Source organism: Oreochromis niloticus, linkage group LG7 (assembly GCF_001858045.2).
Source record: "Oreochromis niloticus isolate F11D_XX linkage group LG7, O_niloticus_UMD_NMBU, whole genome shotgun sequence".
Taxonomy (NCBI): domain Eukaryota; kingdom Metazoa; phylum Chordata; class Actinopteri; order Cichliformes; family Cichlidae; genus Oreochromis; species Oreochromis niloticus.
Window position 1 is genome coordinate 2,190,031 of NC_031972.2, and position 70,831 is coordinate 2,260,861.

The 70,831-nt window shown below is 43.0% G+C and overlaps 5 protein-coding genes, 2 long non-coding RNA genes and 1 pseudogene across 8 annotated transcripts in view; 4 read left to right on the plus strand and 4 right to left on the minus strand.

Moving 5' to 3' along the window:
• The window catches only part of LOC112847295 (zinc finger protein 609-like), a 13,931-nt pseudogene extending 4,679 nt beyond the window's left edge, over window positions 1-9,252 (plus strand).
• Window positions 9,253-15,542: 6,290 nt separating this feature from the next.
• Window positions 15,543-17,635, minus strand: LOC109202778 (uncharacterized). Its single transcript, XM_019360898.2, has 3 exons — window positions 16,941-17,635; window positions 16,514-16,796; window positions 15,543-16,386 (listed from the first exon to the last, which is right to left on the minus strand). Exons 1-3 carry the CDS (start codon window positions 17,258-17,260, stop codon window positions 15,715-15,717), a joined length of 1,275 nt encoding a protein of 424 aa, XP_019216443.1. The 5' UTR covers window positions 17,261-17,635; the 3' UTR covers window positions 15,543-15,714.
• A 2,562-nt stretch (window positions 17,636-20,197) lies between these two features.
• LOC100702597 (transmembrane emp24 domain-containing protein 6) lies at window positions 20,198-26,476 on the plus strand. Its single transcript, XM_003439375.5, has 4 exons — window positions 20,198-20,629; window positions 20,852-20,978; window positions 22,513-22,688; window positions 26,097-26,476. Exons 1-4 carry the CDS (start codon window positions 20,417-20,419, stop codon window positions 26,328-26,330), a joined length of 750 nt encoding a protein of 249 aa, XP_003439423.1. The 5' UTR covers window positions 20,198-20,416; the 3' UTR covers window positions 26,331-26,476.
• LOC109202777 (uncharacterized) lies at window positions 23,583-25,524 on the minus strand. Its single transcript, XM_019360897.2, has 3 exons — window positions 24,906-25,524; window positions 24,538-24,820; window positions 23,583-24,446 (listed from the first exon to the last, which is right to left on the minus strand). Exons 1-3 carry the CDS (start codon window positions 25,208-25,210, stop codon window positions 24,177-24,179), a joined length of 858 nt encoding a protein of 285 aa, XP_019216442.2. The 5' UTR covers window positions 25,211-25,524; the 3' UTR covers window positions 23,583-24,176.
• A 1,775-nt stretch (window positions 26,477-28,251) lies between the features above and the next one.
• On the plus strand, window positions 28,252-29,538 carry LOC106096640 (uncharacterized). The gene is made up of 2 exons (XR_001223033.2): window positions 28,252-29,245; window positions 29,334-29,538. It is a non-coding gene; the product is annotated as an uncharacterized LOC106096640 (long non-coding RNA).
• Window positions 29,539-31,175: 1,637 nt separating this feature from the next.
• On the minus strand, window positions 31,176-50,658 carry LOC100702865 (Golgi apparatus protein 1). The gene is given in 16 exon segments (XM_019360896.2): window positions 31,176-31,941; window positions 33,457-33,563; window positions 35,392-35,512; window positions 35,679-35,786; window positions 36,165-36,266; window positions 39,267-39,409; window positions 40,282-40,405; window positions 41,475-41,505; window positions 41,507-41,610; window positions 43,924-44,016; window positions 45,291-45,408; window positions 46,308-46,396; window positions 46,481-46,594; window positions 47,141-47,203; window positions 48,331-48,555; window positions 50,395-50,658. Coding segments are annotated over 16 exon segments (1,938 nt in total). The 5' UTR covers window positions 50,620-50,658; the 3' UTR covers window positions 31,176-31,770.
• LOC109202776 (uncharacterized) lies at window positions 36,700-39,260 on the minus strand. The gene is made up of 2 exons (XR_002062704.1): window positions 38,982-39,260; window positions 36,700-38,879 (listed from the first exon to the last, which is right to left on the minus strand). It is a non-coding gene; the product is annotated as an uncharacterized LOC109202776 (long non-coding RNA).
• Window positions 50,659-68,239: 17,581 nt separating the features above from the next.
• The window catches only part of chka (choline kinase alpha), a 23,623-nt gene continuing 21,031 nt past the window's right edge, over window positions 68,240-70,831 (plus strand). For both annotated transcript variants that reach the window (XM_003439520.5, XM_005449181.4), the window contains exons 1-2: window positions 68,240-68,728; window positions 69,862-69,970. In XM_003439520.5, coding sequence (XP_003439568.1) covers window positions 68,493-68,728; window positions 69,862-69,970 — 345 coding nt within the window. In that variant the 5' untranslated portion in view covers window positions 68,240-68,492. The remainder of the gene's footprint in view (window positions 68,729-69,861; window positions 69,971-70,831) is intronic.

Below are 70,831 nucleotides of genomic sequence, written 5' to 3' on the forward strand. Positions count from 1 at the left end.
AAACGGAGCCTAATAATCTTTCAGTCATTTCTACCCTCACTTAATTTCCTTTCGCTGCTCAGCTCTCACACAGTGGTTCAGCTATGCTCCAATCCCTCCATATTGTGGCCAATCACAATATGGAGGGATAATATCATTATGTGAAAAACAGAGAGGGTGAGAGACGCGACAGTCAAGTGGAGCGTGCGTCTGTCCTCTCAGTAAGTGAGTGAGACAGTAGACAGCTGTGAGGAGGGCTGTGCGAAAGCAAAAACACATAAATATGCCTGACACCCGTAAACGAAGCAGCGTCTGGCTGGAGTTTAAAGACTTTTTTTGTCTCGGTCTTGGTCTTGGTCTCGTCTCGACTCGGTCTCGGTCTTGGTCTCGATACCCTATTGTCTTGGTCTTGTCTTGGTCTCGATACCCTATTGTCTTGGTCTTGTCTTGGTCTCGATACCCTATTGTCTTGGTCTTGTCTTGGTCTCGGATTAGGCGGTCTTGACTACAAGTCTATCCCAGCCTTGCCGTAATGGTCTATTTGATTCACCTTTTATTGTTTATTTTATTTTCACTTGCTGAATACGGGACAGACTTGACTGGGGGAAAGAAAGGGGAGAAAGAAAGAGGGAAAGAAAAACAGCTGAGAAGAGGGAAGGGGAAAAAGGGCAAAAACCAAAAACCAACAGAATAAGCAGACAAAAAATACATATATCGATCACCTGGATCACCTGTTGAGAAAGAAAAAAGAAAGCAAGCAGAAGAAAACGACAGTAATAGAATAAACAACATCACAATGATATATGGGAATATGACAGTAAATACTAAATATTAAACATTATTGTGCAGCACGTAAGATTGACAGCGCACAGTGTGTGTCAGGGGTCGTGTGCGGAGGCGAGGAAGAGATGACCCACACGCAGGACTCTTGGAGCAGAATGAGGAGGTTTATTGGAAACGGAGACAAAAGATGACAGGATGGCTGGCTGAACTTAATGGACTGGTAGACTAGCTGGCTTACTGAACTGGACACGCGACAGGAACAACATCACAGGAACATCAATGACACGACCAGGACTGAAGGGAACAGAGGGCTTAAATACATGACTAACAATGACAACGATTGGAGACAGGTGAGAGCACAGCTGAACTTAGTCTAACTAATGATGCATAGAAGGAACTGGAACATGATACACTAGTAGACAGGCTGGCATAGAAAACATGGATGTGAAAATAAACTGAACATGACAAAACAGAAAACACTGGGTCAACGACCCAGGAAACCTGACAGTGTGCTTTGAGGTAGGAGCCAAAAAGGGTGTAGTTTGTGTGTGTGATCACCCGTGTGTACACCTGTGAGCATGGACGCGCTTGTTTTTAAAAGGTTCCTTCATGTAATGATCTGCTAGAGGGTGTGGGGGGGCCACTGCCCCGTCCTCCAGGGCATGAAGCAGGTATTGAGGAGATCAAAACTCCAGACATCCAGAGGCCCCCAGAACACAAGAGACCAAGGAAGACCAACAGAGGGGCAGCCGCGCCACTATCCCAGAAAGAGCTGAGGAGAGTCCCAGATGAGGGGTCACTCAGCAACCGCGGAGCGGAAGCCAGGGGGGGTTGCAGTGACGTGCCCGTGAGCTCCGCCGGCAGCCAGCTGTGCCTGAGTGACCGAGCCCCGGGCCGAGAGGCTGAGGGCACCCCACCCCGAAGTGGCCCAAGCGAGCCCCAGGCTCCAGGCCCCGGCAAGCAGCCACCAAGGAGTGAACCGGTGTGTACCTGGATGCCCATCCCCGGACACAAAGAACCACCAACACATCGATGTCTGAGGGCGTCCGCCACCGGCAGGGGAAGTGGTGGGGGGAGATAGGCCTCCAAACCTTGGAGGGCCTGAGATGTCCCCAGAGAGGTGGCATCTGATACCCAACCTGACATATAGACACAGACATACAGGCACACACAAATACAAACATCCATTCCCACCCTCATGCTCTCATAACCAATTACTCCACACTCAACCAACGTGGAGACAGACATAAAGAGACACTGTACACACAATCACACTCCCCAAGCGTACTCTAAGAACCGGGTCTAGGTACCCTTGCCCCTGTAGGGGGAAACTGCACCCAGACCCAGGTGGTGTTACCCTTTTCCCTGCGGTGGGGAGAAGCAGACTGCCCCGATTCCGCAGCAGCAGGGAGGCCCCACATTCCAGACCCCAGTCGGATGGCCAACTCCTCCTCCTAGACCCCCCGCTCCAGCAGGCCGCAGAGAACGGGGGTGTGAGAAGACTCCAAACCTCCCTCCACCCGCTCATATGTGGTGTTGATGTATGTGTGTTCTAAGGTGCATTTAAAACCCAGGAGGGCATGGAGCTACCTGCCAGAGAGCAGCAGGTAAGCGCATAGCCCCTCCTGCTAGCCCTCAATGTCTACGTGTATTTAAAATTGAGAGGTGGGCAACGACGCCAGGGGTGAGGTGTACACCCTGATGGTAATTTGGAGTCTGTGTTGCGTGCCCACCCCCAAGATCCTATATGTATGTGTTATGAGAGTGTGAGTAATGTGAATGTCTAAGTTGTGAGATAAAATTGAGGCAGAGGCAGCCAGAAGGGGACAGAGGGGGGGGATGTCTCCTCTGCACCCTGGTGACACACCCTTACCCCAAGGCCCTGCATGTGTGGGTGATTGTGGTGGAGCGGGAAGAGGGAGGCAGCTGGAGATGCGGAGGGAAGGAAGGGAGGGGCAAGTGACCCCTCTCTGGGGCCAGCTCCCCTGCTGACCCCAGTAGGCACCCCCATACTCTGCAACCCGCCAGGGAAAGGCGGCCCAGGCCCATCCGGACCGGGGCCCAGTGCAGCAGCGCTGCCCGGCCCCACAGAGCCCGGGACAGCCCACCTGACCCCACCACAGAGAAAACTGCACCCACCCCATCATCCACTCATCTTCCAGACTACACAAGACAATAGACGCCCAGGCTGAGATCTTCCTCCACCTCTCCTGTATCTCCCCCTCCTGCAGAGAGAGTTCCTGAAGAGAGGAAAGCTCCTGCAAGATGTGACAACCTCCCCCACCAGTTGAAGAGCCCCCCAGGTGGCTCGATGCACTGGCGGCACCCTGCTCCAGGGTTGGGCCCCCATACACCCACCCGCCCACAACCCCGGCAACACACCAACCAGGACCCAAGCCCCTGAGGCCCGGCCAGGGCCCCAGCCCAGAGACGGAGCGCCCCCAGAACCTCACGCCCGTCCTGGACCCACCCAGGGGCAGCCAGGCTACCAGGTCAGTAACCCACATCCGTCAGCACAGACCCTCCCCTAGCCCCGCTGCACGCAGCCACGAGGAAACCGTCACCTAAGAGCCAACAGAGCCCTTAATTGGCCATGACCGCTACCCCGGGTTGAGCCCCCCAAGGAAGATACTCCCGGGGAACCCCCCGATGCCCTAAGCCTGTCCCTACCCCCACACCAATCACAACAGTGAAGGTGGGACCAAACTATGATCCCCCACCCCCACTAGGTGATGGAGCTGATCAAAGGAGCCCAGAGCAATTGATCTGATGTGGCGGCAGAGGCTTTCTCAAGACTAATGTAATCTAATAGATAATTTCTATATTGGTTAGAATTAAGATTATTTTTATTTTTCCAGTTCATGAGGACTGTTTTCTTGGCTATGCATAGGGCAGTGAAAACCATATGGGCTATATTCTTTTCTGAAGTGACATTATCTAAGCTGCCCAACAAACACACTAAAGGGGAAGTTGGAATGTTACATTTCAGACACTTTGATAAGTCTTCACATATCTCGCGCCAAAACTTCTGAACTGGTGGACAGAACCAAAGAGCGTGGATATAATTGTCCAGTGAATTGGTTTGGCAGTGTGAGCAGTTGTTGGTAGACGTAAAGCCCATCTTGAACATCCGATGACCTGTATAGTGCACTCTATGTAGTATTTTGTATTGAATTAATTGAAGACTGGGATTTCTAATTAGATGAAAGGTTTTTAAGCAAATCTGAGACCAGAAGTTTTGGTCTAAATTAACTGATAAATCCGCTTCCCATTTTGCAATAGGAAGTGATATTGATTCATCTGTTTTAGAAAGCATTCTGTAAATTTTGGAAAGTAATTTGGGGGTTTTAAGAGTAAGAAATTGAACCACACTTGGTGGTGTTTGTAGTTCAACTTGACCCGGTTTAAATTTCTTTTTTACTATGGATTTAATTTGTTGATATTCTAAAAATCTTTTCTTGTTGATCCCATATTGTGTAACTAGTCTGTCAAATGAAATAAATTCTGTTCCTTCTAGTATATGTTCTAAATATTTGATTCCTTTACCACTCCAATCTGAAAAGTTTATCATATTATTGTTTTGTAATATGTCAGGGTTGTTCCAGATAGGTGTACATTTGCATGGGATTAATGAAGACTCCATCAATTTTAGAAACTCCCACCATGCTGTCAGAGAAGAGCTGATGTTGATGCTTTTGAAGCATTCATGTCGTTGGATGTTTGAGCTGATAAATGGTAGATCTGAAATCTCTAGATTATTGCAAAGTGCTTGTTCTACATCTAGCCAAGGTTCATCTAAGAGGGTATGTTTTAGCCATCCTGAGATAAACTGAAGCCTGTTAGCTAAGAAGTAGTGCTGAAAGTTAGGTAGTTCTAATCCTCCTTTATCCTTGGTCTTTTGTAGTGTTTTTAAGCTTATACGTGGGGGCTTATTTTTCCAAAGGAATTTGGACATATATGAATCTAGAGATCTGAACCAACCTTGTGGCGGTTTAGTTGGGATCATTGAGAATAAATAATTTATTTTTGGTAATACCATCATTTTTATAGCGGCAACCCTTCCCATGAGTGATATGGGTAGACATTTCCACCTAGCCAGATCACCTTCTACTTTCTTTAAAAGTGGGATATGGTTTAATTTAGTTAGATCTGCAAGCTTGGGAGAAACATTAATACCTAAATATTTTATATTTCCCGATTGCAGTGGAGTAGAAGAGGAATTATGGAAGGAGCAATTAATCGGAAGGACTGTAGATTTTGACCAGTTAATTGAGTAATCTGATATTCTTGCAAAAGAGTTTATCAATTCAATCACCCCAGAGATATTGGTTTGTGAATTTTGGAGAAAGAGTAACACATCATCCGCATAAAGACTGATTTTATGTTCCACGTTCTTGCATTTTATGCCCTTAATTACTGAATTCTATCTAAATGCTGCTGCTAGTGGTTCAATAAAAATTGCAAACAGTGAAGGGGAGAGTGGGCATCCCTGCCTGGTGCCCCTCAAGAGACAGAAGCTGGAGGATGTCTGGTCATTTGTTCTGACACAAGCTGTTGGGGAATTATATAATATTTTTAACCAGTTGATGAAAGAAGATCCAAAACCAAATTTGTGTAAAGTTGCAAATAGAAATTTCCAGTTAACTCTGTCAAATGTTTTTTCTGCATCTAAAGAAAATATTGTAGTTTCGATGTTTTTTCTGTATGAGTAGTCTATCAAATTAAGTAATCTATGTGTAGTTGTTGATGAGTGCCTACCTTTTATGAAACCAGTTTGGTCAGGATGAATAAAGAGGGGGGTTATTTTCTCTAGTCTCTTCGAGAGAGCTTTGCAGATTATTTTAAGGTCTACATTTATAAGGGATATTGGACGATAGCTTGAGGAATATACAGGGTCTTTGCCTGGTTTTAGCAGGAGATTAATGTTTGCAGAATTCATATTTGATGGAAGTCTGCCATTTTCTTTGATTTCCAACAACATTCTGTAAAAAACTGGTGCTAGAATCGTCCAGAATTCTTTGTAGAATTCTGCAGGAAAGCCATCTGGACCTGGAGCCTTATTATTGGGCATACTTATCAGGGCTTCCTGGAGTTCACCTGATGTCAGTGGCGAATCCAGCGCCATTGCTTGAGAGTCTAATAATTTTGGGAGAGTTATGTTGTCTAAAAACTGATCAATTTCCTTTTTAGATGGGTTTATTTGTGGTGAATACAACGTTTTATAGAAATCCCTAAAAATGTTGTTATTGTGTTCCCAGATGAATCTTGAACAGCACATATAGTTGTTCTTTCTTTATTTTTAGCTGGTTTGCTAGAAATTAACCGGATTTATTACTATGTTCATAATTTTGTAAGCGTAGTCTTTGTACTAAGAATTTTGTTTTTTTTTATTAGTTATCTCATTTAATTCTAGTTTTGTTTTGCGTATTTTGTTCAATGTTTCCTGATCTTGGTGGGACGCGTAGGCTTCTTCTAGTGATTTGATGGTTTTTTCTAATTCCTGAATATTTTTGTTTTCTTTTTTCTTTTTATGTGATGAGAAAGAAATTATTTTACCTCTCATCACAGCTTTCCCTGCTTCCCATAGAACAGAAGCTGATGTTCCGGGAGTGTCATTAAAGTCTAAATATGAAGTCCACTCTTTTTTAAAATATTTAATAAAGTCTTCATCTTTAAGCAGTGATGTATTAAATCTCCAGTTTTTACTTGGCGTAGTATTATTCTTGTGCATTAGTGCTAAAGATACAGGAGCATGATCGCTGACAGCTATAGGGTGAATCTCAGTGTCTGAAATGTCCCTCAGCAGTGAGCTGCTGACCAAAATTTTGTTCAAAGCTGGTGGGGGTAACACGGAGCTCCTTTGTATTTTTAGTGGATTCATTCTGAGTTTGTGAGAATTCCTAAGTTTGTTGGAGAACACAGTTACACACTAATCACCACTTTTAGTTGTTTTTCCATTAAATGACCTGAAAAATGGCGTACTGTACCTTTAGAGCTGCTGCCTGAAACTTCACTGCCTCAAGCTGCCGCCACGTCATCATGTCGAACCGTCCGCCGAACTATGTTGTTTTTTACGTTTGTCTCTCCAGGCTCGTACCTGCCAGCCAGTTACTACGCCTCCTCATATGGCGGGAAGGTGGGGGCGGGCGAGGACAGCGAGAAGCCCTCCAGGTTGAGTCCGTCGGTGAAGCCGTCCAGCGAGGCCAAAGCTCTGGACCTGCTGCAGCTGCACACCAGCCAGTACAAAAGCAAGTCGCCGTCAATCCAGGACAGCAAGACGCCACATGACCGGGAGCGGGAGAAAGAAAGAAAGGGCGACCGGCCACGCTCCTCGCCCTCGCAGCGCATCATGCAGTCCCATCACCACCTGAGATACCCTCTGTGTTGTAAAGGCTCACCTTTCAGCACATTCACTTCACCAGATGCACCTTGTTTCCTTTCCTCACCTTTGATTGGGTGTGGTGCTTGCTCTTAATTGCACTCACCTGTCACTCGTTATATAAGGACTGCACTCACCTACCGCTCACTCTTTCTTCACTCCCACATGGGGCGGCAGCTGAGGTGAGTATCTCTTTGAGTCTCCTGAGTTCATGTATTATTTTGAGTTACTTAAATCATACTTTGTCCTTTTTAGAGATAGCAGTCCATGTGTGTCTTTCTTTCCTTTACCCATTATCCAATAAAAGGACAAAACCTGCAAATGACTGATGACTGCTTAATCTCATTCTAATCGGATGAGCCCATGATGATGACTACTTAAACCCTGAGCCTTCCTTCCTCCAAAACATGGTCCTCCGAGCCGGAGTAGTGTTATCATCATGGATTCACAGCAGCCATTGACTGAAGGTTTGAGACGTTCCAGTCGTGATAGTTGACCTCCTACCCACCTGCAGTATGACGTTCAGTACTCTGGAAGTAGAAGTGCTAGATGTGATACAGGGAGTCAAACAGAATGCCAGCATAGTGACACAGACACACATGGGCTGCAGGATCCTGACAGGGAGTCAGAAAGTCAACCAGAGACATCCCCTGCTCCTTTACCCACCAATCAAGATGAGGTGATGAGGGAACTCCTGATGACGATGAGGGAGATTAGGCAACTCATGATTCAATTACCTCCTCCCCATTCTCGAAGTTCCTCCAGATCTTCAATTCACACTGTCTCATCTGATGAAAGCAAATCATCTTTATGCGGTTTACAAGCCATTCCCCAAACGCATCAGCAACATGAGCAGTTCCCAGTGATTGATCCAGCAACATGTCAATCACCCTCTCAGCCCCCACAGGTTAGCCGTCACTCTGGTGCAGTTCTGGCTGCTAGCCCTCCTTTCCCTAATTCAACAATATTAGATGCTGCAGTTCCTTCAAGTGGTTTGCCTAGACCAGTTTTTCCTACACCAGATGAGACTCCTTTTAATTTCCTGGCCACACCACTGCAAGGTCCCCACCAGATTTCATGTGTTCAACCTGCTGTTCCTCTAGATGAAGACTCCGCTCAACCTCTCGTTTGCATTCCAGAACCAAGGCAGCGCCCTCCTGTAAAGCCGCAACCAGCTACATCTGATGTTTTGAGTGCACAAAAACCTTCGGTACCCATTACTGCTAGTTCTCAAAGGAGTTTGCAAAGAAAAAGCGTCTGGACTTCTTTGAGTTCAAAGAAGTTCTTCTTGAGTTCAAAGAAGTCCAGACGCTTTTTCTTTGCAAAGTCCTTTGACTACGATGACCTGGATGACTGAGAACCTTCACAGACATACTGCTAGTTCTAGTCACCCTGTTAGCACTAGAACACATGTGTATAAGCTTGAGGGTCCTTCTTTCCCAGACCTTACCAGTGAAGATGAAATCCAGTATAGGCTGTTACAAATGGCCCTTACTAACCTTCTTGACCCTCATGAGACAGAGCACTTTAAATATCATGTCCTTCTCGATCATCTGAAAGTAGAACAAGCTAAACGGTTAGCTATTTCCTTTTCCTATGCTCCTGACCCATACACTCAAGCCATCAAAGCTCTTGATGAGCGTTATGGGCAACCAAGACAGCTGGCATTGAAAGAGCTACGGAATATACTGGAGCTTCCTCCTATCAGAGCAGGTGATGGTCGGACTCTGGATAACTTTGCTTTTCGTGTGCAAGCTTTAGTTGGTTTGCTTAGCACTATGGGTGATCAAGGACTGACAGAACTAAATTGTGGCTCCCATGTCGATCGCCTACTTGAAAAGTTGCCTGCAGATCATTCCAGTCGCTTCAAACGGCACATTTACAGGGAACAAGGAAATATGATGTATGACTTACCTTTGTTCTCGTCCTGGTTGCAAATGGAGTGCAAGTGTCAACCAAGAAAGGACAGTCCTGTTTCATCCTTTAACCAGCCACGACCTGCCCATAAGTACATGATAGGTTTGTAGCTTGAACCTATTCGCTGGAACGTTGAAGGCAATGTAATTACACAACAAGCAAGACCCGAGTAGGCAACATTCTTTATGTTTCACGTGCACGGGAGAGAACTGGACAGGCGCCGTTCCTTCGCTTGACCCCAGTTGCTCTCGTCCGCTCTCCCGTAACACTGCTCTTTTATTGTGATTACATGAATATGCATAGGTTCATTAACATATGACCTCTTATATAGGTATACATGTGAACAAAGAATACCTTGTGTGTGTGTGTGTGTGTGGAATGTGTGTGTGTGGAATGTGACTCCCCAAAGCTGGTGCCAGGAGTCTAGCGGTCCATCTGAACAAAAGGCTCTTAGACTCAAACAGATATACGTGTGTTTGTTATACCATATATCAGCAAGAGAAGATACGACCTCTCCTAGGAGGTGTGTGATCTATGCCAGAACACTCTGAAGAGGAGTGAACACACTCCCCTCTTCATGCTACACAGAGTTGTTACAGACTATTAAAGATCAAACCTCCTATCACTACACAATCGATTATATACTTCTAAGCATATATGAGTAAATATTTCTAAGCATAAATGGCAATAAACAATACAAATCTAACAGTACACCTCTCCACTCACAACAATATTACATGGGACAAATGCATCCGATCCTGTACAGGCAACACAACCCATCATAATGACTAAGGCAAGATGTGCATATTGCTGCTCACCTGAACACCACATTAGCAAGTGCCCTGAGTTCATTAACAAGACAAAGGATGAGAAAATAAACTGGATAAAGAGAAACAAACGGTGTTGGCGTTGTGCTAGAACTCATCAGGCTGCGAAGTGTGATCTGAGGAAAGCATGTGCCTCCTGCATAGGACGACATCTACAGATCCTATGTGAGGTGAATCAGAGACCTAGAACTGAAGTTAATCCTGTAGTGAGGACACTGTACTTTGATAAACCTAGTGACTGTCCCAGTGTACTATTAAAAGTTGTGAAAGTGCTCCTGCGAAATGGCAAAAGAACTCTTGAAACATATGCCGTACTTGACGATGGCTCCCAACGTACCATGCTTCTGACATCAGCAGCTCAGCATCTCCACCTAACTGGGAAAGCTGAAAAATTATCACTCAGAACTGTCCATCAAGGAGTTGAAAGGTTCTTCTGTAAGTTTCCAGATTTCTCCCATCGCGCATCCAGAGAAAACTTACACAATTAATAATGCCTTCGCTACAAGTCGCTTAGCACTTTCAGACCACACCTACCCCGTATCATTTCTCCAACGAAGATACAAGCATCTTCAAGGTATCCCATTACCCTTTATTAACAAAGCAGCTCCACTACTGCTCATAGGCTCTGATCATACCCACCTTATTACGTCTATTGCACCAGTTAGACATGGACCATTTGGATCTCCTGCAGCAGTCAAAACCCGCTTAGGATGGACACTCCAAGGTCCAATCACAGACTTCCAACCCCAGAGCAGTTCCACGCATGCCCAATGTTTGTTCACATCTTCCAGTTCAGGTTCAGGAGAACCACTCCAGCACATCCTTGTGTCCGCTGATGGCTCTGAATTCATACAGCCACCTCATACTCTACCATCAGCAGTACCTACGTCATCACCGGCAGTGCCACTATCACTAGTTCCACCGCCTGTGGCTGCCATTCCACCAGTGGTCAAGGCACCGCCTGCTCCTACATCACCTGGTCCTACCTCTGCCAAGCCCCGTACATTGCCCCCAGCACCTGCACAACTGCCCGACGGTCTGCAGGTCTGGGCCTGCCGCTGCATCCCACGCGGTTGGCATTTGGACCTACTTCGCCGCCACCGCTGGCTACATGATCGGCCCCCTGAACTGTCTGGCCTGCGCTGTCGACCTCTAGGTCGACCCCCTGAACCTATATTAGACCTGTAGCATGTCTGATCCCTCTGCCCCCGCTTTGTGAAAAAGAACAACTCTAACCCTTTGAACATATTTCTCAGTAGAATTATGGGGGCGGCTGTTGTAAAGGCTCACCTTTCAGCACATTCACTTCACCAGATGCACCTTGTTTCTTTTCCTCACCTTTGATTGGGTGTGGTGCTTGCTCTTAATTGCACTCACCTGTCACTCGTTATATAAGGACTGCACTCACCTACCGCTCACTCTTTCTTCACTCCCACATGGGGCGGCAGCTGAGGTGAGTATCTCTTTGAGTCTCCTGAGTTCATGTATTATTTTGAGTTACTTAAATCATACTTTATGTCCTAAAAAGGACATAAAGTATGTGTGTCTTTCTGTGTGTCTTTCTTTCCTTTACCCATTATCCAACAAAAGGACAAAACCTGCAAATGACTGATGACTGCTTAATCTCATTCTAATCGGATGAGCCCATGATGATGACTACTTAAACCCTGAGCCTTCCTTCCTCCAAAACACTCTGTATGACCTGTCCTACCCCTCAGGTGATTCTCGCCTGCTGCCTTTAGATCCTCTTTAGCTCAGGTGTTCTCAGACTGGAGGACAACCTGCTCAGTTTAGTGACAGGCCACACAGCCATGGTGATGTCACACACAGACCTGTTTCAGGTGTAAATGCAGGTAGATGATGTCAGCCCTGCAGTGTGATGTCAGCCTTGCAGTGTGTTCATACACTCGCTGAAAACATTTGTAGCAGAGGAGGACGGGGTAATGCCTGGTGCTGAAGGTTACCCCAAACCAAGTTGACCCCTCCTCCCATGACTCACAGCTGGAAAGGGATCCTCTGAGCCCGCCCACCTCACCACTCTGAGCCTGCAGCTGCTGTGTGTGTGTGTGTGTGTGTGTGTATTTACAGTATTTATTGTACAGAGGAATTATTTTAAAGAGCCTGTTGGATGATGTTGGATTTCCTACTCTTCTTTTTGTCTGGTAGTCTCTGCCTCTATTTTTCTACTGTTGTTGATCTGATATTAAACCTGTAGCTGGTGGAGCAGCGCTCGAGCTCAGTGTCCTCATTTATTCCCTGAAAGCACCAGAGAGAAGCTGATGTTGTGAAACGCCTTCAGGTCCTGGGATGATGGGAGGCAGGAGGGATTCGCTCAGATTAAAGGGTTCTTCTTTCAAAAGAAAAAGCTTGCAGACTCTGGTTTCATTGTGTAGAATAAAATATGTCCTGGTTTAAAAACGTAAAACAAATGGAGATGTGCTTATGGATGTGGATCCATATATTATTCACTTTATTCAGTAATATGTGGCCTCGTTAACAAAGAACTGACCTGCCTAATGTACTGCAAAGCACATGCACATATAATTCAGGATCACTGTAACCTCAGTGGCTTTAAATACATTTTATTTTGGAGTGTCAAACTTTGACTTTGCATAGTTTTCTTTAGGAAACTACTTTTTCTAGCCATTCACATTTATTTAATGTGATAAATTAAGTTTTGGGCTTGTGTGGCACTATGATATAGATGAATACATGAAAATTGCAGCCTCCCATTTTATTTTTATGCTTCAAGTCACTTTCTTTTGGGGAAAACTACTGTTAATGTCTGTAATATAAGTTCCGCCAGCAGAGGGCGCTCGGTGTCTTACGCATCAGTAGCGTAAATAGGGGAGCTCTTTTAACAGTTTACATTGGAGAATTTTCTGAAAGAGCCAGTTGTTTTTGACAAAGCTAACTTTTGCATCTAAATACTTCAGAGAACGTATTTAACTTTTTTGACACTTTTTTGAGCTTTAAACCTTTAAAGAAATGTCACAGGGAACATTGAATAATTTATCTGGAAGCAGAGATCAGTCAGACCCACTGCAGCGTACAGCAGTTGAAGTTCTACGTAGTATTAGGAGACAAAACGCAGACCTCGTTGAATTTAACGCAAAACTCAGGCAAGAAAACACAAAACTCAGTCAAGAAAACACACAATTCAGGCAAGAGAACGCAGAACTCAGACAAACTGTGGAAAATTTTCGGCGCCCAGCGGTACATGAGGCTAAGACCCTTAGTTCGTGGTGTGTAAACGTACTTGAAGTAGGGTTTAAGTATTGCCGGATGGGTCATTGCTCTTCCTGCAGCTTTCTGGGTCGCCTCTAAGATTTTCAGCTGAAGTGAATGTCCCGCTCTGTGGGGGATCGCTTGCATGCACACGTCCCATCGACAATTGTGGATTGTGGTCCACATCCACAATTACAGCTCTACTGTAATTGTGGATGTGGGCCAGTTACCCTTTAAAAACAGTAATGATGTTTTCCAGCCACAGTCCACCTTCATCCTGGCGTTGTTCCCGCTGGTGCAGGGTCCGCTTCTCAGCAAAGGTTTCTCCGTTTGGTTCTGTCCAAGGCGTCCTCAGGTGACGCGTTGGCGGTCTTAATGTCTTCCTTGATTTTGTCCATCCACCGTTTTTTCGGTCTGCCTCGAGGCCGGCGTCCGTCTGGGTCGATCCTCTTAGCCGTTTTTGCTGAGTTCTCATCGCTTCGAATCACATGTCCATACCATCTCAGGCGGGATTCGAGCATCTTTTGAACTCGAGCCACAGTCCACGACCTGTCATAAATACGCTGTGCTCTCCTTTATGTTTGATTTTATTTTGCCCCTCACCCCCCAACCAGTCATGGCAGAAGACTGCCCCTCCCTGAGCCTTTTTTATTTGTAGTTTTTTTTTAGTTCTTCCTACTACAAAAACTACAAATGAAAACAAGGCAGTTAGTTTTCTTTATTTTGATTTGTTGCTAATTTAAAAAAAATCACTACTGCTCTGTGTTTACGTCAATGAACACTTGTATGTTTTTGTGTTAGAAGATTATAGATTGTCCAAAATATCCTACACCTTGATGTTGGTGGGGCTCCAGAGGCACCAGCAGCTTCAAATATGTGTTTGCTGCTTTGTAATGGCCTTTTAGCAGCTGCTCTCCTAATCGGATGTATTTGTCCTGCAGAAACCTTCCTCATTGAGCCTTTATCTGCACGAACCCGTGTGTGCTCTGACTCAGCCACAGATCTCCTAACGTTACGGTGATCACGATTACGTTTTCATGAAATATCTAAGGTTTTCACTACGTGTCCAAGGCATTTAGCTATTTCACACTTTTCAGCAGCAGAGAGATCCTTTTTCCTTCCCATATTGTTAACTGTCAGTTTGTTCATTTCCTCAGTGTTCTTTAGTGTTAAAGTGTTGGAGTGAAGCACAGCCGTTTCTAAAGTGTCTGCAGGCACTGACGTGTCCACAGACATGTGGATTTGTGTGCTGCTGTGTTCACTTGTGTTTTCTGGCACTCGGGAGGACGGTACCTGTCCATGTCGTCATCTCGTAGCCAAATATTTGACGACGTCTAGAAGAGAAGTCTGAGTCGCCGTCCAAACGTCTGCCTGCAGCACAGCCTCCGCCTCTCAGTGCTCGGCATGCACGCTGAAAGAGCCCTCAGGTGAACTTCTCTCACCTGCATAAACACTTTGCATCGGTTTCTGTTTTCGGCTGCAGGTCCATGAAGGCACTTTTGGAGGAATGTTATAGTCTGACCTTCATCCTTCAGCTCACTCTGAACTCTCTGAGCAGCTCTCTGTCGTCTCTTTGAGGACCTGCAGGAACACTATGGGCAGAAATCTGTGCCATCAGAAACTGAATTTGAATAAGTTAAATTTGAATTTGAATTACTCGGATTGAATCTGAATTGTAACTTGAATGAAAGCTTTTGAAACTGAATTTGAATTAGTCTAATTTGAAATTGAATTTATGGTTTGAAAATGAATTGATTTGCTTTGAAACTGCATTTTATCCTTTAAAAATTCAGCTCTCGAATAATTTCAGATTCACTTCTCACCATTCAGTTTCAGTTCTACAATTCAATTTCAGTTCCAAAATTCAGTTTTTTGGGACTTACATCCGGTTCCGGTTCAAGCGCAGATTAATAGAACTACAGACTGATAGCGTTACTGACGGAATCTACAGCGTCTTGAGCTGAATTAAGACTTCAGAAGTCATTCGTCACGTCGAATGACCAGCGGATAAACTCTCAGGTTGGTAATAAATGTATTACATGTATAAGAACAAGCGTCATGTTAACAATTGATAGCCGTACAGTAACCTTTATGCTTATTGTAGCTGCTAGCTAAAAACGCTAATTTAGCGTAGTTTGCCCTGAATTCAGCTTTGACAAACAAATATGATCGACTGTTTCTAGTAGAATTCCAAAGTTGTCATCTTGTACCCTGTCAGAGCCCTGTATGCTTGCAGAGACCCCTACAGTAAGGAAACATGCAAAACAGCATCCAAACCTTTGTATTTGAGCTTTATTTATGTCTTACACAGCATCCCAACTCTTTAGCTAACTTAATAACTTCAGCTAAAGTGAATAGTTCGTCTAATTCATTAGTGCAGCTTTACTGGATCACCTCTGTTTGAAGTAATATAATATATAACAACAGAGTTTTGCACACTGGTACAATTAATTCAAAACAATAGTTCCAAAACAATTAGGTTGCTTATGGTTCTCCCCTTCAAAACCCTTGTCACATGATAAACACAAAAGACGCAACCAATGTATGTACAGTGGCACATTGTCATTCATGTACTATACAGTACAACACACACCAGAAACATTATCCCACCACAGCATCTTGTCTTTGGTCTGGGTCAGGCCAGAGAATCTCATCCACATCACAGGCTATATTGGCCCCAGCCAGGCAGCGGGGGTAAAATCCTCTTGCATGCCTGATCCACCCCTGGCATGCATCTACTGATATGTCTAGGCAGGCCTCTTCCATGGCCTGAAGGAGGTGAACACGGACATAAGGTTCTCGGTCATACACTTTCCTCCGCCATGCCGAAAATAACTCCTCTATCGGGTTTAGAAAGGGGGAGTATGCAGGCAGAAAGATATTAGAAAACCTTGGGTTATTGGTAAACCAGTCACGAACCAGAGCAGCGCGATGGAAGCTGACGTTATCCCACACAACAACGTAGTGAGGCTGCTCTGGCTGTGCTGGTTCCCTGTAGTCCAGCTGGAACATATGTTGTCTTAAACCATCAAGAAAAGCAAGGAGAAGCATAGTGTTATAGGGTCCTAGTACGGCATGGCGGTGGAGTACCCCTCGTTGGCTGATGGCTGCGCACATAGTGACATTCCCCCCACGCTGACCAGGGACATTTACAATAGCCCGATGGCCAATTATGTTCCTCCCCCTTTTCCTTCTTTTGGTCAGGTTAAAACCTGCCTCATCCACAAAGATCATTTCATGGGGAACAGGCCGTCCTTCAATCTCAAAGATTCTCTGCAAAACACATAACACAGTAGAGTCAATCGGTACCCTGAACCAAAGTTCAAGAGTGCTGAAATGGCAGCATAAACTGCCATGCTGTGATGGTACACAATACCTTATACAGTATCAAAACTCATACCTGAACATATTCCACACGTTGGTTTTTCACTCTGTCAGAGTTTCGTTCGAAAGGGACTCGGTATGCCTGTTTCATCCGGAATTGATTCTTTCGGAGGATGCGGTCAATTGTGGAGAGGCTGATGGCATTTATGCCTCGAAAAAGATGATCATCCTCAATCACTCTCCTTTGAATCTCTTGCAGGCGGATTACATTATTTGCAATTACCATGTTTACAAGTTCCCTCTCTTGCTCCTCCGACAAAAGCCTTAACCTGCCTCCACCAGGTGGTCGTCTCTGTGTCCTACAAAAATAGAAGCACTCATTACTGTAACTGTCACACATTCATTTTACAGGAAAATAATGGAAACATACTGAAACTCAAGACACATAAATTCAGTAACTTAAACGTTATTGTACAAAGCAGTCTTACTGCAAGTACACCTACCTGTTTTCCTCCCTGAAGGTTCTGATGATGGAGGCAACAGTGAAGCGACTCAAATTTGGTTGTACTCGTTGCCCAGCCTCCCTCATAGTCATCCCATGGACAAGGACATGGTCAACTAAAGTGGCTCGAATTTCATCCGAGACTGACTGTCTTCGTGCCCTTGCTCTTCCCCTTCCTTGTCGCCGTCGTTCTCCACCTCCACCTCCTTCACCACCTCCTCCTCCTCTTTCACCACGTCCTCTTTCTCCACCACGTCCTCCTCTTTCACCACGTCCTCTTTCTCCACCACGTCCTCTTCCTTTGCATCTCTTTGGATCCATTGTTTCAAACCTGAATGAGCTGACTTTGGCCCTTTTATCTATCCATCGCAGGTTCTGATTGGTGTGTGCTAAATTTTGACTCCTAGTGTTTCCACCTGGTTAATTGTGTGCTAATTGGGCTCAAGCTATGCTGACTTAAGTTAACATTATTGCATGCTAGTGCTTTGTACATGACTACATGGTGTAAGCACTGTAAAATGTAGGGATTTGTGTGTAGAGTTTTGCAGTACCAGTTCACCAAATTTGAGTCATGTGTCAAAGCAGGGAATAGTGTTTATAGTTCAGGGAAATGGGTGAGCTTTTTGACCAATAGCGTTTATGGTTTTGAAATTTTAGTTTAGAGGCCTGGTTATAGTGTTTAAGCAATCGAGAAAAACTGTAAGATACAGTCCTGATTAAAGGTTTAAGACCACTTGAAAATGGCAAAAATCATATTTTGCTTGGTTGGATCTTAACAAATGTTGTTACTAAGAAAATGTTTTATTCACAAATGCAGACATTTCAAAGCTAAACAACATGATTTTGAAAATGAGAAGTGATATTACAGTTTTTTCTGATGGCTTGAGCACATTTTTTGTAACTATTGGCTATTTTTGCAAAACTCTACACACAAATAAGAAAACTCTTCACCCAATCAGCAAAACATTGTAGTTTTCTTGTAAAAGCGAATAACCTTTGCTTAACTCTCCACACCTTTGTAAAAATGGTATTTTCGTATCCAACAGTTAACACAAGCCATCACATTAATAAGCACACAATGCACCAACTACACACTGATGGTATGAATGAAAAACACATCTGGCTTTTGCTTTCTCTGTGCACAAGGTAGGCTAAGTCAGTTTGAGCTCACACTTTTGTCATAGATCCGTAAGCATAGAGGGATCCAAACTTCAAGTACTGGTGTTTATTCACACACATCAAAACAAACACAAGTGTTTATTTCCAAGTATAGGATTATTTGCAATCGCCATATTGACTATATGGGTTTCTTGGTCTGCAGTGAACATGCTTCCTCTGCCCCCAGCATCTGGTCATCTAGCAATTCTGTAAAGTAACAATTTCAGTATTTTTACATCTATGGTATTGTTGTGTTTGTCATTAGCATGGCAGTGCTACAGATCTTAGTGCAAAGTGACTGTACTAACCGTCTCTCATTTCAAAATGTCCTTATGATGCTTGCTACAGTGTAGCGGCTTGAGTTAGGCTGAACCCGTTGGCCAGCTTCCCTCAGGGTCACTCCATGGTTGATTACATGGTCCACTATTGTAGCTCTGATGTCATCAGCAATTCTATTTCTTACTCTTCTTACCCTTCCTCTCCCCCCTCCTCGTCCTCCTCTTGCTCCTCCTTGTCCTTGTCGTCCTCTTCATCCTACTTCTTCACCTCCACGTCCTCTTCCTCAGCCTCCTCTACTTCTCACTCTTCCTGCTCCCTCCACTGTACTCCACACACACAGCTTACCTGTATTATAGTGCTTAGGCTGATTGCAAAGTGAACTAATTATCTAAAAAAGTTTTCACATGTGACAGTGTGCCAGACAGTTGGCAAAATAGTGTAAATAATGGCCTTAAATGTGTATAGTTTTGCTAGGAGTGTGTTGATCATTTGCAAATTGAGTGTAAAGCCGTGAGTTGTGTTTACAGTTCTGCAAAAAGAGTGCTGTGCAGTGGATTGTAGCTACAGGTTTGCAAAGTGTGTGTTACAAAATGGCAAACTGAGTGCAAAGCAGTGTTTGTGCTTTTAGTTTAGCAAACTCAGTGAGTGGTTTTGCTATAAGTAGTAATAGTTTTAGAAACTGTGCCATAAGAATCACAGTTAGGGTTTAAGCATTCAGAAAAAACTGTAAGTGTATTAATTGTTAATCACAGAATCATAATTCATATATGATTTTATTGATGATTAATTATGTTTGACTGCTCAGAATATAACCAGGAATAACTTTAAGCTGTATGATAGATCAGCAAATATAATATAGACGGGCTTCACACAGAGTCTGTGTGTGTGTGTGTGTGTGTGTGTGTGTGTGCGTGTGTGTATGTGTGTGCGTTTGTGTGTGTGTGTGCGTGCGTCTGTGTGTGTTTGTGGCAGCTCCAATTACAGAGCCAGCATTCCTCACTAGTTTGTCTCCTCTCCTTGCATCCTTGTTTCTGATGATGCCCCCCAACAGACTGCAGCAGCACGCTTGCTGCAGCAGACTGAGTGCTGCAGATGTCAGGTGACATTTCTTAAAGAGAGGCTGTGGCCCTTTTGAATTCTACTCTCTACCTGACAGTCCTGAATGTCTGACCATCAGTTTGTGCCCTGAAGTTCAAAAGCACTCCAGTTATGCAGCAGCACCATGATCAGCAGCAAGTCCACTTCTCAATGAGTCCAAAAACAGATGAAGTGTTTGGAGTGGCCGAGTCAAAGCCTGGACTGAAATCAGACTGAGGTGCGTCAGGGTGACCTTAAATATGTGTCTGAATTCCAACAATCCTCCAAATAAGAGTGGACCAAGATTCCTCCGCAGTGATGTGAAAGACTCACTGAAGGATCACAAACACGTGACTGCAGTTCCTGCTGCAGAGGGTGCAACAACCAGTGATTAGGTTTAGGGGGCAGTTACTTTTGCACACAGGGCAGGTTTGGAGAGTTTTTCCCTTTATAAATGAAAGCATCATTTAAACAATACTTTTTGTATTATCTTTATTATCTTTGTCTAGAATGGAAACAAGTTTTATCATCTAAAACATGTATCAAACAGACCTTCTTCTCAGCACTACACACCCACTCTCCTGTTGGCATATGTCTGCTGTTTCCTGTTCACCAGTGGATCAATGGATTCATGTAAATGTTGAAATGTGAATGACGGCCATGAGAATAATCTAAATGTACATCCACCACATGGTCAAATATTACTGAACTGGTGGTCCAAACCTCCGCAGGATGCCTTTAAGCAGTCAGGATCTGTCTGTGGAACAGTTTCAAGGTTCATTTGTTTGGATCACCTGGAGAGTTTCCCTCCTGCAGGGTTTTCCTCTCTATCAGCAGTGCTTCCATCTGTGCAGCCCGTCCAGTTTTCCCACCAGAGGAGGAGACATTTCAGGGGTGGTTAATCATTTTTGATCTATTCACACTGCAGCACAGACTCTACTCTCACCTTTCCATGTTTTAGACATGCTGTGCTGGATTCCCTGCTTCTTTCTGGGCTTTTTATTTTGGGGCTCAGCTCATGGGGTTCCCCAGACAAACGCCCGCCCCGACGTCACAGACCAGGAGCTGTTCTGGGGTTCTGACCAGTACGACTTTGCTATAGTGCTTCCTGCTGCTGGGTTGGAGTGTTTCTGGCACTTTGCTCACCATGGAGAGAGATTTTACTTGAACTTCATGGTAAGAAGAAAACTCTGTGTCAAGCTAAGTGAAGCCACCTGACATGTAGTCTGTTTTTCCACAAATGTCAGATTAGCATGGTCACCAGCATCGGTACCATCTGTTGAAAAGAGCTCACAGTGGTAACATCAAACAGGATATTTTACACTGACAGAGCTGCTCGTGATTCCTGCAGTGTGTGGACGCTCTGTATGGTTTTTTAACTCTGTATTGGTTTTGTAGGTCCAGTGGGTGATGGGAGTCGGTCATGACAGACACCTGTCTGTCACCGTCAACGCTCCGAGTGATCTGTTGCTGTCTACTATTGATGATGCAAAAGGCCAGATCAACTTTGAGGCTGCAGAATCAGGTAGCTGTCTGTCTGATGGATAGCTCTTCCACGCTGTTGTTTCACTTCAGCTGAATGCAATGAACAGATTGTAGGAAAATTATGACTAGTAATTCACTTTAACATTAAATGTTGATACAACACAAACTCTCATAGAGGATATAAAGTCAGAGAGATACATGTTTTAAAGGTGAGCAGCCAAATAATTTTAAAACATTATAAAAACAACACAAAAACAGCTTGTTAGAGTTAGCTGGTAGATTAGCATTTGAGATTTCCATTGAGATTTCATCTTTTATTCTCACGATACATGTCGTCCCACTGCATCTCACCCTGCAGGAGTTTTACAGAAATGTTCAATAAAATCTTCTAATTTTCATCATGTTTTTCTGTAATGGTGCCTGGGTGGTTGACCCAGTGTTTTAAGTTTGGACATTTTGTCAGTGTTTAGTTTTCCTATGTCTGTTTCCTGTTTTATTATGATAGTCTTTTGTCCTGTGCTCGTTAGGTTGAGTGTACTTCCTGTTTCTTTAGTTACTTCCAGCCGTGTTTTCACCTGTTTCTCATCCTCTCATTATTTATTTGTCTCTGCTCATGGTCACGACATCGTCAATGCTTCGTGCGTGAGCTCTGTAGATGTTATTAGTCTCATCATTGTGGAGGAATTTCCTCCATCTCAACTCTTCAGTCAGTTTCAGCACCGTTCTCTGAAGGTCCCACCACAGCTTCTCAGTCAGGCTGAGGTCTGGATTGACTGGAGCATTGCACCACTTTGATTCTTTTTCTTTTTCAACCATTCTTTTGGAGATTTGGCACTGTTCTTGGTATCATTGTCCTGTGGGTGACCCAGTTTGGCCTGAGCTTTAGCTGTGGTGCTGATGGCCTCACATCGGACTCTAGAATACATTTGTATACAGAGGAGTTCATGGTTTACTGAGTCACTGCATGGAGCCCAGATCCCTCCACCACAGTGCTGACAGCTGGTCTGATGTGTTTCGTTTTCTCCTTTATGGACAAACATGTCCACTTTGGTTTTGTCTGTCCAAAGAAACCTGAGCCCTGCTACAGTGTTCATTTAAAGAGAAGAGGCTTCCTCCTGGTAACCCTTCCAAACACATCACACTTGTTCAGTCTGTTTCTATTTGTACTCTCATGAACTTTAACATTTAACATGAGGCCTGTAGAGTCTGAGAATGACAATTCTTGGGGTTTTGCAGTTTTTCTGAGCATTTGGATGGTCTTAGGTTGAATTTCACGGAACATCCACTCCTGAGATGATTGCAGTATTGTGTTAACACACAACTGAATGCTGCAGACCAGCAAACTGCAAAAACGTCTGCATTTTCAAAGGTTCTCACATCTGCTGTTGGATACACCAATCAAATACAACTGATTTTAATTCCTATGGAAACATTAAGGATAAACTCAATTTTTACTGGATTCTGTGATACGTAATGTGTTTGCTTTAACTGGAAAACATTTTGTGTTTGCTGTGTTACTTTTAACTGTGCTATATGGAAAAAAAAGAAAAACATCTTGACTTGTCTACTTCCAGGTTTCTATCAGATGTGCTTCAGCAACTTCCACAACCGCTTTGGCGCGATGCAGATTTCCCTCAGCTTTGGTGTTTACTATGACACCTACCAAGATCCCTCAAAGAGCGAGGAGGAGGAGAAGAAGAAGAAGGAGGAGATCAGCAAAGAGCTGAACAACACACTGAGCGTCATCGAGGTACACACAGCTACCTGCTGATGTAGTTGTTATAGTGTTCAATTCAATTCAATTCAATTCAATTTTATTTATATAGCGCCAAATCACAACAAAAGTCGCCTCAAGGCGCTTCATAGGTACAGAGAAAAACCCAACAATCATATGACCCCCTATGAGCAAGGACTTTGGCGACAGTGGGAAGGAAAAACTCCCTTTTAACAGGAAGAAACCTCCGGCAGAACCAGGCTCAGGGAGGGGCGGGGCCATCTGCTGCGATTGGTTGGGGTGAGAGAAGGAAGACAGGATAAAGACATGCTGTGGAAGAGAGACAGAGATTAATAACAGATATGATTCGATGCAGAGAGGTCTGTTAACACATAGTGAGTGAGAAAGGTGACTGGAAAGGAAAAACTCAATGCATCATGGGAATCCCCGGCAGCCTACGTCTATTGCAGCATAACTAAGGGAGGATCCAGGATCACCTGGTCCAGCCCTAACTATATGCTTTAGCAAAAAGGAAAGTTTGAAGCCTAATCTTGAAAGTAGAGATAGTGTCTGTCTCCCGAATCCAAACTGGAAGCTGGTTCCACAGAAGAGGGGCCTGAAAACTGAAGGCTCTGCCTCCCATTCTACTTTTAAATACTCTAGGAACAACAAGTAGGCCTGCAGAGCGAGAGTGAAGTGCTCTAATAGGGTGATATGGTACGACAAGGTCATTACAGTTTTTTCTGATTGCTTAAGTACATTTTTTGTAACTATTGGCTATTTTTGCAAAACTCTACACACAAATAAGAAAATCTGTCACCCAATTATCAAAACATTGTAGTTCCCTTGCAAAAGCGAACACAGCTAGATTAACTCTTCACACCTTCGTAAAAATGGTGTTTTCGTATCAAACAGTACACACAAGCCATCATCTACTAAGCACACAATGCGCCAACTGCACACTGATGGTATGAATACAAAACACATCTGGCTTTTGCTTTCTCTGTGTACAGATGTCAGTTTGAGGTCACACTTTTGTCATAGTGTCATGTAAACATACAAGGATCCAAACTTCAAGTATTGGTGTTTATTCACACTCATCAAAACCAAGACAAAGTCAGAACACAAAATAGGAATTCCACAAAAAAAAGGGGAAAAAAAAGACAATCAGCCTACATCATGTCGTCTTTCTGGGTCCGGCCACAAAATTTCGTCCACATCGCATGCAATATCCTCCAGTCCAAGGCACCGGGGAAAATATCTCCTTGAATGCCGTATCCAGGCCTGACATGATGCCTGGTCAATATCTCCACATGCCTCCTCCATTGCCTGTAAAAGGGCTACCTGTTGATGAGGATGACGGTCGTACACTTTCCAGCACCAGGCAGAGAAGAACTCCTCGATGGGATTTAAGAATGGAGAGTATGGAGGGAGGTTGAGTGCCATGAAGGATGGGTGGTCTGTAAACCAGTTGCAGACCAAAGCAGCCCTATGGAAACTAACATTGTCCCATATGATGACATATCAGGTCTGCTCTGGTCTCTGAACAGTGAGCATGTCATATATGTGTGCAGTGTTGTATGGGCGTATGGTTGCATGATGGTGAACAACACCATTTTGGCTTATAGCTGCACACATGGTTATGTTACCACCACGTTGTCCTGGGACATTGATGATGGCACGGTGTCCAATAATGTTCCTGCCACGTCTCCTGGTTTTACTGAGGTTAAAACTGGCCCCATCCACAAAAAGTAGCTCATGTCCCATTGCATCTGCTTCTAGTTCCATCACTCTCTGGACAAGACAAAACAAATGCAACACATCAGGCCCATGCACAGCACTACAGTATGCACTTCCAAATTCAGAACCAATGACACTAGCTTACCTGCACATAGTCATATCGCAGTTGCTTTACACGTTCTGTGTTTCTCTCGAAAGGAACTCTGTAAATTTGCTTCATTCTTATTCTGTGGCGCGCAAGTACACGACTTAGTGCAGAAATGCTTGCACTGTGTATATTTTGAAAGATGGTGTCATTATCAATTATGCGCTGCTGTATTTCACGCAGTCTTATTGCATTATTGGCAATCACCATGTTCACTATATGGGTCTCTTGCTCTGCAGTGAACATTCTGCCTCTGCCCCCAACATCTGGATGTCTAGCAATTCTGTAAAGTAACAATTTCAGTATTTTTGCATGTATGGTACTGTTGTGTTTCTCATTAGAGTATGGCAGTGCTACAAAGTACTTACCGATTCTCATTTCGAAATGTCCTAATGATGCCTGCCACAGTGTAGCGGCTCAGTTTAGGCTGAACCCGTTGGCCAGCTTCCCTCAGGGTCATCCCATGGTTGATGACATGGTCCACTATTGTAGCTCTGATGTCATCAGTTATTCTGTTCCTTACTCTTCTTACCCTTCCTCTTTCCCCTCCTCGTCCTCTTCTTGCTCCTCCACGTCCTCTTCCTCCAACTTCTTCACCTCCACGTCCTCTCCCTCGGCCTCCTCTGATTCTCACTCTTCTCACTCTTGCTGCTCCTTCCATTGTACTCCACATAGACAGCTTCCCTGTGGCCTGTTTATAGTGCTTAGGCTGATTGCAAAGTGGACTAATTATCTAAAACAGTTTTCACATGTGAAAGTGTGCCAGACAGTTGGCAAAATAGTGTTAATGATAGCCATACATGTGTATAATTTTGCTAGGAGTGTGTTGGAAATTTGGTAATTGAGTGCTGTGCAGTGAATTGTGCCTACAGTTTTGCAAAGTGTGTGTTACAAAATGGCAAACTGAGTGCAAAGCAGTGTTTGTGCTTTTAGTTTTGCAAACTCAGTGAGTGGTTTTGCTATAAGTATTAATAGTTTTAGAAATTGTGCTATAAGAATCACAGTTAGGGTTTAAGCATTCAGAAAAAACTGTAAGATAAGATGGGGCCTGATTATTTAAGACCTTGTATGTGAGGAGCAGGATTTTGAATTCAATTCTGGATTTAACAGGAAGCCAATGAAGGGAAGCCAAAACAGGAGAAATCTGCTCTCTCTTTCTAGTCCCTGTCAGGACTCTTGCTGCAGCATTTTGGATCAGCTGAAGACTTTTCAGTGAGTTTTTAGGACATCCTGATAATAATGAATTACAGTAGTCCAGCCTGGAAGTAATAAATGCATGAACTAGTTTTTCAGCGTCACTCTGAGACAGGATATTTCTAACTTTATTGTGGTATCGGTGGCAGTACTGACAGCAGTTGGTGAGCCAAAACAAGTCAAATGTATTTAAACACACACACACACACACACACACACACACACACACACACACACTTAAGTTCAAAGTGGTTCACAAAATAAATTAAAAACAGTAACTGGTAGCAGAGGCGGGATTGTTGGAGCTTGACACATCAAAAGTGAATAAACAGATTTTTATACCTGCGTCTGTTCTGCTGTGTCAGATTACGACCCACAAAGTGGAGACCTACGTCTTTCACATGTTCCGGTACTACGGCTTCAGCCGAATGAGAAAGAGCGTCGACTACTTCCTGCTGCAGTCCAACTCAAAGTACATCACCTGGTGGTCGATGGCCCTCAGCCTCCTCATCGTCACCTCTGGGTACCTGCAGCTACTCTTCCTCAAAAGCCTCTTTGTCAGCAATACCGGCACAGAGGGTGAGAAGCCTCGATGCTGATAGACTCAAATGAAAACCAAAAGAAAAAGAATTAAAAAAATAAAAATGTCTGGATTTGTGTGGATGAACGGCAGACACGAACGAATTCAAAAGCAGTGATGATTCCTTCTCCTTGAATGAATAAATATTAGAAATAATCATGTTAAGACTTTGTGATGCTTTTCCAAACAGACTCGATCAGTTATCTTAACACGTTTTTTTCACAGTATACTGCATTGATACAGTTTGATAACAAATAAAAACAATAACATATATGTGATGGTGATTTTAAAATATGGAAACATATTATACTGATAGCTACCAGTACTCTCCAGAAACCATTCATCACGTTGGCATAGCAATGGGTGGTTGCCGAGGGGTTAATGACCGGTCTCTAGGCGAGGATGACTGGGCAATAGCAGCTAATCACCAAGGACTTACAACAGGTTGGGAATGGTTGGTGGTTAGATGGTTTCCTACAGGTCTCTGGGCCTTTGTGACACAATATGAGTAGATTGTGTCGCAAGTAGGTTATGGGACTTCTCTGTTCACATCTGCTCTGTATGACATTAAACTCCAAGGACAAAAAAAAAACAAAAAACAAAAAACTGCAAAATTGAGTGTTTCGAGCAGTCTGAAGCCTGAGCTTTTAGCGTACATACACTGGCATTATTATTAAAAATGTAAAATAAAAAATGTTAAACCATGTTTCACATGAACATCCACCACCAGAACACAAAATATATGATGGGAAAGACAGAAGCAGAACAAGTTCACCTAAAGGCAGATGTTGCTTAAGGAAGTAGACTAGAAGCCAAGTATAATAAACCTGACAGCATGTATTCAAAATGCAGGGGTGGTTAGTTTTTAAATGTTAACAAAACAAAATTTCAAGGTTGAGGTTTGAAAAACTGTAAAGTCCAGAAATCAGTGGTTAATGTTACTTTGTTGATAAAGTGTGCTGGTAGAAACTGGAATTGTGGTTTCCTATTAAAATGTTACCAGATCCAGCATTTATATGTGACTTCAGACTTTATACATAATAATGACCCAGACTGAACACTGCAGTTATAATTGATCTGAATTTCAGGACTGGGACCACACCTCCATACCCGTCACTTCCTCTCCTAGGTCTATATATGACACCCTCGCCTGCCGGCACTATAACCTGTTCATTATTGTTTCCATGCTCCACCCATCTCCCCTTTTCAAGTCTTTCACTTCTCATTAGTATCTGCACAGCCTGGGACCTGCCTCCAGTCCCCTCTGAGGCCTTCCCCAAACCACAGCCTCAGTTCAATCTCAGGCCATTTGCCATTATCTACTAGAAATGCTGTCAAACCTAAAATGAGGACGATAGTACTTGGCAGGCATCTGTATTCAATTCAGTTCAATTCAGTCTTATTTATAAAGCACCAAATCACAACAACAGTTACCTCGAGGTGCTCTATATTGTCAAGTAAAAGCTTCACCATAATACAGAGAATTTATTTGTAGTTTTTGTAGTAGGAAGAACTACAAAAACTACAAAAAAAAAAAAAAATGCAGTTAACAAATGTAGTGCTCTCCACTATGTGAACCCCTCACCTGAATTTTTAGGTTTTCCAGTTCAAGCCAATGAAATGAAATCCAAAAATTCAACCCCAACACTCATATGACCCCCTATGAGCAAGCACTTTGGCGACAGTGGGAAGGAAAAACTCCCTTTTAACAGGAAGAAACCTCCGGCAGAACCAGGCTCAGGGAGGGGCGGGGCCATCTGCTGTGACCGGTTGGGGTGAGAGAAGGAAGACAGGATAAAGACATGCTGTGGAAGAGAGACAGAGATTAATAACAGATATGAATCAGTGCAGAGAGGTCTATTAAAGTAAAAGTAACATTTTATTTATATAACACCTTTTAAGATAAAAATCAGTGCTTCACAGAAGCTAAAACCTAAAAATAAAAATCCACCAAAAGCAAGTTTAAAAGATGAGTTTTTAACTGTTTTTGAAAAGCGACCACTGAGTCCACAGATCTCAGGCTCAAAGGGAGAAAGTTCCACAGTCTGGCAGCCACAGTTACAAAAGCTCTGTCGCCTTTTGTTTTCAGCCTCGTGTGTTGGACAACCAGCAAGCCCTGATCACATGACCTCAGGGACCTGCTGGGAATGTATGGATGTAAAAGTTCACTGATACATGTTGGTGCTTGTCCATGCAGAGTCCTGAAAGTCGAGGTCAAAAACTTAAAGTGGATTCTGAATTTAATAGGGAGCCAGTGCAGCTGAATCAGCAGGGGTGTGACATGGGAGTACTGGGAGGACTTGGTCAGAAGCTTTGCAGCAGCGTTCTGAACAACTTGCAGATGCTCCATAGAGAGTTTACATAAACAAGTAAACAGAGAATTACAATAATCCAGACGAGATGAAACAAATGCATGAATGACAATTTCTAATTCGGAGCGCGATACAATGGGACTCAGCTTAGCAATGTTTCTCAAGTGATAAAAACAGGAGCGAACCAGAGATTTAACATGAGCGTCCAAAGTCAGGGCTGAGTCACAAGTTACACCAAGGTTCCTGATAGAAGGTTTGGCAAAAGTAGCAAGTGGACCCACATTTTCCATAACACTAGGTACAAATTTTTTAGAAGCACAAACAAGGACTACTGTCATGGCCTGGGTCTGATGACCCAGAGCTCATGTATTTCTTGTATATGTTTTTCCATATGTTATGTTTTTGGTGGTTTTCTCTCCCTTTTTGTCCTCCTTCTTCCTGTGTGCTCCCGGATGTTTTGGGGTCGCTGAGGGGACTGCGACCCGGAAGTGTTCCCGCACTGGAGGCTGCCGCACCTGCCGCTCATTAGCCTTCACCAGCTGCAGCTGAGCCTTATGAGGAGCGTCCTATTTAAGAAGATGGCGGAGCTCCAGTCAGTGCGGGATTATACTAAGTCAAACCTGTAAATTACCTCCGTTGATGAGTGTTTTTGTGAACGACATCGCTACTGAAGGCTGCCTGCTGAGCTGTGTGTGTTTTTGTGTCACCAGGAGTCGGGAGCCAGGAGCGTCGTCACGAGGGGAAATCACGGAGCGGAATCGGGTTTTGGAGTTGTCACTTTTTCACTGTGATGGACACGTGCGCTGTGTGGGATTCATAGAGGAATCGCCACACGAGCCACAGTGCTGGATTTGTGTATAGTTGTTGTTTTTGTCCACTCACCATAAATAAATCCACTGTCCTTCACTAAAAGAGTCTCGCGTTTGGGCCCTACTTTCCTCAACTCCATGGTCCACCTTCGCTGACCTTGACAACTTCAGTCTTCTCCTCATTTAGTTGAAGAAAGTTTTCAGCCATCCAACCTCTAATGGAGTCTTCACTCACAGATATTGAGTGAAGAAGAAACACCCAGTGCATCATGGGAATCCCCGGCAGCCTACGTCTATTGCAGCATAACTAAGGGAGGATTCAGGGTCACCTGGTCCAGCCCTAACTATATGCTTTAGCAAAAAGTAAAGTTTGAAGCCTAATCTTGAAAGTAGAGATAGTGTCTGTCTCCCGAATCCAAACTGGAAGCTGGTTCCACAGAAGAGGGGCCTGAAAACTGAAGGCTCTGCCTCCCATTCTACTTTTAAATACTCTAGGAACAACAAGTAGGCCTGCAGTGTGAGAGCGAAGTGCTCTAATAGGGTGATATGGTACTACAGTACCATATCAGTATAATATCAGTGCATTTGTGTTACTATTAACTGACTAGTTTTATTAGTTAGCTGTCTCTTGTTCGTGTACGTGTGTGCTTAAAAATTGGTGAAAACTTCTAAAATAACAGCATATGGGCTCAAACACAAATTGTTACATTAAAAGAAAATAACCTAACTTTAAATATTTGTTTTTTAAAAAAGAGGCACAGTGTTGATCTGATACTCCCCAGCTTCTACACTGTCTCTTCGCTTGTATGATTGACTTACACAAGCTGTATGTTGACATTTTGTAGGCCTCTGCATTGCCTAAGACAAATGCAGTGCAGAGAGCATATGGGGACCGTACTTCACTGTTGAGCCAGGATTTCATTGAGATTTGTCTTATGGTATTTTGTGGGAATAATGTTGCCAGTGCATGTGTTGATATAGCCACTATTGCTGCTGTATACGTCTAAATCCACAGAAGCAGCATTTTTAAACACCTCCCAGTTTGTATCTCAAAGTATCCTGAAGCACCAGTTCAATTCTCTCATTCCACACTTGTGTGGAACCAGTGTAGGTGTGTTTTGTGGACTGTGAAAAGGTATTCGATTACATCCTTCAGGGGGCTGATCCTATTGCCCTTTGCTACAAACTCTGTTAATAACTACATGTTATGGATAGAATTTCTAGGTGTAGCCAAGTGGTGGATGGTTTCCACTTTGGTGACCTCAGGATCTTGTCTCTGCCTTGTTACATATGATGTAGTAGGGTGGTGACCTCCAGCTCACATTCAGGTGGTTCACAGCAAAGTGTGATACAATGGGACTGAAAATGAGCACCTTCAAGTCTGAGGCCAAGGTTCAACTCCAGGTTAGGGACGAGCTGCTGATACAAGTGAAGTTTATGCAACAAGTGTCTCGTTCACGAGTGAGGGCAGAGTGGAGTGTGGACTTGATATAGTGTACTAACCCACACACTGCTGGTATGTCAGCACTGCTGCACCTGCATGTTGTGGAGAAAGAGAGTTGAGTAAAAGTGAAGCTGTTGATTTATTTTGTTGATCTTTTGTGGCGAGGTGGACAGTTGGGGTCGCATTTATGATTCAAATGAGACCTAGGGGAATTTCACCCCTAGGAAATATAAAGAGACTGTTTTCAAACTAACCAAAAACTTACACAGGTTTGAAAATACACGACTGAGTCAGACTGGTTCCAGTATTAAAATACCTTTATTAAACACATTTGTTAAAAGGCAACCCGCTCCCCCCCCAGAAAATACAAGCAAATGCAGCCCAGAGCACAATAAAACTTGACTATCCTGTAACTGTTGTAGCGCCTGATCAAAACCACCTGGTTACCTCCCAACAAATAAGAGCATTGGCACCTGATACCGCACTCACAAAAGACAAAGGAGCAATGAATGGGGAAATGAAACCCGTGTGACCTTATACCGACAACCGGCTCCTTTCAGTCTGGAGGAGCAGCAGCTCTCCTCTGAGCCGCTCTCCGATGGATGAACTCCTCACTCTATCCAGCCACCCTCTGCAGAAACCTCATTTCCATCAATTCTATCCACATTCTCTTTCATTCCAAAATATTCATCATGACATTAATACAGAAGATTTTATAGGATCAGGTGAAATTATAATATCTTGATATTCAAAAAAATTGTGATGCTTGTTTTTAAACAAGCTGCATATGAGAAGCAGGTGTGCTGAAACATGGTGTGAAACTGTTACAACTAACCCAAATGCAGATCTGATGTTTCACAGAAAGCACTAATGTAAAGTTTTGATAGAAAATATTTAATATAAAATGTCATATTTAGATGGTTTTGTTTGTTTTTGTTTAACATACATCAGTGTGCAACAGACGGTAAATAAGAGGAGGCTCACGGATGCAATTACGAGCATACGTGAGACTTGTGGTCCTCCTCTCTCCTCCATTATTGGAAACTCCTGAAACTGCGGTGACATCTGGGGAGGAAAGACAATTCATAAAAAACAGCTCATAATGAAAAATGTGTGAATGATTGACACTTAATTTCAAAATAAATTCATTCATTTAATGGTTTTTCTTGATTTTTACTACTTTCTACATTGTAGATACAAACTAAAGACATCAAATATATGAAGCAAGATTTATGGAATCATGAAGCAAAGAAACAGTTGATAAATAACTCTAAATATGTTTTATATTTTAGATTCCACCCTTTGCTTTGTTGACAGCGCTGCAAACCCTCGGCCTTCTCTCAGTGAGCTTCATGATGTCGTCACCTGAAATGTTTTCACCTCACAGGTGTGCCTGTCAGGGTCAGGTTGGTACACAGCTGACAGCTCTGTTTGACAACTGTTAGATTATTCCAAGAACCAGTCAGCTGAGTAAAGAGAAACCACAGTCCAACATTACTTTAAGGTCAGTCAGTCTGGGAAATTGCTAAAACTTTGAATATTTCCCCAAGTGCAGTCACAAAAACCATCAAGTGCTACGATCAAACTGGCTCACATGAGGACCGCCCCAGGAAAGAAAATCCTAGAGTCACATCTGCTGCTGAGGATACAGAGCTCCAGTAGCAGACACGTCTCTACATCAACTGTTCAGAGGAGACTGTGTGAATCAGGCCTTTATGGTCAAACAGCTGCTGAGAAACCACGACTAAGGAAAAGCAACAAGCAGAAGAGATTTGTTTGGGCCAAGAAACACAAGGAGTGGACATTACATCATCTGTGCTTTGGTCTGATGAGTCCAAATTTGAGATCTCTGTTTCCACCGGCTGTGTCTTTGTGCGATGCAGAAAAGGTGAACGATGGTCTTTACATGTATGCTTCCCACCGTGAAGCATGAAGGAGGAGGTGTGATGGTGTGGGGGGGCTTTGCTGGGGACATTTTTGGGTATTTATTCCAAAGTGAAGGCACACTGAACCAGCACGGCTACCACAGCATCCTGCAGCGACATGCCATCAAGTCATTTATTTTCCAACAGCACAAAGACCCCAAACACACCTTCAGGCTGTGTGAGGGCTGTTTGACCAAGAAGGAGAGTGATGGAGGCCTGCACCAGATGGCCTGGCCTCCACAGTCACCTGACCTAAACCCAATGGAGATGGTTTGGGATGAGATGGAGCGCAGAGTGAAGGCAAAAGGACCAACAAGTGCTCAGCATCTCTGGGAACTCCTTCAAGACTGTTGGAAACTATTTCAGGAGACGACCTCATGAAGCTCATGGAGAGAAGGCCAAGAGTGAGCAAAGCAGTAATCGAAGCAGAGGGCGGATATTTCACACTTTTTTGTTCAGTGCATATTTAATATGTGTTCATTCATAGTTTTGATGCCTTCAATCTAAATAGTCATGAAAAAAAAGAAAAACCATTAAAAGAGAAGGTTTGTCCAAACTTTTGGCTGGTAGTGTGTGTCATCCTCACGGTGCTCGCTGTGAGAACACAGCCAGCAGTGATATGATGAAACACCAACACGGTGCTCAGCAGGTGTACCTTGGCAGCGTAGCTCCACATATCGATGTGATCCTGAAGTTTCTTCTTGCATTCAGGCTGCAGATGAATACGTCTGTCCTGTAGCGCCTCCATCAGGCACGACATCTCTGAGGCAGGACAGACACAGGTGTGTGATCATAAGTCAATTTGAAGCTGTTTAGGATCACACGAGTTTAAGTTTTAAAGTGTGGGTCAACAAGAGAGGTGCCTCTGAGCCAAATCCTTTAAAATATATACATTAAATTGAATATTTCTTCTAATGGATGAAAATCTCTCTTCTCTTTTCTTCTCTTCTCTACTTTCTTGACTTTTCCAGTGCCTTTAATACCATCCGGCCCTGTCTGCTGCAGGAGAAACTGAACAGGATGCAGGTGGACCCCTGCCTGGTTGCTTGGATCTCCGACTACCTCACTGACAGACCACAGTACGTCAGGCTGAAGGACATCACGTCTGACACTGTGGTCAGCAGCACAGGAGCACCACAGGGAACTGTGCTGTCCCCTCTTCTCTTCACCCTGTACACCTCTGACTTCTGCTACAACTCTGAATTATGCCATATTCAGAAGTTTGCAGACGACACAGCCATCATGGGGTGTATCTGGGATAATCAGGAAGAGGACTACAGGAGTCTGGTGAGGAACTTTGTCACATGGAGTCACACAAACCACCTGCAACTCAACACCTCAAAGACCAAGGAACTGGTTGTGGACTTCGGGAGGTCCAGAGCAGGTCCAATGCCAGTTCAGATAGAGGGAGAGGAGGTGGAGGTGGTCACCAAGTACAAGTACCTCGGGCTGTTGGTGGACAACAAACTGGACTGGTCATGCAACACAGAGCACCTGTATAAAAAAGCCCAAAGCCGACTGTACTTCCTCAGGAGGCTGAGGTCTTTCAACATCTGCTGGAAGCTCCTGAGGATGTTTTACCAGTCGGTGGTTGCTGGAGTACTTTTCTATGCTGTGGTGTGCTGGGGGAGCAGCACAGCAAAGAAGGACTCATCCAGGCTGGAAAAACTGATCAGGAAGGCTGGCTCTGTGGTCGGCATGAAGCTGGACACTCTGGTGACAGTGGCAGAGAAAAGGACACTAAAGAAACTGCTGGACATTATGGACAATGCTGGGCATCCTCTGCACACGGCCATAAACAACCAGAGGAGTCTGTTCAGTGACAGGTTGCTTCTCCCAAAGACAAGAACCAACAGACTTAAAAACTCCTTTGTCCCACACGCCATCAGACTGTTTAACTCCTCTCTGGAGGGGAGAGGGAGGGGAGACAGGGGGACAAAGGAGGGGGGGGACAACTAAGCTGTAGTGCCTCTTCACTTCACTGTGCAATACTTTTGTTAATATCCAACAGTGCAGTAGACTCACAATATTTGAAATGTGCAATTCCCTTGTATTCTTATTCCTATTTATTCTATTTATCCCTTTTGTATACTCTTCATTTATATATGTCTCTGTATTTATATATATATATATATATATATATATATATATATATATATATATGTGTATATGTGTATATATGGTATATTTCTGCTCACATTCTGTAACTTCTGTTGGTGCTGTGCTATTGGAAACCGAATTTCCCGGAGGAACCCACCCAAGGGATTAATAAAGTTTTATCTAATCTAATCTAATCTAATCTAATCCTATCTCTCTAAAAAGCTAAAAAATGCTTCTCGACCTGTGATAGGCTCCAACACACCCTGTGACCCCAACGACAAGACAATGGATGGATATTGATCAGACAGTTAAAAACAACAAGAACAAAACCAACACTTTTTAAATGCACTTTCTCTTTAGAGCTCAAAAATGAATGAATTGAGGGATAAACTTCAAAATAAATCTTAACAAAAAAGCGAATTAAAAATGATCTTCACAGAACGTGAACTTTGTGTGTGAGTGACGTGGTTTCTGAGTGAGTGTGACTCACGCCGTCCTAGGCCGGGTGGCATGGCAGCACAGTGGTGTTTGATGTCCAGAGCGCAGGCCGTGTGAAGGACGGGGTCGACAAAGACGTCCGCCTTACTCACCTTCAGCATGTTGAACACCTCCTGCAGGGGACGATTAAAGCACGTGTTCGTGTACACTACCCATTTAGACTTTGTATATACATGCCCGCCAAGCAGCCTCAGGTAGTTCTCTAAAACATTTTAAATTATAAAGCTGGGTTTTACTACACCCTGAGAGGTCAGTGAAGGCAGCAGTGAGCTCATTTACCATCTTACAGCCTTCCAGTTTGATCTTCAGGATATTGATCTTCAGACACTCTGTTACCTGTCCCGACTGCTCCTGAGCTGCTGCCTCTTCTGGACACAGCCTGCTGATCTACACACACACACGGGTGATATCTCTGGTATCTGAGGCACACAGTTGATGTAAAGGTAGGTTGGCTATAAATGGGGAAGAGCTAAAACATATTTTTGAACTGTGGTTCATGCAAAGCTGCTCTAGTAGAGCAGAAGTAGAACCCCCCACGCACGGGGCGATCCGCGATAACTCACTAAGGGAGATTTACTGTGTTAATGTGGTTATGGCGTTAACGTCATTTTAACGAGATTAACGCTGTCAGCACTTGTAAAAACCCAAAGTCATGGCAAGGGAAATGTTTTATATTTGAAACAATCCAAATATCTGCAGACACACTGTGTGTGTGTGTGTGTGTGTGTGTGTGTGTGTGTGTGTGTGTGTGTGTGTGTGTGAGACCTCTTCTGAGCAGTGGATCTGCAGTTGTGGGTCCAGTCTGTAGTCCAGCGCCGATTCCTGCAGAATGACTCGAATCTGATCCTCACAGTCAGGAGACAAATGCTGCGACACACAGACACACACACACACACACACACACAAACACACACACACATGTTCATGGCCATAATCACTTTCCAGCCTTCACAGCTTCATGTTTAAGGCCTTTACACTCTGAGCACGTTGGGAAAAAAAACACACAAATTCCACATTGTTTTTGAACTTGTGTAACATCTGTACACACAAATGTGTACACATGAGTTTTTGTCCACGTCAACAATGAAGTGGCCATGAAGCGATGACGCTGATGTTTCCACACAGAGATTCTGGGTTCATCCAGTTCTCAAGGTCAAGGTCAAATGTATCTATATCGCGCATTTCCAGACAGACGATGCTGCGCAAAGTGCTTAACAATATAAAACAGTGATAGGACAATAAAAGAATTAAAACAATAACTAAGACTATTAAATAAGACCAAAACGCTTGGGTCATAGTGTGTTAAAAGCCAGGGCATAAAAATGTGTCTTTAGTAGTGATTTAAATTGTGCAGATCTAATATTTAGGGGAAGACTATTCCAGAGTCTGGGACCTGCCACAGAGAAGGCTCTTTTGCCACGGGATTTGAGATCAGTCCGTGGGATGGACAGCATTAATTTTGAGCTAGACCTCATGGCTTTTCCTGGAGCATAAACAGAGAGGAGCTCAGACAGGTAAGAAGAGGCTTGGGCGTTAAGCGGCTTAAAAACCAAAAGTAAAAGTTTAAATTGGATCCTGTAGGAGACAGGAAGCCAGTGTAAAACTGGGGTTATATGCTCTCTCCGTTTGGTACCAGTTAGCAGGCGAGCAGCTGCATTTTGGACCATCTGAAGACGATGAATGGAGGCCTGGTCGAGACCAAAATACAATGAATTGCAGTAGTCCAATCTGCAAGTAAGGAAAAGGTGAATAACACGCTCAAAGACATTAGCTGGGAGGAATGGCTTTACCTTGGCTACCGTTCTTACCTGAAAGAAGCAGGATTGGACTACTGCACTCACCTGCTTATTCAATTTAAAGGAACCATCAAGATAGACACCGAGGTTTTTACATGTGTTTTGCAGTAGCAGGAAAGGGGGCCCAGAGTGCTGGTGACGTGATTATTGACAAAGATGCCAAAAATGACAACTTCAGTTATATTATATTATATTATATTATATTTTCATTTAGCTTTAGAAAATTTAAAGACATCCACTGTTTGATGTTGTCAAGGCAGCGTAATAAGAGCTGGGGATGGTCTGAGCCTGCTTTTAAAGGCAGATAAATCTGCAAATCATCAGCAAAGCACTGGAATGAAATGTTGTAGCACGAGAAGATGAAACCCAATGGCAACTAATACAGTGCGAACAGGGCAGGACCCAAAATAGAGCCTTGAGGTACACCGTATTTAAGAGGGGCTATTTTGGAGCTATGGGGGCCCATATTGACATAAAAAGACCTTCCTGACAAGTAGGACCGAAACCACTGGAGGGCAGATCCTTTTAGGCCAGCATGAAATTCTAGCAGTGATAACAGGATGTCATGGTCAACCGTGTCAAAAGCTGCTGACAGGTCCAACAGTAAAAGGGCAGCAGGGCTGCCAGAGTTCAGAGTTAAAAGAATATCATTAAAAATCCTTAAACGTGCCATCTCAGTGCTATGTAGTGATTTAAAACCAGATTGAAATTTTTCAGAGATCTTGTTAAAATCAAAGTGGGCCTGCAACTGTAAGTACACCACTTTCAGGAGAAGGCAGCAGGATTAATCCAGGAGTTGAAGCTATATCACAACCAGAGGGTGGAAGTAACAAAGTATGAATACAGACGTGGACAAAATTGTTGGTACCCTTCGGTCAATGAAAGAAAAACTCACAATGGTCACAGAAATAACTTTAATCTGACAAAAGTAATAATAAATAAAAATTCTATAAATCTTAACCAATGAAAGTCAGACATTGCTTTTTAACCATGCTTCAACTGAATTATTTAAAAAATAAATACATGAAACAGGCCTGGACAAAAATGATGGTACCCCTAGAAAAGAATGAAAATAATGTGACCAATTTTTATTTATTATTACTTTTGTCAGATTAAAGTTAATTCTGTAACCATTGTGAGTTTTTCTTTCATTGACAGAAGGGTACCAACAATTTTGTCTATGTCTGTATTTTTCACTTTTACTGCTTACATTTTCAAAACAGGCTTGTTAGTTTTGGTTTTACACATTTGAGGGGAGTTATTATTTTACATCAAAGATCAAACTGGTTTGAGTCTAAACATGAACACATCAAAGGCGATCCCACAATAGAAATTAATTCAATAGAATAGCCTTTAATTGTCGATGGCCTCCGGGCAGGGGCAGTGATTTTTTGGGCAGTGTTAATGACCCTCTGTGCAGCCTTCCTGCTCTCAGGCGTGGCCCCCGAGTACCAAACACCAGGCAGGAGGAGAGCTCGCTCTCCACTGAGGAGAATTCATTTCAGAGAGCCGACCGACCCGAGGCAGCAGCAGGCTCTGTGTCTGAGGCACAGACTTTGACTATTTCCATGTCATTGTATATTCAGTGCTGCTGTGCGTTTTTGAGCTATGAGCGCAACTGTCGCCAAATGCAGTGGTCTGATTGGCCAGATCTGTTTATTCACATGTCGATGTCAAGCTTGATCTGAAAAAATTAATACTTATAATTAGTCCTTAAAAATTACATGGTCGGTGTAATCAGTTCATTTTAATTAATATTTTTATAAAATATTCGCATGTCTCTTACACGTATTTTCCACGTGTGTGAAGACGTTCAGGCTGGCTCTCTTTAAGCCTTTTTAAAGACTGATTTCATGTTTGTCCTGTGATTACCTGCCCTGGTCTGTCAGTATCACCTCTGCTTGCTTTTGGTCTTGGTTTCTGGCTTGGCTTTGATTAGCTTGGACCTTGAAGAAAGGGGGTTAAAGACTCTGGCCTAGATTTCAGTTCTTCTATTTTAACAGCAGCACAGGATAAAGACCTGGACATGAGGCAGCAGTCTGGAAACCAACACGTCAGCTGTGACTCTCACCTGGTCGGCGTATTTAAGTTTGAGGCATGAGATGACCTGACCCTCCAGCTCAACATCAACGGCTGCCTGGTTCAGGATGGACTGGCAGAACTTTGGGATGTCAGCTCTGCAGGCTCTCCTCAGCACCGGGTTCAACCTGTAGTCTGGAATCACACTTGGGGTTAATGCAGACAACTGGACTGTTTTCATTTATCTTCCTTTGTTCTTCTGCCTGTGGCCCAAAATCTCTCTGTTCCATTAAACATTTTTTTATGATGACCGCTCTGTTCGCAGCAGATGGCCCCGCCCCTCCCTGAGCCTGGTTCTGCCGGAGGTTTCTTCCTGTTAAAAGGGAGTTTTTCCTTCTCACTGTCACCAAAGTGCTCGATCATAGGGGGTCATATGATTGTTGGGGTTTTCTCTGAATTAGGGTGGAGCTTTTACCTTATAATATAAAGTTGTTGTGATTTGGCGCTGTATAAATAAAGTTGAATTGAATTAAACTGAATTGATATAATGCAGGTATTTTTGTACTGTATGCGAGTGAAGGTGAACTCCCAGCGAGACTGAGAGCAGAAATGCAGAAACTAGCGAGACCGTAAATAACAACAGTTCTCGCTATCAGCGGGTACTCAAAGCCACACTATCAATTAAGAACCGCTAGAAGTTTGAACATTTGACACTTCATCCTTGTACAGGTTCAGCTCTGCTCCCGGTTTTCTCCATGTGTGGATAATGGCTCTCACTGTGGTTCGCTGGAGTCTTAGAAATGTCTCTGTGACCTTTCAGACTGATGATGTCACTGACTTTGTATCTCAGCTAGTTCTTCAGATCATGGCGTGATCATGATGTGCTGCTGCTTTCAGCCTGTTTCACTTCCTGCTTCTATTTAAGTGATTTCTGGATTCAGCAGGGCTGGCCTGGGTGTGGCAGTGAAACTGAACTCTATCATCATTTAAAAACAGCATGTTGTATTTACTCTGTTATATGTTAACATCTGAGATTTGTGTGTGTGTGTGCGTGTGTGTGCGTACACCTGTGTTCTGGGTGAGCTGTCTGTTGATGATCATCCGTTTGCATTTGGGATCCATCCACTCACTGTTCTTGTTCTGCTTCAGACACTGAAGAATGTTGCTGCCGTCCGTCTCTTGACAGAAACGCTGAACACATGAAACCGACTGTTACAGTCTGCAGATGGGGTTTCTTTGATTGTGTTTTCCCAACAGAATCAATAAAATATCTACTTTAAGCATCTTCTTTAATTATTATTTTTATTTGTTTCAGCTGCAAAACCAAGGTCACTTTTTAATCTGACGGCAGAAAAACACCTCCAAACGTTTCCTGGAAAACGTGCCTGCCGGTGTTTGCTTCGTGCTGTTGAACTGAAGAAAAGGGCTTGATTTACACGAACTGTACGACTGCCAATAAAAATGCCTTTTTGTCTACAAACTCAAACCGGAAACATGATCATGTGACACTTGTCTTACTCATGGACTGTATGTGTCTATTTGGGAATCGTTGAGCTGAGTCATCTCGGTGTTTTGAACATGGATGTTATGAGAGAGGGTTGCATCCGTCTACTTTTAAGATTAGGCTTAAACTTTTTGTTGTAGAATATCACCTGGATCAGGTGACCCTGAATCCTCCCTTAGTTATGCTGCATGAGGTCTAAGCTGCTGGGGGATTCCCATGATGCACTGGGTGTTTCTTCTTCCCCCACTGTGTGTTTTTACACTTCTCTGTATTTAATCAGTAGTTATTATTCATCTCTGGCTTCATGGCCCCGCCCCTCCCTGAGCCTGGTTCTGCTGGAGGTTTCTTCCTGTTAAAAGGGAGTTTTTCCTTCCCACTGTCGCCAAAGTGCTCGATCATAGGGGGTCATACGATTGTTGGGGTTTTCTCTGTATTATTGTAGGTCTTTGCCTTATAATATAAAGCACCTTGAGGAAACTGTTGTTGTCATTTGGCGCTGTATAAATAAAATTGAATTGAATTAAACTAAATAAATAAAACTGTATTGAAACTGTGGGATGCTGGAAGCTCATCGACTAACAATGTGTATGTGTACATATCCAAGTTTATCCTCCTCTGCCACTAAAAATCTCCTGATATTAATTACAAATTTCAATGACTGACTGAGAGCTCAAACAAAGCAAGGACATTTTCTCAGAAGCCATTAGAAGGAAGGCAGATTTAAGATCCTTCAGCATTGTGGTTTAACTGGCCTACCCAGATCATGTTCTTGCAGACTCTCATCAGAGTAGTCCAGCTCAGGTACGATCATCTCAGCCTCTTGCAGCCTGAACACCTTCTGGTGACATCGCCAAGCCAGGAGACGCTTGTTCTCCTTTAGACACTCGATGACCTGCAGAGACAGGACAGAGCTGATGGTTTCGCTGTAAAGACTCAGAGAAGACAGAAGTACAACACTGACACATGCTTACTTGTTACTGCAGCACTCTTTCTTTCTGCTATGTTTTAACGATTTAATAGTTTTAATCTCTAACAAAGTTAACTAAAACTACAGCTGTGGACACAAAGGGTTTCTACCACACTTTGCCAGCTCAGTTTTATTAAGATTATATTTTGCATGTCTTAAGGATGATTTTCTGAGTTTCTTGACCATCCAAAATGTTAGTCTGATGACCTTACAGCCACTTGGTTGTCACTTTTGCCTCGTAGCATGGAGCTCCATTGTGCAGGAAAATGTACACATTATCAACAAAAAGGTTCTGGATCAGTGGAAGAAGCTGGTCCTTAAAATGTTTTAATTTGCTCAGTCCTTAAAAAGCAGCACCCCACAAACTGTGATCGCTTGGAATTCTGATAAGGCGAAAAAGGATCATCATCGATCAGGATTTGGTCCTGAGGCTGAGATCCAGCGAAACTATAACGAAGAAGAGTCAGCGATGTAAATGCTGACACTCTCTCTCTCTCTCTCTCATATATATATATATATATATATATATATATATATATATATATATATATATATATATATATATATATATATATATATATATATATACACACACACACACATACATACAGTGGCTTGCAAAAGTATTCGGCCCCTTGAACTTTCCCACATTTTGTCACATTACAGCCACAAACATGAATCAATGTTATTGGAATTCCAGGTGAAAGACCAATACAAAGTGGTGTACACGTGAGAAGTGGAACGAAAATCATACATGATTCCAAACATGTTTTACAAATACATAACTGCAAAGTGGGGTGTGCGTAATTATTCAGCCCCCTTTGGTCTGAGTGCAGTCAGTTGCCCATAGACATTACCTGATCAGTGCTAATGACTAAATAGAGTGCACCTGTGTGTAATCTAATGTCAGTACAAATACAGCTGCTCTGTGACGGCCTCAGAGGTTGTCTAAGAGAATATTGGGAGCAACAACACCATGAAGTCCAAAGAACACACCAGACAGGTCAGGGATAAAGTTATTGAGAAATTAAAGCAGGCTTAGGCTACAAACAGATTTCCCAAGCCTTGAACATCCCACGGAGCACTGTTCAAGCCATCATTCAGAAATGGAAGGAGTATGGCACAACTGTAAACCTACCAAGACAAGGCCGTCCACCTAAACTCACAGGCCGAACAAGGAGAGCGCTGATCAGAAATGCAGCCAAGAGGCCCATGGTGACTCTGGACGAGCTGCAGAGATCTACAGCTCAGGTGGGGGAATCTGTCCATAGGACAACTATTAGTCGTACACTGCACAAAGTTGGCCTTTATGGAAGAGTGGCAAGAAGAAAGCCACTGTTAACAGAAAACCATAAGAAGTCCCGTTTGCAGTTTGCCACAAGCCATGTGGGGGACACAGCAAACATGTGGAAGAAGGTGCTCTGGTCAGATGAGACCAAAATGCAAAACGCTATGTGTGGCGGAAAACTAACACTGCACATCACTCTGAACACACCATCCCCACTGTCAAATATGGTGGTGGCAGCATCATGCTCTGGGGGTGCTTCTCTTCAGCAGGGACAGGGAAGCTGGTCAGAGTTGATGGGAAGATGGATGGAGCCAAATACAGGGCAATCTTGGAAGAAAACCTCTTGGAGTCTGCAAAAGACTTGAGACTGGGGCGGAGGTTCACCTTCCAGCAGGACAACGACCCTAAACATAAAGCCAGGGCAACAATGGAATGGTTTAAAACAAAACATATCCATGTGTTAGAATGACCCAGTCAAAGTCAAGATCTAAATCCAATCGAGAATCTGTGGCAAGATCTGAAAACTGCTGTTCACAAACGCTGTCCATCTAATCTGACTGAGCTGGAGCTGTTTTGCAAAGAAGAATGGGCAAGGATTTCAGTCTGTAGATGTGCAAAGCTGGTAGAGACATACCCTAAAAGACTGGCAGCTGTAACTGCAGCAAAAGGTGGTTCTACAAAGTATTGACTCAGGGGGCTGAATAATTACGCACACCCCACTTTGCAGTTATTTATTTGTAAAAAATGTTTGGAATCATGTATGATTTTCGTTCCACTTCTCACATGTGCACCACTTTGTATTGGTCTTTCACCTGGAATTCCAATAACATTGATTCATGTTTGTGGCTGTAATGTGACAAAATGTGGAAAAGTTCAAGGGGGCCGAATACTTTTGCAAGCCACTGTATATATATCTATAAGGATAAAAACATGCATTTGCAGCTGCTGACCTGTGCGTTTCCGAAGGCCACGTTCTGACACAGCCTGTAGATGTCCTGCCTACAGAAGTCGTGCAGCTCGGGCTGCAGACGGATGTCCTCTGACTGCAGACGGTCGGGATGGATTCGGATTGATAGAAAACAGACAAATGAAACATTTTAAGACAAAAACCATAGAAACACTTCATCCATACAGTTTTAGGAGAATCAGTTGGGTTGTAGGTGTTGGCATCCAAAGTAGGGGTGGGTACCGGTATCCGATGCCATTATGGCACTGGTTCTGACATAAACGGTAATAACCAGACCGAAAAGCAGCGCACATTTCGGTGCTTTATTTTTTCCTGAGATGTCATAAACTTTGGATTCCGCCGTTCTTCTCTGCGGGAGTAGCTTAATGTTGTTCGTGTGTAATTAACGTTGAGTAGGCTAACCACGTTATTAAATTAATGCACGTAAGGTGAACTAGCAAACACCGTCGTAGTTACATGCGGCTGTCTTCTTGTTTGATGGCAGATACTCCCTTCACCCTGGCCAAAAAGGCTAAAATGACCAAAGAAAAAGTGGAAAACAGTTAAACATGAGAGGTTTTTGGACAAAGTTTGTGTTTTTTCCATTGTTTAAGCACTGCTTCCAGCCAAGCGTGAGACCATATATGCCCTATAGCTTCAGAAAAGGCTAACATTGTTATCTTTTTTTTGGACAAAGTTTGTGTTCTCCATTCTGTAAGCACCGGTTCGAGCACCGTTTCAAAAGTACCGGTTTGGCACTGGTATCGGATAAAACCTAAACGATACCCATCCCTAATCCAAAGTGCACTTCTATTTACTGGCAGTCGTCGCTGCACGGTGCACCGGTGCATGTGTGTGTAGAAAGACGATTACCACATACAGAGCCCCTGCAGCAGTAGGACGACCACACATCATGCACAATAGGAGGCCTTCCTTGAAAAACATGTCTGGATGGAGCAGATGTTGCTCTAAAACCTGTTTAAACCTTTCAGCACTGCTGGAGCCTTTTGTTGACCAGAGGCATGTTGCTGCCATCAAATACACACGTTTGATATTTCTCTTTGTTCTGTTGTGAATAAAATATAGGTTTATGACACTTGCAACTCACTGCATTTGTTCGGCCAGTAAGGAACGAGAAGTCGTGTTTTCTCTCAGGAGAGTGAGCTGTCTGGTTAGAGCGTGAAAGATATAAGAGCTAGCAGCAAACGATCTCAGTGGCGATCCGGTGTGCACAGAGACATCGGGCCCCATTGTAATGTTACAGTCAGGTAAGAAGAGCTTTGAGATGTCAGCACAACCAGAAAAGTGGCACACAAATCACGGCTCGCTGCACTTCCCCGTCGGACTGTGACCAAGCATCAGTAAACGTACCATCGCCACCTCCTCCACCCTCAGCTGTTGCCGACATCTGGGGGACACTTGCCGCTCCACTGCGTACCACATCGTGGCGTTCCTTACAGCAGTGCCGAGGCAGATCATGACATCCACCCTGACAGGAAGACACGATGAAGACACAAGGTCACGCTCAGCAGGTCAGATTCAGCAACGTTTAGCTTTAAAACAAACTGCTGTGGGTTTAAACCTCCATCGGGGAATCCAGATGGCTGAGCTGATCAGAGTCGTCGCTCCAATTTAAAAATATTCAGCAGAGTTGAACAAAGTCAGCTGTTTGACTGTCTAACAGCCCATAAGCTCTTCCAGCCTTTATTTTATCGTGGCCCTCCTTCATTTCCATTCATGTCACAACTGCATGAAGCTTTTGTTACGGAACAAAGTTTTTACGTTTTTTTCTTTCTGAGGAATTTGAGGACATCACAGCAGCTTCTACACACACGGCACTTTCTGTTGTTGTTCAGCAACAACCACATGTAGTTACTGTTTTGGGCGGGGTCATAAATCTGACCAATCAGCATGACACAGAATAAATTCTTGAAATACTTGGATGTGCGATCTCTGACAGCAGAAACCACTGCAGGGATGACGGTTGCAGCTTTTCATACATACGAGCTACATAATGTTCTTTAAAACAAGTGAATGGATTCAATATTAAAGCTTCACTGCTGGCAAAGATACATTTTCATCCAGCTTCATAGTGATACTCTCCAGATATGACACCATCGACCAACTCCAAGTTTACTTTTTTTTTTTTAGAAAAAGCAAATTTTTGCTCATTTTACAAACAAAATTTATTATTTTCCAATTAAAAAAAATTCCCAACATGAATTTTTTAAAAATACTCATATTTATGTACCGTGCCGTACCTGCGGATCAGCTCAGGTAAAACTAACTGAAATGCAAATCAGCTGGTGATTCCAACACAACACAGTCACGTTGTATATGCTGATGCTTTAATCGTTTCCAGCATCATTGTGCGTTTGTCGGTCTTACTTCTTCCTCATGTTGGGACACAGTCTGAGGACGTCCTCCTCGCAGGCCGTCTTGAACTTGTAGGAGAAGCTGAAATCTCCCATTTGAATCTGTGGACGGGGAGAAAGGCACACGGAGCTGATGGTTAATAATGGGTTCAGCAGATGGTTTGTGGCAGCACGTTTTCTGCTCACCAGCTGGAAGCGAGTCACGCCCACGGCACACTTCTCACTCGTCACCCTGTGGTGTTTGTTCTGAACCAAACACGCCATCAGGTCACCGGCGTCGATCGGGTTTTCAGCCACCTCCTGTCAGACGCAGGGAGAGAGCAGTGAGTGGATTTTTCACGTTTTGCCTCACTGTTTGAGTGTGCTCCTGTGTCTGTGTTCTTCCAGTTCCCAGAGGTGTAGTGGTCTGTGGGTTTGTGGGTGTTTTGTGTATATTACCCTGTATTTAATCTCTGAGTTTGGGTGTTTTTCTTTGTCTCCTTACATTTTGGTTCTGATTTGTAAATTTTGAAGTTTGAATTTATGGGTCTTAAAACACTCTGTGCAGGCACCGCCTCCCCCCGGGGGCCACGTCACAACCAGACCCAGGTCACTCTTTGACAGGCTCCGGGAACCCAGCAAACACGGATTGAGAAACGGTCTTCCTCTTTTGGAGCAAGCGTTGGGCTTCAATTGACAGCTGTAGTTTTCGCAGTCTTTGCCTGTGGGTTCTTGTCTCTGTCATCATCTTTTAATCTCCCAGCTTTCTTACGGCAGAGCGACAGGCTGCCTAATTTGATTCAACTGAGGCAAAGTTTCCGTCTCGAACTGGATTTACAGACATTTCATGTATTAGTGGGTACTTACATGGCATTGGGCCTGAATGACGGCATCACAAGCTCTCATCAGCAGTGCGTTTCTCCTAATATCCTGCAGACAGAACAGAGCGACACAAAACAAATTCACACGACAGCCTGATTTTATTCACGCAGGCGATCGAGAGAAAGCTCATCATTTTTTCACTCACTGCAGACTATTGTTGTTAACGTGGACATAACTGCTCTTCCTCATTTTCAGTGTATCTTGTTAGAAAGGTTTGTACTAAGCATGGTCAAACTTCAACCTATGAGATCAGAGTATGTACAGTAAAAAGCCAGGCTGCAGATGCTCTAAACACTTTCATACTCTCAGCTCTGCATGATGTCAGAGGAAATTCCTAATATGGTCATCTCGGGAGACAGACACTATCTCTACTTTCAAGATTAGGCTTCAAACTTTCCTTTTTGCTAAAGCATATAGTTAGGGCTGGACCAGGTGACCCTGAATCCTCCCTTAGTTATGCTGCAATAGACGTAGGCTGCCGGGGATTCCCATGATGCATTGAGTTTTTCCTTTCCAGTCACCTTTCTCACTCAGTATGTGTTAATAGACCTCTCTGCATTGAGTCATATCTGTTATTAATCTCTGTCTCTCTTCCACAGCATGTCTTTATCCTGTTTTCCTTCTCTCACCCCAACCAATCACAGCAGATGGCCCCGCCCCTCCCTGAGCCTGGTTCTGCTGGAGGGTTCTTCCTGTTAAAAGGGAGTTTTTCCTTCCCACTGTCGCCAAAGTGCTTGCTCATAGGGGGTCATATGATTGTTGGGTTTTTCTCTGTATTTATTATTGTGCGATCTACTGTACAATATAAAGCGCCTTGAGGCGACTTCTGTTGTGATTTGGCGCTATATAAATAAAATTGAATTGAATTGAATTGAATAGAAGCACCTGCTGAACTTTGAGGTGCAGGCAGTCAGAAGTACGGTGTTTTAGACAAAACAAAGCACAAACAGAACAAAACGAGCACTGCGTGAGGTTTGAGCTTATGAATTGATGACTTTTCCTTGGTATCAAGCTGTTGTACGAGTAAGCAGCACGTCTTTACGGGTGGGTTGCTGTGACAAATAATCCAACAGTTGCTTTGACAAATCTTAGATTACGCCATATCATCAGCATTTTTGTGTGGTTAAACCTTTAATGTGGATAGAGACAACAGGCCAATCAGATCTGGTGACCACCTGCGACTGCAGCTCGGTCAGGTTTCCCACCACGTCCCTGCAGTCGGGGCTCAAGTCCACCAGACGGTCCTGCAGGCACTCCAGGTCCCACCCGGACGCCACTTCCTCGCTGCACCACTTCTCCAGGTCAGTCATGCAGCACCTCTGCAGCTCAGGCTCCAGTTTCACATTCAGTGCCTCCTGCTGGAAAAGCCTCTGCACCTCCACCCTTCCGTCCTGGAAGAGCTACAGAAAGATTTCCACCAATGTTTGAAATAAGTGCTACAAAGTGCTTCACAGTAAAACTTATTTCTTCCAACTATTTCAGTTGCTTTTGAAGGCAACATTACTGAAATGAGGTTTGCAAATGTGAAAAGAGTTGACTACAAGTATATATATACACAAGTCGGGGCGATCGTGGCTCAAGAGTTGGGAGTTCGCCTTGTAATCGAAAGGTTGCCGGTTCGAGCCCCGGCTCGGACAGTCTCGGTTGTTGTGTCCTTGGGCAAGACACTTCACCCGTTGCCTACTGGTGGTGGTCAGAGGGCCCGGTGGCGCCAGTGTCCGGCAGCCTCGCCTCTGTCAGTGCGCCCCAGGGTGGCTGTGGCTACAACGTAGCTTGCCATCACCAGTGTGTGAATGGGTGAATGACTGGATATATAGAGCGCTTTGGGGTCCTTAGGGACCATAGAAGCGCTATATAAATACAGGCCATTTACCATTTTACAAGTAGCATATTCCATTAATATCAGTTACGTTGTACGCATGACATTGTGGCTGAGAGCTGAGCACGTCTAAAACTTTGAACCTGATGTGAACCAAAAAAACCTTTTAAACGCAAAATTTAAAATGAAACATTTGCATGCAAAAAACGATGCAAATGAAACTTATGTTTTGGCTATCTGTTTCATTATCTTTGAAATGAAATAATTCATTCAAAATAGAATAACTTTTGCAAATTGTGCACCATAATGTCTATTTTTGTTTTTTGCTGTGGATTATAAAAATGTACATCTCAAAAATGACATTATGAAGGCACTCGAACTTTCCTCTGGCTGGAAACTGTTTTGTGCAACATTTTTGCATTTACAGTTTTGAGGATACGCCTCTTACGTTTCTGTAACTAGAAAACAAACAAACAAAACAAAACAAATTTTAATTTGATTGTAGTTTATTGCACCTTTTGGCAATTTATGTAGTTACTGTGAACTTAGTACATATGTATTATTAAAATATGGGATATAACAGTTATATTGATATACAGCAACTTGAAATGATCCAAAAATGGCACCAAGCATGTGAAAATGTAACTCTTATATTTTTATTGTGTGTCACTGTTTAATGATAACCTTGTGTTTTGCAGCTCTTGCTGTCTCTGCTGTGCTTTTTCCTTTGTTTACTTGTAATTTTGTTTTAGTTGGTCCTCCCAGCCAACGATCAGGAGGGAGTCTAGTAAGGGCGGACTAACTTCCTCCTTTGGCTTTTTTTTTAATGTTTGTGCAATTTCCCTTTGCAAACAGATGACACACAGCGCTGATTCCCAGCAACGCTTGGCCCACAGGTGAATTAATTGCAGTGTGTCTAAAATAAGGTGTGACAGTTTGCAGCGCAGCACTGTTCGCTTGAACCAGCGGTGTCCGACTCCAGGCCCCAAGGGTCAGTGTCCTGCAGGTTTTAGATCTCACCCTGGGTCAACATGCCTGAATCAAGTTCATTAACAGGCCTCTGGTGAACTTCAAGACATGTTGAGGAGGTAATTTAGCCATTTAAATCAGCTGTGTTGGAACAGTGACGCCACTAAAACCTGCAGAACAACGGCCCCTGAGGCCTGGAGTTGGACACTCCTGGCTTGCACCTTTTTGTTTTATAGGTGTCACGTACAGCTTAGATATTAGTAGAAGTTGTGGTAAATCCTGTGTGGGAATGAAATGGGAAGTTTATGTTTAATTGATAAAATAAATACATTCTAAACGTTTTTATTCTACATCTCAGTGGCCGGCTGCACCTGGTTCGAAGACCCAGGACCATGACACAGGTAGAGTTCAAAGGGAAGCCGTAAAAGCATATTGAGATCACGTGCCCTACCTCTGGATGTTCACTGAGATACTTCAGCACCTTCAGCCGAGTCGGGTCCTCACGCGTCTCTTCTTCCAGCTTCCAGGCCAAAGAGTCGCTCCGACCCGGAGAGGAAGCGACACTCTGAGAGCGACCCGCAGCTCCTTCTGGGCTGGCACCGGCAGTAACACTCTGTTCCCGGGCCAATGGCAAAAACAGGAGCGGAAGAAAACCCTGACAAACCCACATCTTCATGAAGCGGTTTTATCTTTGTAAACGCGGAGACTACTCTCCTGGCGTCACACTGGACCTAGCCTGCTGCGGACCCTGCCCCCGCTTCGCTGCGCTCTGTGTTTGGGGCTTTGGAGTTGACGTCACGCCGCAATGCATTGTGGGAGCGCGGCACCATTTTCGGGGTCTACGAATCAAAACGAACGACAAGATGCTTAAAAGCAGCTCAAAAGAGAATGGACTGTATAGAGACCGATTGCGTCCAGAGGCGAAGCGGCGGTACTTGCAGAAAATCGCGTGCATTGGAAATGTGGACCCGTATGAAACACAGCGGTGGAGTAGAAACCCTGAAGACCAACCGCTACTGACGTGACATATTTTCGTACCTTATCTGTGGAGTCAGCGCTACAACTCGTCATTCAAACAAAGGTAAGTCAGCTCGAGTACTGCGTGTGAAATGCGTTTGATTTCCCTGCAAACATTCAGATTAGTGCAGCATAAATTCATTCATGAGGGTGAAATTACAGTGAGAACATGTGGAGGCTGTTAGAGGGATAACACAGTGAGTTCAGTGCATTGATGTGACATTGTCCTGAAGGATTTAGTTATTCTCTATGGTTAAAGAAATTGCAATGATTTATTCATATTTATTATAAATAATTCTAATTACACATCTTGCTTCAATATTTGTATCTTGTGTCACTAAAAATACATCTTTAGTTTTATACATTGATTAATGACCTGCAGAATCTCCTTATCATATTAAGTGATTCATAATTGTCACTTTATGCTTTCTCCATCTCTAAAGTGATGACATCCTTGCATTACATACTTTAGGTTCATTTTCTGCAGGCAGGTTTCTGACAGAGAACAGGCAGATTTAGAATATAACATGTAGCGTTCTATAGATGGACACAAAGAAATGAAAAATTACATGTATGTGCTAACTTTCTAAACACTGTTACATTTATGATAAAGTAGATAAAACACATTTATGTCGGCCTTGGCTCATAGTTCTTGTCTTTAAATTAACTTTGTCTGTGTGTGTTTCAGGTGCTGCACTCTCAGAGACTGAATGAACCAGCATTGCAGCCATGGGTCACTGTGAGCATCACAGGGAAGGTTGAAGCCGCCCACTGCACCTGTATGGCCGGAGTCGTGGAGACCTGCAGCCATGTCCCTGCTCTTCTGTTTAATGTAGAAGCAACAGTGCGGATCTGTGGCACAAGGACTGTTACAGATGAACCTGCGTACTGGGTTTTGCCTGGTGATGTGACCAAGATACAGCCAGAGGTTGGCCATAAGAGACTTCTCCTCTTCAGCTGCCCAAAAAAAGGCTCTTGATCAAAACATAAACAGACCATCCGTATTGAAAGGTAAAAGGAGCCGTCCTCAAAAAAGAAAAATCCCACCTGCTACTGTGGAGGAGTTGTCACTGCTATAATGCCATAATGTTTTATCTAGGGGTCTAAATGCCTGTAGTGCACTGCCATGTAAATAATTTGCATTTACTGAATATGTACTGACTGAGTCCCACTGTTCAAAAGTTGAATAAAGAAACAAACTAATTTTCTTTTTTTTTTTTATTAAAACCACTTTGTAACTGATGTGATGTGCTATAATGTAGAATCCATCTCATTTATAGTTTATAAAAGACAAAATGTTTACACAAAATCATGACAGTGTTTACATGATATCACCCACTACTAATATTATTTACTGTATCTTTTGAAAAAAAATACCACTATTTATACAGCAAAAGACTTAAGAATATTTAACAGGAGCAAGTTTCATTTTCCCTGGTTTTACTATAACACTGTTCAACAAACGCAGCAAACCTTCACCATCTTATCCTGAAGGGTCACCTCTTCACCCTCACATGGAAGAAGTAATCTGATTGGCATGGTGGTAAGTTTGAAGCAGATCCCTTATGTAGCGCTGGAACCCAGTCACGATGTGTTTCATCCATTTCATAGGCTGGTTTGCTGCAATAATGCCAAATAATTAGAAACTCTATAAATAGAAGGTAGTTCTGCAGAATCACTCAGTAGGATGTTTGCTCTAATTTGCTATGACCTCAGAGCGCATCGAAAATAAAACTAATAGTCTATAAAGAGTGATATGAACATATTTAGAACTTACCGGAATGAAACTGTCTGGAGCACCAACAGATATTTGGAGATGGAAGAGAGCTGGATATCAGCTCGTCTCACAGCTGCTATCCAGGCTAGACGCCTTCGTTTGGTAACATCGATACACGAGCTGCCTCATGTTGCTTCCAGGTTGGGAAAGAATGAAAAGATAAACCCTTCAAGCTTATTCTCTTGCCGGTCGTGCGATCACACATTGCAGCCGACCACACAGCAAATACGAACCATGGCTGTTGTGTGTGCCTTTGCTCCTTTTTCACTTGCGCTAGACCCCCAAAATGGCGGATCGGGCCAAAATCCTTTCCACGCCCACCCCCGTGACATCACGCTCCAAAGCCCTGGGTATTACGGTACGACAAACGGGGGTTTTTGTTGTTTTGCTTTTTTTTTTAATTCCAATAATTTCAAATTAAAAATAATCCGTAAATGACCAAACCCCTGTCACCCAGTCAGTGTCAAGTCAGTCCGAGTTTGGATTTCTAAATGAAAGCCTCTTGAAAATTGAAATTGCTTATGACTGCTTTCAATAACAATAATGTACCTCAGTAACTCGTCGTTCCACTGTTACTTTAAGACATTTTAAAAACTACGCAAATTAGTTTATTTGCAGATTTATTTTTAAGTTACCTTTAATTCTTAGTTCAGACTTCTTAGGTTCAAATCTTCATTCGTTCTGTTCGTCTTTTAGCCCTTAGATGTTCATTATGTAATTCATATTTCCGTTTTTCTGAAAAAATTTGTACTGTAGTTTTATGGTCGGGCATTGCACAGCAGCAAGCATTTCACTGCATGTCGTATGTGTGTGATTGTGAATGTGACAAATGAAAGTTGAATTTGAATTTCACTGCCATTATAAGGACACCGTCCAGCTTTCCCAGTCCGAGTGATTATTTTAAAAATAAATTAAAAAAATTATTTGGCATTTCATGTTTTATTTTGAAATCGGATCTGACTGATTTTATATTAACGTCTGTTGATCAAAAGTGGATTTAAAGAGGCTTTAATGCTGAAATCCAGAATCTGAGGTAATATTGAGTAGGTAACACTATGACGGGGTGTTGCACCGGAAACAGGCAGCTTATTTGTAAAGCGTGTAAAGAGTATTTCTGTTATTTGTGAAATATATATATATATATACATATATATATATATATATATATATGTGTGTGTGTGTGTGTGTGTATGTTTGTCAATGTTGACGTCACACCTAAAAACATAGCTTTTACTTTACGATATAACAGGTATCACTTACCGTAATACCTGTTATATGCACGCCTGATACACAGCGTAAAGTAAAAGTACGTCACTGCCAATTTCAGCGCGTTTCGGGGAAACTTTTTTTTCCCTGTGTGTTCCAGTAAAGAAAGCGCCACCCATCCCATGCGGCCCGCGCAGTGATATGAACTGAGCCAGATCAGGTGACGTGACTCATTTTGCTTTCCTGCTTTCTGCTGCCCCCCCCCCACAAAAGAACCAGTTATTCCAGCTAGGCGGTAATAATGATAGACTGTCACCTCCAACTCTAGCATTAAATGCAGCTGGTTGACACGGAAACAATATGGACAGGGTCTCCAGAAGGGATGTCTGTTAAATAGTTTATTCTTCATAGAAATGGAGCAGCAGGGAATACATGCAGAACGGCAATGGGGTGTGTGTGTGTGTGTGGTCTGTTAACAGAGAATACAGCAGTTACTGTTAGTTAAGCGCCAGAAAATTTCTTAGGGTGGCATGAGGGTGGCAAAGAAATTAAATGGGGTGGCAAAATAAAAGCCTTTTTTTCCCCCAAACACACATGAAGGTGGTTACATATGGTTAAAATGATTCAAATGCAGTAAGAATACACGATTTTCATATAAATATAGTCTATAACTTAATTATTGTCTGTAGCCCACATAATTACACACTTTAGTTACATAAAACATGTGAGTTTTGATCTTATGTACAGTATAGTCTGTATAATAAATAAATATGTAGCCCAATAAGTATAAAATCCAGAAAGCTACACAACATGGGGCGGTTCATTTACAAACACAAGTCTAATTTAAGTTTCACACTGTTTTTTGTTAGAAATCAATCACATTGTTACAGCTTAAATTACACAAAATGTCAGAAATCTGCACTGTCATGAACAAAAATTTAAACCTAATTTTTCATGATTTGTTGGATTAACCCACTGAGGTCTGAAATACAACCGGACATTTTTGACTCCTTTTGAGTTTACGTTTGTATTTCACCCTCAAATTGTTTCATTTTATTTTTCCCCCCTTGCCTTGTTTGGTATCTTTTCAGCTCAACTGAATTTAGTTGTTTTTTCACTGACATACTGCATTAGTACTACTGTTACTATTAATAGTACTATTACTGATCTGAAATCACACAAAGAACTTAAAATCCTAGTAGTATTTTTTACTGTAAAAAAAACCACAGACATGTTGAGTAAATTTTTATAACTTGAAATGCAAATATAAATTGTACATTTTGTAAACATATACAACTATTTATCTAAAAATGCAGCCAATACACCTGCCGTTTTTTTCATTTTGTACAACCATTTAAAAATATTACTAAAACTAAAATGAGAGAACAATCAGGTGTTGCAATAAGATGCCCCACAAATGATGTGTGCCAGTAAAAAAAAAGTTTGTCCACCAAAAGACAGAAGAGAACAGCACAGGGATAAACCTGCAGGCCTGACAACAGCAGGTGTATCACTCCGCTGGTTTTCTACTTAGTGACAGTGTTTACGTTACAAATGTGCCTTTGTGACATTCATTAGTGCCCTCACTGACACACAAAACAAAACGACTACACAACAGAACAACTACACAAGACAACACAACACACTAAGTATACACTCCACACTAAACGTCACAAATCTCCCACATCTAAAAACTCTCTCTCCCTCTGTCACTCACTCGCTCGCTCTGTCTCGCTGCCGTTACCGTCACTCCCAAAACTCTCCCCTCTTCCTAAACAACCAAATCCCATGTCGTTGACTTTTTTTTCGACATGGTGCATTTTTCCACCGATAGGAAAGAGGTGGCTTTTTTTCCTTTCTTTCCTGTTTTCGCGCTGTCCTTAGAAAACGCTTAAAACACACACACACAAAAACGTGACGACAGTATTTTGAAAAAAGCGTGGCTTATATATATTATCATAACTCTGGATTTACTGGCCTGTAATTAAACTTTAAAAACTTTGAAGTCCGAACTTTCAATGTGTGCTGAAATAGAGACTCAGCGTGGCTGCAGCTTGTTGCTGTGTCAGCTTACATCAGTCATGTGATTTGGAGGTGCAGCGTGTCCGTGGACCACAGAGGGTTAATAACACTCGCCTTCCTTCCATTTCCAGAGTGTAACATCCAACCACCTGTGTTGTTCAAAATGTGCTCTGGCACAGTCATAAGCATCGCTTGCTACTGAAAACAAGAAAAAAGCCGGTCCTGCTATGGGCTGAACCATTTGTTAATGGTGGAGGGGGGGGGGCACTATGCAATATATTCAGTTTTAGCATTACCACTTGGGGTGGCAAGGGATCATTTTAGGGTGGCACTTGCCACCCCATGCCACCCTTCTAGATCCGCCCCTGTTAAGCGCTGATGAGTCCCTCGGGTCTTATGAAATATAAATATATGTGTAGTTTACATAATACTTATTAAACAATGACAGTAGCAATGCTAACAGAGCTGGTATATGCGAACAATTAATAACCAATCAGACAGATCAGGTAACATGGGAACATTCACTGCCTGGAATAGCGTATGGATGCTAGGGCTCCAGTGCACGGTCAGCCTCAGAATCTCCACCTACTGGCTGCTGTGCTGCTGTAGATGGAGGGCAACCAGCCAAGTGATGGTGATTAACTTTTTCACCACAAGGTGTCACTGCTGGGCTTCTCAACAACACTGCCACGCTGTTAGGTAAGAGTCCCCTTTGTTGTGTCAGTTAGTGACGGAGACATATACAGGTATTTGCAGCAAACTATAATTGATTGTCCTTTGCTCCTAACTTTAGTGCAGCTTGTAGACTAAAAATATAAATGAAACCGTTAACATTAAAGTTAACAGCTGGCTGCTTTCACCTTTACTTTGTGCTAGATTCCTGTTCATCAAAACATCATTGCAGACAAATAAGGTCTCCATTTACCTGACCTATATCATATCATCATCTCTCATTCTATTGGCTGTACCTTCATGATGTAAACAATGATGTGCATGCAGCGCAGGTATCACCTCCAACTGTGCAGCCTTACTGTGTTTGCTGTGAAATATTTAAAGAGATCAACTATTTTTCCTCTTAATGGAAAGCATCACAAAGTCAAGGAGTGTCTCAAAGGCTGAGACGAGCTGAGGCACGAGTGCAGGGATCATTAACCGACAGACTGAAGCAAAAGGAAGATTTTAGTATCTGTTCAAAAAAGAAATCGAGGGCCCAAAAACAGGAACTGAGATCCAAGCGTGCACGACGCCTGTAACTGACCTAATTGCTCATTATTACCTTCAGATTACCAACACACACCACAGGAACGTCTTTTCATTGAGGGCCACTTCCTGTGTGGATGAAGCAAACAAACAGCTGGTCTGCTCAGATGTGATTGGCTGGCTGTGACTTTGCTCACCTGAAGCATTACAGGCCTCTCTGCTTGGACTGTTGGGCTGAGGCCCACCTGGGTCAGGATTGGACCGTCTGTGCTCAGAACATCAGCTCACTCTGATTCAGTTCATATCAGAACAAAACCAAGAACAGCTGGGAGGTAACTAAGTACAAAATACTTTATTACTATACTTAAGCAGAAATTCAAGGTATCCGTGCTTTACTTTGATATATTTTGATGATAACTTTGTACTTTTACTCTACATTTTAACACCATCTTGCTGTATTTTACACACTTGTTACTTTAAGACATTTGAGGGCAGTTACTATTTCTCTGCATGCCTCCAAACATCAAACAGATCTGAACCTACACGATAATAACGACAATAATAATAATACAGTGCAAACAATGCAGGGGCCAAAAACAAATAACTGGACAATGATGTAGCTGAGCTTGCTTGCTGCTTTGGCAGTGAGTATTTACTGGGTTTGCTGTCGTCACCGCAGATGCTGAACACCAGTTTACACCTCGTTGGTTTTAGATAAACGGGGCTAACGCAGATCGTTGTGTCTGTTGCTGTATGCTGGCACAGAGATGTTTCAGATAAATCACCTGAAAACTCACAAGAATGAAAATGACATTCATTTCCCTCAACACCTGAGCAGGAACACCTGTGACATCCACTGACTGGTAAACACCCAAACTCTTTTTACTCTTCTGCTCCTGTACGACAGGAGATTTTACCCTGGAGTCATCTTCGTTAAAACCAGCAGCAGTTTAATATTTTTCACTGTATTTTGAAAGTGTTTTCTTCAAATGGGAATTTAGAGATGAAACGTGTTGAAGTCAACACGCAGAGGCTAAATCCTGCCCTTCACTAGCTTTAATACATTTTGACCTGCCAGGTTGTAGCTTGGTCCCGTGCACAGAAGAGTGCAGCTCTGCTGCATTTGCAATAAAAAGCTGACCAACGAAGAATGAAACTTAAAGGGAAGTCGGTGCCAGAGACAAAGAGGAACCTGTGTATGGATCTGCTCTGGGACAATGATTATTTTTGAAGAACATGATTTGTTGCTTGAAGGCAGAAACACAGAGTTACAACCAGAGAACAGAGGCTGCAGGGAGTCACTGAGCTCAAAGGGGTGTGTAGCTACGGCACAACAAGCAGTTTCTTTGAGCCGAATCTAAAAGTGACGGAGCTTTATGTGCAGGTAAGGTTGTCAATTTCTGTTTGACACAATGTTGTAAGACTACACCCATTCATCCACAACCGATGTCTCCAGCGTGTCTAAATAACAAAGACAACAATGACCCTTTCATTTCTGCGTCAGTCTTGAAAGGACAAACAACATAATTATGTAGTTGCCACTTTAAAAGAATCCTTCTTGTCATTGGAAATTCTTCATCATTTCCTGACACGAACACTTGTAGCACACTCTCATTTATGAGAAACAGGTGGAGTTTCTACGCCCAAAGATAAAGATCATTCCTCAGATGCATTCTTTTGTAAAAACAAACTCACCGTGAAGAATGTGAAGGTGGACACGTATCAGTGCCGCTCTGTTATCCTGCTTAACCTGCAGTAACCAAACATTCAAAGGATCCCCCCCCACCCCCCAATGCACAGACCAAGTGGGTATCTCACAAAATTTATCTTTTTTCACAACAAATTCTCTTTTAATGTCAGTGAAAGAACTGGAAAAGCCGATCACGTCCTCGATTGCAAAGTGAGCTTGTCCATTGTTCATATGAGCTGAGCTTTAAATAAGCATAAAGTGTTTCTTTAATACAGCAGTTAAACATCAGAACCAGCTGCTGCTGGGTCCAGTTTGGACACATTTGTATGAAAGTATATTTAAACCTCCAGAAAAGTTTCATTTACCCCTAAAGATGCAAAATGCTCTTCATGCTTAGTTATAGAAACTGCATTAGACAAAGAGAGAAACTGGAGGGGTTGTTACTGCTCTGCCCCTCACATCAAACTGGACTCTGAACTAAAATTAGTTTAAACAATTGGTTAACATTTCTGTTTTTACGTTTGACTACGCACGTTTAGCTTCATTTCTGGAGTTCCACAATGGTAAGTGTGTTTTATCCCTGGTATGAAAAATGTTCAGCTGCTGACGGGACAGAGTTCTTTGGAGTCATGATGCAAAAACAACCTTTATCTTCACAGCGATGTCAGACAGACACACTGAACACTGATTCTGAGGAATGCTTGACTTCACAAACACAGATGAATGTGTGATACTGGTTGTTGCATAATCACAAAGCAGAACATGAACATATTTCAGATTCTGAACACCAGCAGTCTTCTTCTTCTTCCTCCTGCTCCCTTCAGGGGGCGCCACGGCAGATCATCATCCTCCATCTCCTCCTATCCCAGCATCCTCCTCTGTCACGCCAACCCTCTGCATGTCCTCCGTCACTGCGTCCTTTCAGGTCTTCCTCTTTTCCTCCTGCCTGGCAGCTCCATCTTCATCACTCTGTCCAGTATATCCACTGTCCTTCATTCCCTGCTTGGTCATCTCTTTTCACTTCCTGTGTCATTGTCTTTTATTTTCTTATCTCTAGTCTATGTCAGAGCGCCTGTTTCCAGGCCCCATCTGCGTTCTCCAGTTCCTTGTGCCTTTGGATTTTCTCCCTTTTGGACTTTTCACTTTTGCCCATTGGGACTTTGTTTTGTTTTCTCATTGTTTGTTAAATCTCACCTGTTTTCCATGTCTGCATTTTCACATCTAAAAGTGATATTTGAGCCAATGTCAGGGCCCGTAAAGAAGTTTAATCACTAATTCAGCTTCTACCAGGTTCTGACTGTGAGCCTCCAGCCTCAATTACACATACAGTCAGGGCAGATGGCCCCGCCCCTCCCTGAGCCTGGTTCTGCCGGAGGTTTCTTCCTGTTAAAAGGGAGTTTTTCCTTCCCACTGTCGCCAAAGTGCTCACTCATAGGGGGGGTCACATGATTGTTGGGTTTTTCTCTGTTATTGGAGGGTCTACCACAAGAGAAAAGCAGGTATTTGTTTATCCAGAGCTCATGACCAAAAGTAAAGGACGTCTGTCAACTTGAAGACCATACTGTAGGTTCAACCAATTCTGTATACATGTCTAGGGATGGGTATCGAAAACCGGTTCTTGTTGAGAACCGGTTCCCACTGTTTCAATTCCTTGGAATCGTTTGCCATTTTTGCAAATGATTCCCTTATCGATTCCAGTCGCCCCCGAATGACGTCACCACGTTGCGGCGCGTCGGAGCGTACCTGGCAGGAAACACGGCACCTAACGGATGACAACAGGGCAACTTGCAATACTTGCAAAGTAGATATTTCATTAAGGGAGGAAACACTACGAATATGCAAAAGCATTTGCTCACAAAACACGCGATGAACTTAAATGAATGTCGTGTTTTTAATTCCGCTCCGGACTCGTGAATCTCAACCCAGCAGCAGCGGTAACGTTCGCACGTCCTCTCCCGTTAATGCGGCAGGTAAATAATCAACTAACAGTGCATGTTATGTTAGCGCGATCTGCTTTATTACAAAACCTGCCATTACTGTGCATTTAGGCGACCATGATGAGAGAGACAGAGTCTGGCTGGCGCTCGCTGGCAGTTGTCGCTGCAGTCCACCGGTAGCGTCTCTTTTCAGGCCTGAATGTCACCGAGCAGTGACTAGTTTGTGGTAAAAACCTTGCACCCGTTTGCCACAGCAGATGGTAAGTGAATGTGTTTAATTGTAGGCAGGGACATTACTAGATATTCTTGTGTAATTGCTACAGAATAATTTATGTTATACTTTGTTATTGCGACAGAAGAATATTTATTTTATTATTTTACATTTACATTTTTTTTTTCCTGGGGACCCTGTGACACCCCATTGAAGAGCCGTAGGCTGTGGATCTCTTAAGATCTCACTGTTGGGTTTGTAAGGCCATGTTACTCCTAAATTTCTATCTTGTTCAAAGAGAAGATATAAAACAAAATTCTAAGCTAATCGACCTTAGTGTTCTCCTTTTTAAAAATAAGAATCGATAAAGAATCGAATCGTTAAACAGAATCGAAAATGGAATCGGAATCGTTAAAATCTTATCAATACCCATCCCTATACATGTCCTTCTACATTAAATGTATATGTACACCAAATGTCAAGAATTCATATTTTCTGCTTGTGAAGTTGTCTCATTGTTGTTTTTTAAATTTGTCAAAGGCAGTCATCACTTCAAACAATTTACAGTAAATAATTTTTTATTACTATGAGTGGAGTCTCCGACCCTTTTCTAAGAACCTAAAGCTGTGTGTAATCCACCAGCTTAACGTATCCTTCCAGTGACTTTAGATTAGATTAGATGAAACTTTATTAATCCCTTGGGTGGTTTCCTCTGGGAAATTCAGTATTTTTTTTTGCATGGAAGCTCTCACACTCTCAGACCTCTGAGCTGAATCTGAAACTTCCTTTTTAAGAGATTTCAGGTTCAACTCATCAGAACTTCCAGGTGAGAAGAAGCTTTTGGAGGGACTGGTTTTAACCGTCAAAGAAAGGGGATCAGGCAGAAACTCTGGTGTTGTGGAGAAAGCTCTGAAGGAACTCCACACCATCTTGAAACACGCTGAGAAATTGGTGTCAAAATTCTCAAAAAATAACCGGCTTAAGCAGTTCATGATGTCAGGCAGCATTGGAGCAAAGTTCAACGAGGTGAACCAAAGACTCACTGAGAACTTCCAGATGCTTTCTGGAGCTCTGCAGGTTGAGCACAGCGATGTACTGGACAAGGTGTATGAAACTGTTTTAGGGCGCCCCTACACACCGGTGCCTAACCCCCCATGTCCTATGGTTTCCCCAGCGGCACCGCCTATCCCCACTCCTCCCATGCCTGCCACCTACATCATGGCGCCCATGCGGACTTCGAGGCCTGTTCTGGCCCAGCCTTTCTGCAAAACTACAACAGCCCGCATTCTTGTCACCAATAACATACCCCCGAAGCCCGTCATTAGGACCATGAGCCCTGTTTCTGTCGTCAGAACTGTTTCACCAATGGGTTTTTGGCTCTACTAGTTTGGCTAGTCGCTTTGCGTGATTTGTGATCAATAATAATCCCTATTTAATTCTCCTGGGCCTTCATTCCTCTTGATTGGCTGCACCTCATGAGTAGAAGGTCTGCAGATGAACATATTAGGGTTACCCCGTCATTGGTCTCATATACAGTCAGAAATAGAAAAAACTGTGTGAAACAAAGTCACAGGCATTACTGAAGCTTTGGTCATGTTTGAAATCCATAATGGGAACAGGAGATATCACAGAACACCTGTACAGTCTGTGGATACAACTTGCTAATTAAGTGAGCTAACATTAGGTGATTACTTTGCCCTCCACCCTTACATTTAAAGCACCATCCAGTGGTCACACCTGACTCCAAAAACCAACATAGCGGCAAAGATGCAAACACTGAGGCTCAGGGTGACATCATGGAGGCCACATCCATCTTCTATATACAGTCTATTATCATGACTTAGACATAAGATGCTGTTAAATGACCAGATGTAGCAGCTGCTAATAAATAAACTAATACAACACTAAACTAAGACAACAGAGCACTTTAAAATCATGTATTTAGCCTCTCCTTGAAGGTCTTCAGAGTGTAACCTGACCATTCTTCTTGACTGGGAAGCTGTGAAAGTAACTTTTATTCTTGTGAAAGTCTTTTTTTAAAAGAAACCAGTGAGTTACTGCCTCTTTTAATTTTTCATTATTAAAGTGATTTTAGAGAACACATTAGTAATATTTAGCATCACAAAACCTTATTAAACCCCCTGTAAAATAATTCCTTGCTGAAATGCGTGCACACATATTTATTATATTTCTTATTGTTATGTAATTTGTGTCCTCTTGTCCTAGTGCTGAATTATTCTCTAATAAATCAAAGAATCTATGTGTGCCTGTGTGATTTTGATCTTATTTAACAATTGTTCATCTGATCTGCTTCAAACTGTCTTTGCAGTCTGTGAACGCAGCGTGGCGATCAATAATCATTAGCTAATAATGTAATTAACGTAATTAGAATTCACAGTAAAAACAGCACAAAGATCAATAATACATTAGTAGGACTTTTATACTTAATCATAAATTACATATCACATATAAATCAAGTTGAAATGGAAATTAAAAAACAGAGGAATGATTTCAATTTATGACAACCCACATACAGCACATTATGAGCTAGCTAATTATAATAATCTCAAACATGTTTCCTCGTCTCTGCCCTCCATTTTCAACCTGTCCTCACCTCAGTCATGAAGTATCCTTGGATGAAACCTTTGTGCAAATATGGTCATGTCTAGTTTCTGAAACAACAATATAGAGAAGGCAAATTAGACTTTATTATGGCAATGACCATTTTAGGGGATTAGTTAATTTTATTCCTTTCATGTGCAAAGTAAACGACTACACGATGGACTCACATCATCAGTTCCTCAACAGATTTCAATAGGTGAGTTACAGTCACAGAAGAAAAATGTGGCAGGGTGTGGTTTGTGGCTCAGCTGCAGGGGGGGGGGGTTGGAGCACTGGGTTCAGGGTGTGGTGTCAGGGATGGCTGACTCACACACCTGACCTCCATTGTCTAATCGTCTCATCACAGTCTCCCCTTCTGAGGATGTTGCCAGGACCACAGAGGAGAATGGTGTGGCGTGCTGAGCATGGAAGCTGCGCGAGTGAAGTTTGTCCATCACTATCAGCTTAGCTTATCAGTAAACACCTGTCAGCTTGCAACACCATGTGCGTGGGTCCTTCTTCTGTCACAGTGGTGCCACAACCCTCATTCAATCGAATGAGAAGGAACAACTATGACCATTCATAATACATAAAGACCACAAGATGGCATGATGAGCTAATGGAAGCTGACACAGCGCTGTATTAGACGTTGGATTTATCCCAGCCTGATGTTGGATCTCAGGCTGGGATTTAGACCATTAGCCCAACTCCAACCCTACGTTCATGTGTTGTTTAAGGTTGTAACAATATCAGATTTTCACCGCTTGATTAATGTGGCCAGAAAAATTCACATTAATCATATTATCTTTTATCTGGTATGTTTTATCTTCCATTTTTGTCAGTTTTATCTGGTATTCTGTGTTACAGTGTTGTATGTTTTGTCATTTTGGCAAATTAATTGCACTCAGCGTTTGAATGATTTGAGGTAAGTGAATCAGTAACTCTACAAAAGCTGCATACAAAGAACTCACACAATTAAGCTACACTCCTAATAAAAATATTTGTCCATCATGTTCACCTCACAGGAACTTTTTCCCAACTACAAATGCAAACATTTGGGACTAACCAACCTATCGCAACACTAAATTTTTTCAAGATATGCCAAAGCTATCTCAGAATCTCGCCAGGAATTACACCAATCAGAGAGCACGCTGTACAAATGTACAAGGCCCTCCACATAATACAATTATTATTAACTTTTTACTCAGAGAATGGGATAGGTGTCAACCAAAACTTCACTGTGAATGAGTAGAAAGTAATGAATGAAATTTAAAGGTACCGTACTAGTAAATGATTCACAGTGAGCAAACATTGATTTGAGGGTCAAATCTGTCCCTTTCCTGTGAGGAGAAAATCACACAAAACCATTAAAACATAAGCAGAACAGCTCTCTTTGTTCTGGCCTCGTCTGAAGACGCGTAAAAACAAGGCTTATGCGTCAGTTAACTCATACTATCAAACCATCTCCTGTTCTGGGGTGTAAGTCTTTGCCACCTCATATATTTCCAGAATGTGGAGGAGAAACAGCTGCTGTGCAAATCAGCTTACACCAGGGCTTGGTAGTTCTTTTAAACAGGGGGAAAGTGCAGTGCATGTTCACCTGTGCTGATGTCAGAAATGGCACAAAGCTCATCTGCTGGCTTTTGTGTCCAAGGTTCCACCTGTTGGCACTGAAGGACTAATATAATGGATTTTGTGATGATGATTCATCGGCCTTTGCTCTGACTGAACTTTTGATGGGCTCCCCAGTGTCACGCATTGTAGTCAACCTGTACATGAAGGAAGTGGAAAGTAAAGCTCTTGGCTCAGCCCCTAGCCACCGGTACAGATAAATGGAGGACACATGGGTCAATCACCAGTACCTATTCTTTGACTCCCACCACCCTCTGGAGCACAATCTTGGTGTAATCAGGACCCTGCAACGATGGACAGAACTGTTCCCCATAAGGCAGGAGGGAAAGAAAAGGAACCCACACATGGAAAGAACGCTCTTAAAATCTAAAAATTATCCCAACTGAGCTGTTCAAAGAGCCACGCCATAAATGCATGTCACAACATAGAAGAGCCATGATGATGGTGACAGTGTTCACATGTTGGACAGAGAAAACAGGTGGTTTGAAAGAGGAGTGAAAGAAGTCATCTCTGTCCACTGTGAACGCCCATCTTTGAACAAAAGGGATGCCTTACGACAGGAACTGTCAATCCAGCTTTGAGATCCTTCCCAGGCACCTTTACGTCCACTTACCTCCTTCATCAGTTTATCTCAATAGGTCCAATGACAGGGTGAGGCAAAGTTTCACAATAATGGTTTCACCTGAAACCTTTGCTGATTTCACAACTTTTTTTCCACACCTCGACTCGTCTGAGGAGGCACATTATCAACCACCCTCTTCAGGGACAACACCCACCTGGGTTTAAATACCTAGAACCGATGAGACGTCTTCAAGAAACTTAAAGAAGTTTCTTGAAGCTCCAAGCTCCCTAGATTTTCAAATACATTTTCATGAGTTTATAAATATCCCAAAAATGATTTTCAGTCAGTGATACCAAAATAATATGATTACCATTTAATGTCCCAAACGTCAGACATGCAAGATTAAAGCATCATATTTCACCATAATTCTGCTAGCTGTGGAAGTCATTTGCGTGTATATGTTTGCGTTCCTGTGTGCATTCATATCGTCTTCATAATGAACTCGTCTTTGTGTAAAAGTGGGACAGAGGCCTTCAAAACAAACACAACTCCAGCACAAACGCATGAGGAGAAACTGTGGCAGGTTTCCAGGACCAAAGGAGATTTTCTGGCTACGTGACTGAGCAACAAAACAATGTGGCAGATGTTCACGGTGCGTTCACTGACTCTTCAGAATGTTGGAAATCCAAACTGCTACCAAGGGGGGTTCTCAAATATTTTAAGAGGGAGGAAATGCACTGTAAGTCTTCACATGCAATTTGGTATCAATTTGTTAACCCAACAACTTTACAGAATAGAAAGTGCAGATTTATTACACAATGTGATACAAGTCAAACAGCTTTATTAATCCTTCACAGTGTTTCAGGTGTGTTTTAATGTCTGTTGTTTCACGCATCCATATGCTCAGTGCTCAGAGGAGCTGGGGTGGGGGGATTGGGGATTGCAAAGTGATGCACAGCAAGTGTGGGCAGGTTAAAGCAGCTGCAATAGCACACTTACATGGGATAGCTACTGGGATGTGTAGGAGGCTGTCAGCCTGAGGCCGAGCACTAAGATCCACTGATGACCTACCTGGACCACGGTTATTATAGCTAAATAAACCTAAACTAAAGATAAATGTAAAAAAAACCCCCAAACATTTCAGCTAACTAATTCATCAACAATTAAAACCAAGAGAAACCATTATTTCTAAAATAATAAACTGTAATTACTCTGACCTCTGTCTTTGTCTCCTTCTGGGCACTGTGAGTATCTTTGTGGTGACTCACGGTTGTGATCATCTTTAGGTCATTTTGTGTCTCTTTGTAATGAAATTGCATTTCTTTGTAGTAGTTTTGTGAATCTTCTGGTTGCTTTGAGTCCCTTTATCTCTTTGAGGTAGTTTCCAACCTCTTTGTGGTTATTTTTGGCTCTTTTTCTGGGGTGGCTGTAGCTACCCCTAGGGTAGCTAGGTAGGGCACATCATCTACTAAAAAAAAGTCATACAATTAGAACAAAAGAGTAATAACAAATATGTTTTATGCTGTCATAAATAACAGCTAATAATTCTAATGATAGCAGCTTTTACAGTGGCACAGGCAGGCAGTGGAATACAGTATTTTAATAATTGCACTTTCCACCTAAAGTACATGTTGCACCGGGATCGGCAGAGTTTATGTTGGGCCTGATGGCCCATGGGAGAAGCTGTTTTTTTTAATCTGCTGGTCCTCCTTTTTATGCTTTTGTACCTTCTTCCAGAAAACAGCAAGCTAAAGAGGCTTCACAGGGGGCCTGCACTCTTTAAACTTCAGTATAATACAGGGATGTCAAACACAACTACAGCCAGACCAATTCAGTTTCATTTACTGTAACCAGTGAAACTCTCCTTTTGTGTCAGTGTAAAGAAGTTTAACTACACATTTAAAACCCGAGATGTCTTAGTAAAAGAACAAGAAGTTCAAAACAACTGAAAAAAAGCTAAGGTGTGAAATTGCCAAATATTTTCTGGTAGCTTATCGCCAGTTTTTAACAATGTTTTTGTTAAATGTTGTTATCCTTTGTCTTTTTGAGCACCATGCCCACCCCAAAGTTTCTCATTCACTTGTTTTTCCTAATGGAGTAATAATGTAGTATGAATGTAGCAAATGCTTTAAAACATTTTAAACCAGAAAATACAGTTAAAAGTCCAAAATGTATGCCCTCATTCACATTTAACCATGCCGGATGGCGTCTTTCTGGCCCCCGGGCCTTATGTTTGACACTGCGGGTCTAAACAGAGAAAAACTGTTTTTTTTCCCCCGGACTTCGGGATTCCTCTCTCTGTCCGACACTCCCTGAACGCACCGCCAGGGTTTGTTTTGGTCCTGCGGGGCTGTGTCACAGCCATCCAATCAGAGACGAGAAGGGGCGCAGGCGTGTCATGTGACCCCTCCCTCCCCTCCTTGTACACCACCCCGAGATGCTGCGCGCGCGTCTCTCAGTATGATTCATTCCCTGCGCGCGGACAGACGCATCTAGCTTGTCTCCGTTATCTGCGAAGGTCGTACGATTATTTTCATCGTTACTATTATTATTACTGTTAAAAAAGAGTTAAAGAGCAGAAACCTGCCGCACTGTGGGCTCCACACCGAGAGAAGTAACTGAAATATATCCTCCTGCGACACACGCACCGGAGGGGGCCCGCGTTCGCCTTCTTCCTGTCTTACTGTCGAAAAAATGAAAACCAAATTCATCAACGGGGTTTCTTCTTCCCCCTCCATGTCGCTGGGCTTGCTGGTGACCGAGAACGCCCTGCAGGTCCAGCCAGACACCCAGGAGGACTGTGAGGAGCTGGTTCGCTCCGACCAGCCCGACCCAGACACCCGGAGGAGGGCTTATATGTGGTGCAGGGAGTTCCTGCACGGAGCCTGGAAGAGCCTGGCCGAGGACCTGTTCCAGATCACCATCATCAGGTGCGGATGATCATCGGAACCGCCATTTCTGTTTATTTTCACCATCCGATGTGTGTTTTTCTGTAAACCGTATGATGAGATCATCTCACAATAGCCATGTGACCAAGAGTGGTCGAAACAGCAGAGCTCATTTCATGTTCCTGTGTCAGAATCTGCTGCTAGGGTGCAGGCTGTATTCTTAGCCCGACGGGTGATGTAGTTGATAGCAAGTGGGAGCCCATCTCCCACTCAGAAGAAAAAAAAATCAAATTGGTCTACACTCAAAAAAGAAAAAAAATCTGTCCCAAAAGCTGACTTTAACTCATTTCAGTCATTACTGTTAAACCACTCTGGCATCAGTGTTGTGATTATTTAATGAGTTTTATTGCAGATAGTTTTTACTTCAAAGTGTAAAAATTTTTAAACTTAAAAAAGTCTGCCTTTTTTTAAGCAGCACTTTTCTTTGGTAGAAGTCTTGTACGCAAGCACTTTTCACAGTGATGAGAAATATAATGAAAACATTAAAAAGGAAACATTAATGGACCCAGGACTGAGCCTTGTGGAGCACCATGGTTAGAGAAGCAGTGTTAGAATAGAAAGTGCTGTTAGATTTAATGGGATCTGGTCCACTTTACTTGATTGGTAAACGTTCACCCTACACAAAGCACATTTTCCTCAATGATAAACTTTTTAAATAAACTAACCTTTGAGTGTAGATTAGGAGTAATTGATGTGGTGCTGCCAGAAAAATGAAAACCTCAGGTCATGACCTCTTATCGTCTGTTTAAAATGATGGCTGGTAGTTGTATCTGTGTTTAACACAAGAATTTGATTGACAGCTGATGACAATATTTCTTGTCATTTTTTAAATTTTCTCCTTGCATTTACAGTCAGTGTGCTGATATCAGTATCGGCCCGATAACACTATTGGCTCCTAAGTGCTATTTTAAGCCACTCCCTTATTCAGGAAGAAAACTTCTGTGGAAAAGAGAGCAGTGTGTCCTCCTGGAATCTTTTTATTGTTAGGCACACGTGTAAATCACTCCACTACAGAGCTGCTAGTTTTGGTGTGTTTCTTCTATACACTGGTGAATCGATAATTTAATCACACACGCAAATATCAATATCACATTCACTGTCTGTCTGTGTTCCAGGGGTGGTCTGAGCAACAAGCTCTTCCTGTGCAGCCTCCCCGACAGCCTGGACTGTGTTGGGGACGAGCCGAGGAGCATCCTGCTGCGCCTCTATGGGGCCATCCTGCAGGTGGGAGCCACATCACATGTCTGTGTTTTACTGTGCAAAAAGTAACCCAGAGTCGCCACGAGGATGTAAGGAAGTAGTTCCCCCTCAGTAGTTTTTAGTCTGCAGTTACTGCTTTTTACTCACACACACAAATAAGAGCAGACATGTAAAAGTGTCACAGATAAACAACAAAATAGACGAGTGAAAGTGCCGTTATGTGTGAATGTGTGTCACATGCTTATATTAGTGTATGCATGCAGTTATGCCTTCACATGTGTGTGTGTGTTTGTGTGCGTGTTAGCCATTGTTGTACATGGTGATGTACCCCCATGGCTGTACATGCATGTGTTCTTTGCCGTAGGCTTCCCAAAGGAGCGTGCCTTGGGCACTCTTGTTCCCAGGTGAACCCACCCAAAAACACGGTACAGTATGAGATCTATGAAGTCTCAGCCTAATACAAAGATGTAACACACACTCATGTAGCTCAGCCGCTAGGAAGGAGAACAAAGTCCTCCTGCCTGTCCTTTTCCTGCTCTAAATCCCTGTCTTGTGATTCTTAATCATTAAGAAGTCAGCTTCATTTTCAAGCTAGCGGACAAACGGCGGACCCGATGATGGCACGTCCGCGGCTCAGATCAGATAGATCAGATTTCTGCTGCCCATCAGGTGCTTTTTTTGAAAAAATAATCTCTTTGCATGACGTGGCAGCTGAGTCCAGAGTTCATGATGTCCGACTCATCAGCAGATCCACTCTTACGATAGCGCTTAGCTGCTGGCACTCGCCACATCGGAGTGGTTTTGCTTGCAAATAGCCAGCGGTAAGAGTTCAAGGTCAGCAAGATGTTTGCACAGCATATTCTAATCTCCTGCTGGCGGTCAGAT

What these genes read in the sequence shown, in the direction of transcription:
- LOC109202778 (XM_019360898.2), bottom strand. Translation starts at nt 17,260, where the DNA reads ATGGATCCAAAGAGATGCAAAGGAAGAGGACGTGGTGGAGAAAGAGGA. An exon ending in ACCTTCAGGGAGGAAAACAG is followed by an intron (nt 16,797 to 16,940) that starts GTAGGTGTACTT and finishes CTATTTTTGTAG; the next exon opens with GACACAGAGACGACCACCTG. An exon ending in AACGTGTGGAATATGTTCAG is followed by an intron (nt 16,387 to 16,513) that starts GTATGAGTTTTG and finishes TGTGTTTTGCAG; the next exon opens with AGAATCTTTGAGATTGAAGG.
- LOC109202777 (XM_019360897.2), bottom strand. Translation starts at nt 25,210, where the DNA reads ATGTGGAGTACAATGGAAGGAGCAGCAAGAGTGAGAAGAGTGAGAATC. An exon ending in ACATTTCGAAATGAGAATCG is followed by an intron (nt 24,821 to 24,905) that starts GTAAGTACTTTG and finishes GTTACTTTACAG; the next exon opens with AATTGCTAGACATCCAGATG. An exon ending in TGCGATATGACTATGTGCAG is followed by an intron (nt 24,447 to 24,537) that starts GTAAGCTAGTGT and finishes TGTCTTGTCCAG; the next exon opens with AGAGTGATGGAACTAGAAGC.
- LOC100702597 (XM_003439375.5), top strand. Translation starts at nt 20,417, where the DNA reads ATGCTGTGCTGGATTCCCTGCTTCTTTCTGGGCTTTTTATTTTGGGGC. An exon ending in CTTTGAGGCTGCAGAATCAG is followed by an intron (nt 20,979 to 22,512) that starts GTAGCTGTCTGT and finishes GTCTACTTCCAG; the next exon opens with GTTTCTATCAGATGTGCTTC. An exon ending in ACACACTGAGCGTCATCGAG is followed by an intron (nt 22,689 to 26,096) that starts GTACACACAGCT and finishes CTGCTGTGTCAG; the next exon opens with ATTACGACCCACAAAGTGGA.